The sequence below is a fragment of the Heloderma suspectum genome, chromosome 1 (genome assembly GCF_057233095.1).
Source record: "Heloderma suspectum isolate Gila_16-S chromosome 1, 16-S_ref, whole genome shotgun sequence".
Lineage (NCBI taxonomy): Eukaryota > Metazoa > Chordata > Lepidosauria > Squamata > Helodermatidae > Heloderma > Heloderma suspectum.
Window position 1 is genome coordinate 269,198,921 of NC_139458.1, and position 72,089 is coordinate 269,271,009.

Genomic DNA, 72,089 nt, shown 5'->3' on the forward strand with positions numbered 1-72,089 from the left:
TTGTTTTATTTATATTTATTTATTTAAAATATTTCTTGGCCACCTTTCAGGGCAGAAGCCCTCCGAAGGCAGCTTACAACAATAAAATACATAAGACAATTAAAATATTAAAAGTGATAAAAACATAAAAACAATAAAAGCCAACAATTAATACAACAATTTAAACCAACAATAAAACCAACAGTGATGTTAGCAGCAGCAGTAGCAGTCATATTAATAGAAGGCCAAGGTAAAATAAAATGCTTTCAAGGCCTTCTTAAAAGTCTGTAGTGATGGGGGATGGGGGACCTCTGACGGCAGACCTCTGATGACAAAGATGTGGGGCCACTGCTGAGAAGGCCCTCTCATGTGTGTTTATGCACCTGACTGCTCTCACAGGTAGGCAAATGAGAAGGGCCTCTCTTTCTGATCTTGAAGTGCGGGCAGGCTGGTACGGGTGTAGGTGATTCTTCAAGTAACTTGGTCCCAAACCATTTAAGGCTTTAAAGGTCAAAACCAGCACTCTGAATTGGGCTCGGAAACGCACCAGTAACCAGTGCAGCTGGCACAGTATAGGCATTATATGATTGAATCGCCTCGCCCCCACCAATACCCGGGTGGCCACATTCTGCACAAGCTGGAGTTTCTGAACCATCGTCAAAGGGAGCCGCACGTATAGCGCATTACTGTAGTCCAGCCTGGATGTGACTAGTGTGTGGATAACTGAAGCAAGGTCCGTCCTCTCCAGATAGGGCCTCAGCTGGCATACCAGCCTAAGCTGGTAAAAAACACTCCTGGATACTGCAGCCACCTAGGCTTCCCCAGTTAGCTCAGAGTCCAGGAGGATTCCCAAAACTATGCACTTGGTCTTTTGGGGGGAGTGCAACCCATCTAAGACTAATTGTAAACCTCTATCCGAAGTAGTTGGTTTCCCTACCCCCGGGACCTCCGTCTTGTCTGGATTAAGTCCAGAGAGCTTCGGCTATTGGGCGGTATAGAAATGAAATGAATAAATAAATAAAGTTTCACCTTGTTCACTTTCATCCATCCCAAAACAGCCCTCAGACACTGGTTCAAGAGTTCCACAGCCTCCCTGGGATGTGCAGATGGAAACGAGAGGTAGAGCTGAGTGTCATCCTCGTACTGATGACATTTCAGCCCAAACCTCCTGATGACTTCCCCCAGCGGTTTCATATAGATGTTAAAAAGCATGGGGGACAAGATAGAACCTTGCGGCACCCCACAGGCTAATGGCCGTCGGATGGAACAGAAGAACAGAAACCATTTTAATTGTGTATATTCACGTCCCTTAACTCAGGATTTTGGTAGCCATCTATATTGTTCAGGACCATTTTTGCTTTGTTGTTATTGCATCAATAGACCTGGTTCAACATTGAACTACAGTTTATCAAGGGTACAGTTAGTAGTCAACTATAGGGAAATCAAGCAATGTACATGCATGTGTAAACTGGCTTTGAAAGTCCTTTGTATACCATGCATATAAGCAGGGTTGGGGACCCTCTGACCCTCCAGGGTCTACAACTCTCATAATCCCTGGCCATTGGCCATGTGGACTGGGGATGCAGTCCGATAGCATCACAAGATCTGCAGGTTCCCTATCCCTATCCACGGAGTATAGGACTGTTGCTTTCCTGAGGTGCCTTGGAATGGAATTGTGCTGCATTGCAGGCAGTACTCGCTTTGCAGTATTGCAATATTTTACAGCAGCGTAGTTTTCCCACCCCCTTTTTGCTATATAATACAGTTTGTTGTCAAAATATAAATTCGCCATGGCTCACAGCATAACACTCTACATAAAAGAACAAATTGGAATGAAGTGAATGAACAGCTTTACAGTGCAATGTTAGGCATGTCTACTCAGAAGTAACTCCTATTAAATAGAATGGGACTTACTCCCAAGTAAGTGAGCATAGGAGTACAGCTTTAATCCAGTTGCCTTATTAATATAACGTATTCTTGAGGAAATGGTTGTCGTGTGTGCATATATAATTCCTTCTATTTCTCCACAGTCCACGTGTGTTGACCTTGAAGGTGCTGCAAGGAGATTGTTGTCAAGTGTATTGACCCGAACAGCACTTTTATATATAAGATATCAGACCAATGTGGGATTTACTGGGCTATCCTTTTTGACTACCTGTGCGAGTATATATTTCTCTTTTTTCTGGAAAAGGCATTTTAAAACTTCCTTAAAACAAAGGTTCTTCCCTCTAGAACTGTAGTTCTCTCTCTCTCTCTCTCTCTCTCACTCACACACACACACGCATGTGCACCCCCCCTCCTTTAAAAACACTTCACTGTACAGGTAGTTTGTAGACAGCTAAAGAAACATTTGATCTCCAGATTGCTTACTAATATTTATAGAAAACTGGGTATTGTGTCCCATACTACGCAGGTGCAGGTATAATCTCTGATGACCAAGCTCTTAATCAATAGGCTTCTTGGAATTTATAATGGGAAGTGTTTTTAAGGATAGGCAATCTCCTTTCTCTTCACTGAGAAATTTCACTAGTCTTACCAAAACTCTTCCGGCATCCCTTCAAATCCCTCAGATGGAATAACCCCCTAAACGTGCTTTTGCTTTAGGTGTCCTGTATGCGTGGAATTGCCTCCCAGAATACTTTCCTGATCCCACCTCCTTTACTTCCTCCAATCCTCTCCTCAAAATCCACCTTTTCCATGAAACCTTTGTCAGCTCACCAGTCAGCCCCCACTCACCAGTTCTCATGCCTAACCTAACTCAGCTTAAGCATGTGCAACTGAAACAACACATATTGCTTCCCTGTTTCCCCCTAAACTTCCCTCCCCTTCCTCTGTTGTTTCCTGTGTATTAAATTTTAGTTTGTAGATCTGTCCCTTTGCTGGAACTATTTATATTCAAAATAAACAAAAATACATTGCAGTGGCAACTCTAATCTTAATAGTTTTCTGTAAATTTTGCTACAAAACTGAAACTCACAAGGACCAATGGAACTTGGTGTGTGTGTGTGTGTGTGTGCATGTGCATGCTGAAACCTATATGTACTAGTGATAGGAGGGGAGGGGAACCCTTTTCAATGTTGAAACATTCTGCCCTTCAGCCAAGCTCTTCTTTTCTTTTTTCACAGAAGACCCGAGACTTTCTCCCATGTGGTGTTTACACCAGTAAGTGTCCAACCTTAGAGGGAGAGAAGCAGGGCTCTTCCATCACTTCTGCTGAATGACTAATTGCCTTTGGCCCTCCCTCAACTGGCACCTAGCAGCAGCCATTCCAGCCGGCTACCTGAACTGTTTCTGTCCCAGCTGGTCATTATGAAAACTGAAAGCCAAATTTGTTTTTTTTCCTCCTCCTTCTTCCTCCTGTATTCCTTGTGCGCCGTGTCCTACATTTAGATGGTACGTTTGAAGGCAGGGCCTGTCATGCCTCTGATCTTTGTAAGCTGCTCTGGGAGTCTTTGGGGCTAAAGGGCAAGGTATAAATGCTTTAAATAACAGCAGAAACAGCGACAATAACCACCACGACCCCCACAATATATGTAGCTTCAGTCAACTGCAGGCTCTCATTGCAGGCTAGCATGAACTGAAGAAACATTAAAAAAACAGCTGAGAAATAGCATGAAATGGAAGTTGGTTGGGGATGAATACAGCGAGTGTACAGAGAAGTCTCTAACAGAGACTTATAGGGGAAGGAAAGGCCAGAGATGAAGCAGCAAACATAAAAGCACACAGAGCACCAGACCCCGCCCCCCAAGACAGTTGCACCGAGAGGCCTAGAACAGAGCAAGTTTCCCCTGAAGAGAGACATCATGAAACAGAGCAGCAAAGTACCTGGAAGAAATAGGGCACCAAGCAAACATAAGCAGCAAATGTGTGTGAACAATCTAGATGCATGGAAGTGTGTCCCCCCATGCTCGCCCCACAAACAAACACACACACACACACACACACACACTCACTTAATTCAGAGGACCAACTAGCTTGAGAAAAAGAAGATAATCTTGTACAGCAAAACAGAAGGCCCCCATGTGGTGCAGCAGTTAAGGGTGCAAGCAGGGAAATTCTTGGTCCAAATCTCACCTCAGCCCCAGACTCCCTAGGATGCTTTGGGCAAGCCACTGTTCTTTCAGTCTCAGCCCTTCTGTCTGTGATAAGGAGATAATAATACTGTATACAAAGGGACTGCTGTGAGGGTTATTGAAAGAATTTTATATGGAGTTCTCTGAACACTCAGAAGTACTATATAAGTCTGAGTTAGGCTGCCATCCTATGCACACTTTCCTGTGAGAAGCTCCAATGAACATAAGAAGAGCCCTTCTGGATCAGACCAAAGGCTTACCTGGTCCAGAATCCTGTTCCTACATGGGCCAGCCAAGTGCTGAAGGTGGGACTTACGTCCAATCAAACATACACAGGATTTCACTTTTAGCTGGAGTGTGGGAAACCCCAGATTCAAAACCCTGCTTAGCTCTGAAGTGCACTGTGTGGTCTTAGAAAACTGAATATCTCTTAGTCTAACCTTCCTGACAAGGTTGGTGTTAGGCTACAATGGTGCTCTGGCCTCATTAGAGGAAAGGCAGGAACAGTAATATAACAGGTCTCTATCAAGTCTTAAGATAGGCAATGCAAATGTTATAGACTACTATTCCCATAATCCCCAACCATTGGCCTGGCTGAAGCTGGTGGGTGTTATAGTCTCAAACATCTGGAACATCAGGTTGCATACCCCTGTCTTATCCCAAGAAAATAATATTCTGAAGAGACTTCTTTGCTCTGGTTCTCTTTCTGTTGTTTTTGAAGTATAAACTGAAGGACTCTAAATGGGTTGTTTGCAAGAACATCTCAGGTACAGCTAGAGCAAAACTGCAGATGGGTGAGAGCACATATGGCAAAGTGTTGTCAGAACCAGGAACACACACACCTCAGAAAAGCAATGATGGGACATACCTTGCCACAGAAGATTCTGAAAAATGAAATCTGAGAAAAGAACTTTTTTTCTGGTGAAGAGTGGCAGTAGACATATTCTCCAAAATGCTGTCCTTGACCATTGGCTCTTCGGAATTGTTTTTAAAAAATACAGATCTGAAATGAGCTGTTAGTGGCTCATCGGAATGGCACTGAAATAACTCTTGTGTTATGATTTGTTGTAAAAAATGGAGTCCAGAATGCTAGACAGATCCTGCTATAGAGTGAAACAGCCAAAATGGCAACATTCTTTGCTCAACCTTATTTTGGGTCAGTTCATGAATAAGGGAACTATATTCTCTTTCAGTGTTTTCACTAGATTTATCAACACCACATGTGAACAATATGTAAATAAACTCAATTGAAAAGCAATGTGTTTGAGCTAATGGGAATGTCCTACCAGAATTGTTTGATCTTGGATGACGTATTCATACACACAAGTCATTACTTGATATTGCTGAGCACCCATGTGTGAACTATCCCTTCCGGTGCACCTTTGTGGGTCAAAGACCCTGCCCCCCAATCCTTGCTGCTCTCATTTTCAGGGCTATATCTTCTGTTTTGGATAATAGCCAGTGCTACAATCCTAAGCATCCTTACTTGAAAGTAAGCCCTATCATACAGAAGGGGACTTACTTCTGAATGGTTTGCTCACCTCAGGCTGTAAGCAGATGTTAAGAGCTTTAGGAATACAGCTCCCAGCTTCTATCCGTCCGTCCGTTTGCCTGCCTGCCTGCCTGCCTGCCTGCCTGCCTGCCTGCTTGCTTGCTATATTTATATAGCTGCCCCATAACTCTGGGTGGCTCACAAAACAAATACAACATTTAAAATACAATATGAACAATAAAAACTATGATAAATGAAAACACAATTAAAACAGGGATTTTAAACAGTGAGCAGTGAGCCCTCCCATTTGGCAGAGTGAAGCAGCTGTTTTAGGCAGCTGATTTTAGGTGTCATGAGAGGGCAGCAAAGTATTAGTTAGTTCTTTATTATTTTATTGCATCTTTATTCACAGAGAGAAGCGCTTGTGGGATTGTTTGTCTCAGGTGGCAAAATAACTTGGCCAGTCTTGAATACGATGCACCTTGACTTGGGGAAGGGAGCTCCATTTGCTATTCTGCCTCAGCCTCAGGTAACAAAATGACTTAGCCTGGCTGAGAGGCCCAGGCTATGATTATGAGACATTGTGTAAGAGGCCTGGGTGAAGAAGGCCTTCACCTGGTGCGGACAAGGCTATGAAGATGGCAGTAGGCAAATGTTTGTTTTATAGACGAGAGGGGCGTTGTGCTCAGCAAACATTGTTAGATGTCCCCTGTTCCCCAACTGATGAGACGTTTGAGGGGCAGCCCTTGCCAGGTTTTGGCTTTGTTTCGAAGGAGAGATCACTGGAGACTTACTTGGCTGGTTCGCATGACGCAGTGGGTTATTTAAGCCACAATAAACCGTGTGTGGCCATCATTTTGAATGTGCAACCCCCGATAGGGGGATCCAGGGTTGTGGCATGTCACATGAACTCAGCCATCATGGGTTATTCAAGGATTAAACAACCCTTGCATAAGTCTACTACTAATTGAGGGTTATGTGAGGGTTGTTTATTCCTAGAATACCCCATGATGGCTGGGTTCTCATGACATGCTGCAACCCCTGATCCCCCTGATTGGGAATTGCATATCCAAAACAGTGGGCACGTGCACCCAGCATGCACCCCAGATAATCAGGGGTGGAATAACCCACGATGAGCCCACCATGTAATGTGAACCAGGTCATTATGTTTTTATACTTGCATCCCAGGTTGTTTCCATGGCTACAACCTAGCTCTTCTTTCTCTCTCTTATTCTGGAGTCATCCAGCAGTTCCCCAGCTGCTTCTCTTTTACCTCACACATGCACCCACTGGCATGCTCCCTTCAGCTGAGGGGGTATCACCTTCCTCAAATTGATGGCCCTCCCCTCTCCATTCAGAACCTTTCAGAGTAGGGCGGTCACTTATGAATCTCCAAAAAAGAAGAACTGCAGCATGGAAAGAGAGGATGAAAGGGGACACTGATTTGCATAAAGTTTGCATGTGCTTGTGTATATAGATAGATGCAAATTTAGAAATAATTATTCTCATAGAAATACAGTTCGTCTCACCTTAGTAGAGAAGACTGTGACTAGATTGCCTGTGTGCCTTGCTCAGTCTGCTGACCAGGTGCTGCTGATGGGCATCTCAAGACCCCGCTCTTCCTTCTGATGGTTTATTATTTTTAAGCCAGACTTTGACAGGACAGTCCTTCAAATAGAAGATGCCTTCAAAATGGAGTACAGTCCTCTGGCAACCCTTCAAATAGAGGGCTGTCTTCTGTAAAAGAGGACACATGGCCACCCTATAAAGTACTCCCGAGCCATTAGTCAGTAATCAGTTTTTTTTTAAGGTTTGGCCCAGCCCGCATTCATCAGAACTATATCATCTGCCTTACCCATGGCCTTGCTTAGTTTGGCAGCCATAGCTGTTAAATATGAAGGCAGAGATGGGGCTGCTTGCCTTGTGTTTCTGAGCACTTCAGGGAGGACTGAGGAGCAGAGGGAGACTCTAACTGTGCCATGCAGGAAGCCTGTATCATCAGTTTAAAATAACTTGAGATCACTGGGGTTTTATATTCAGTGGCACTCTGCTGGCAGCTGCAATCACACATTGTTGGCAACTTATTTTGTTACATTATTGGGGTGAGAAGAAGAACAGATGTGCCTCATCCTCCAGTGACCTGAGACTCTATCAAATCAGCACAGAGACTGCCTCATGCATTCCACAGAAATGGAGGCCTCCCTGCTAAGTGGAGGTGAGATCCCTTAGTAATTGTGGCAGTCACAGATAGGATGGTGGATATTTGTTTCCACAATGTAGAGCTACACAGGTTTTTCCCTGATAGATGAGATTATGTCTACATCCTATTATAAGCACAGGGGAAACAGTAGATCAGCCTTACCCAACCTGCTGCCCTCGCACAATCCCTGGCTAGCATGGGAATAATGGGAGTTGTAGTCTAACACATCTGGAGGGCACCAGGCTCCAACACATCTGGAGGGCAAGCACAAGTTGTCCACCCCTAATGTAATCTGTTTTACCCATCACACTTTTTTATAGATGTCTCTTGATGTCTGTTGATCTCCACGTCAATCCCTCAGCTCCGGTGTCTGTCTCTAAGAGCCATGGGCAGCACAGATATGACAACTTCACCAAAGCTATCTTACTTACCTTCTGAATAAAATTCATCCTATCACCCAGAGGGACAGAACTTTATGGCACGACTTCAGCTGGTGCTACTTGTTTTCTGCCAGTATCTGCTTAAACCAGATGTGAGGGTCTTTGGAACCAACTTGTTTTGGGTTGCCAAAGTTAGGAGGACACAGAACATGGGAGGTTACAACCTGCCATTTGACGTTTTTGGCATCATAATAATGCCATAATAAAGAATGGTCTGTCTGTTTTTAGAATGATGGCTGTCCCATTCTTCTCACCTCCTTCTAGCATGTATTGCCTGAGGTGTTTGGTTAAGCCTGTTCTGTTTATAAGAACTTTGATAATCCCCCTTGGTGGGTTGCTCCCAAGCCTCTCATTTTCTGAACTTGGCATGTTTTTGCTCTTCTCCTACATTTTCCCTTAATCAGGTCAATGGCTATGTCCTGAGGAGCTCTTTTGACTGTGTTCCAGCAAAGGGAGCTGAGCTTTGAAATGGATGCACCAATAGTGACATCCTCTTTTTTTTAAATAAAAATTACTGCTTGGTTTGTGCATGAAGAAGATCTGATCTGTCATCGTTTCTCTCCTGTGTTCTGCTGTGATGTAAAATCCCTTCACATTTAATTTCTTTTCACAGCACCTGATTTTACTTACTTACCAGGATCTAGCCCTGTCTGATATTGCATCCTCTTCCAGCAATTCTCTAACCTGTATTCGCCAGGTGGAAAAATAAACTTCCCCAGTAGGTTTAGATACATTGCCTGAAAAGCATTTTAATATAACTTTGATCTCTTTTGCAGATTCAGTTCCACTAGCTACTTTAAGTACCTGCTCTGACTGCTCCACTAAACATTGTTGCATCTCTAGTAAAGAGAGGCCTGCAGCAGGGGTGGAGGTTTTGATTTGCACCTATGGAGGACTGGGCGGAAATGGAAAGAGTTTCAGTGCCTTCTCTGGTGTGGCAGCCACCACCTATCAGCCATTGCTGCCAAGGCTGGCACCAGAAGTAGGCATTGCTGGGCACCTGCTGAGGCCCACACCCCTACAGGGGGGGCATTGCCAACCCTTAGGGGGCCCTGGCCCTGCTGCTCCTCTTCCTTGCTGACACTTCTTGCTCACCTGTCCCCTCCACGCAGGCAAGCAGTGACCAGAGTGAGAAGGTAGAGTAGCAACCTTCATTTGCCTTGCATGCTCCTTCTGGGCAGTTGTCCAAATTGGGTCCAGAGGGAGAGGACAAGTGAATTGGCAGTGGGGACAGAAGCGAGGAGAAGGTGGGGCCAATCTGGTTGGGGCCCCGCTGAGGGCATCTTGCCCAAGGGCCCCGCAAAACCTGGCCCTGGCACTGATTGGAGCTGGCACTGATTGCCATAACTACCTTTCCCCACACCTACACTACAATTCCCAAATGACAGTGTGACATTGTGAGAACATACATGCAGTGGAGGCTGGTGGCTCCGATATCATGGGGCAGTGAATCCCCTCTCGGTTTCAGTCAGAACAAGTCAGAACTGTAAAGGACCTATGCAAGGTTCTGAATCCTAGCCCAAAAATAGGTCTAGTACCCTGGATAGCCCCTTCAGAGTTCTGGCTGGTTCTGACTGAAACCAATAATTCACTGCCCAGCTGACATCGGAGCCCCCAGCCTCCACTGCACACATGTATTCCAGAAATGGAGTATGTATGTGCAGAAAATTACAAGCCAATACATTTTATTTATTTTTTCATTTATTTAAAATGATTTCTAGTCCACCTTTAAGGGTGGAACCCTGTCAAGGTGGCGTAAAAGATAAAAATGATACAGAACAGTATAAAAATTAATAAATATGTATTCAATAACAGTTCCATAAAAGCAATGATTACCAATAAAAAAATCAATACAAACAGATATTACCAATAAAATCCAGCAGCCCAATATGCTATGGGAAGGACAGTGAAAACACATAAGTCTTCAGAGCTTTCCTGAAGATCTGCAAAATAGGGGCCTGACGAAGGCCTGATGGAAACTGATTCTAGTGGTGCGGGGCCACAACTGAGAAAGCCCTCTCAGTGTATAGATGGTATATGTCACTGTTTAAATTGTCTAAAATGTATAAAGGTGTTTCTGGAAAATGTTGGAAATGTGAAGATCAAGAGGGAACATTTTATCATTTATGGTGGGCTTTTGTAAAAAAAGCTAAAACATTTTGGAAACGTATACAGTCTTTAGCTCAAAGAATATTAAAGACTACTATAGAATTAAAGCCAGAAACTTTTTTATTGGGACTAATAGATAAACACATAAAAGAGAAGGGGGGGAACCCTCTTTCTCTACAGGACAACGGCTGCAAGGTTATTGTATGCACAGAAGTGGAAGAATGAAACAATACCAACTGTAAGCGAGTGGATCATGAAAATGATGGATCTGGCAGAGATGGCAAAACTTACTATTATAATTAAAGAAGGATCAGCAACTAAATTTATGTTAGATTGGAAATCTTTTATAGAATTTGTACAAGAAATAGAGAAAAATGATATCTATGTATGTGGATTTTGAACTTTGAGATGGTTCTCTTTTTGTTGTTGTTAAAATCAGGAGAGAAATGAGATAATGTCTGTGAACTCAATGTATGATATACAACTAAGATAAGAACTAGAGATTAATAATAAGCATTTGTTGTGTAAGGGGAGCCAAAGGTAGATATCTTACAATGTTAAGAGATATTTTAGTGTATGTGTATTGTGTGTTTATGTTGTTGTGTTTTATTTTTCTTTTTTAAAAAAAATTAAAAAATAAAAAGAAGAAAAAAAGAGAAAGCCCTCTCAGAATTTAGAACTCTAAAACTTTTTTTTTTAAAGCATTATCCCCTGATGCCCATAATTGCCAAATTGATTCTAAATCAGGCTGAAGGGAATTCATCCATCACGAAACAAAAGCAAAAGAGGGGGTGGGGGAAGGAGAAGAAAAACAAATCTTGCTGAGACAATCTCTGGAAAAGGTTCCTGGTCCACTAGTTCAAGATATACTTGAGTCAGAAGGACCTGGCGCTAATGAAAGGGGAGGTGCTTAAATTCCAGGGCAGCAGCTCAGAAGGGTGATATTCAGTGGATTGTCCTGAAACAACTCAGATGGAAATTTCACTTGCTTCATGGTGTCATTGATTTGATTTCTTATCACCGTGGGAAAAGTAAAGGCTATCTTTGGAACGTTGTGCTTGGATTTTTCTCCCCCTTTTAATCTAATAAATCTGGATTTAATAAACCACTTAAATGTTGTTTGTGAGGCTGAGCTTTAAAAGCATATTTTTAATATTTAATATCCGCTTTCCCTCTTGGGTCATTGTTATGCAGCCCAAACAAGCCATGCCATTTTATTTATCCTGTCTTCTAGCTAGACTGCGGATGTTTATGTTGTTTTATTTCCCCCAACCCCCACAGCCTTGCTAGGTCAAGCAGAACAGCTAGGAAAGAGTTGGATAATTCATGCTAATGAGCTGCTCCTTTTCTCTATCTGTGGCACATAGAATCATTCCAGTGTCATTCCAGTGTAAAATCTGTATAGCCAGTAATGCCTGACCTGCATGGGGCTGTAGAGGTACATTTCGGAGAGCAGGAGCCCCCCATGGCCTTGCCCTCAGCGTCAATCCATAGTGATGCACCAGAATGTTTTTCTATTATAGGGAAGCTATAGCTCAAGGGAGCTAATATTTTGGTTAAACACTCCATCTCCACCACCACCACCACCACCACCACCACTTATTTGTATCCTGCTTTTCTCTGCAAAAGGTAGCCCAAGGCAGCTGTCAACATCATCATACAGAACAAATACAATTGTATCCAAGGAAATATCAAAAGACAACAATATGAAAAATGAGTATAGTATGGGGGAGACTTGGCTTGCCACTGTACATATGTAAAGGACCTAGGTGTATTAGTAGATCACTAGCTGTGAGCCAGCAATGTCATGCAGCTGTTCAAAAAGCAAATGCAATCTTAAGCTGCATTAACAGAAGCATAGTGTTCAGGTCATGATGAAGTAATCATTCTGCTCTATTCTGAATTAGTCAGGCCACATTTGGAGCACTCTGTCAACTTCTTGGCACCACCTTTGAAGAAGGACATTGACAAGCTGGAATACATCCAGAGAAGAGCAACCAAGATTGTGTGGGGCATGGAAACCAAGTCCTATGAGGAACGGTTAGTAGAGCTGGGTATGTTTAGCCTGGAGAAGAGAAGATGAAGAGGAGACACAACAGCGGTCTTGAAATATCTGAAAGTCTGTCTGTCATGCAGAAGATGGAGCAGACTTGTTCTCTGTTACTCCAGAGGCCAGGGCTACAGCCAATGGGTGGAAACGGTAGGGAAGCAGATTTCAGCTAAATATTACATTGATTGATTGCATTTATACCCTGCCTTTTTTCCTCTTGCAAGGAACCCAAAGCGGCTTACATTATCATCATCCTCTCCATTTTATCCTCACAACAACCCTGTGAGGTGGGTTGGGCTGAGAGTAGGGATGTACGAAACTCCCCTTACATGGCTCCGCCGGGTTCCTCTGGGGAGGGGAGGCGCTCCATCCCTCCCCCCGGAATCCTTGCCGGGGGGGAGGTGCTCCGCGCCTCCCCCCCGGAATCCTGGCTGGCCGGCTCCGCTCTGCGGGGATTCCGCAGAGCTGCCGGCTGGCTCCACCAGCAGCCGGACATCCGGCCACTGGCTAGCAGGGACGCAAATGGCAGCGGCCATAGCCGCCGCCGTTTGCGTCCCTGTACTCAGCTGTGATAGGCTACGTAAATTTGCATTCCTTATTTTTGGCTGTCTTAGTCTACGTCGGAAGACCAGCCGCCGCAATCACTGCCGCCCAGAAGATCCGCCCCAGGTAAGTCTCATCCCGGGAGGGATCCGCAGGGGGGCAGGGGGGTGGCAGGCCATTCCGCCGCAGATTTCGGGGGGCCGAATGCACTGGCATTCAGCCTCACCGAGTTCTGTGGCGGAATTCTCTGCCATCCCTAGCTGAGAGTCGGTGACTGGCCCAAAGTCACACAGTGAGCTTCCATGGCCGAGTGGGGAGTAGAACCCGGATCTCCCAGCTCCTAGTCCAACACTCTTGCCACTACACCACACTGGCTCTCAGTGGTTATGCATTAGGAGAGACTTTTTAACAGTGAGAGCTGTTTGGTAGTGGATCAGACTGCCTCGGGAGGTGGTGAGCTCTTCTTCACTGGAGGCATTTAAGCAGAGGAAGATGGCCATCCGTCAGGGATTCTGTAGCTGTATCCTACATTGCAGATCCTGCTTTGAGCAGGGGGACTGAACAAGATGTTCTCCAAGGTCCCCCCCAACTCTAGCATTCTGTCCCAAACAGTAGTAAAACTTGAAAGTCTTGTTATCACCTCATTCACCTCACTTGCCTGACCAAGGAAGGTCCCTCAATTACCCTGATGCTCCAGCAGTTGACATTATCATTCCTGCTTTGAAAAATCAGCCCTACACTCTCCTACGTTTCCCCTCCACCACACCACTGGGTTCAGCAAATCCCTCAGTAGGTTTCAGAAGATAGTCCAGGTTCTGTTTCTCTGAAAATTTCAGTCCTTTACTGCCTCCTAAATTGTGGTATCATATTTCTGGTGTAGAATTAGCAGGACAGGAAAAAAACAGTCTAGTTTGTATGATGCTCACATGAGTGCATGCCAAAGAACCATGGGAGCCCAAAGATTGTTCTGGATGCTCTTGATCTTTCCCCTTCAAGTACAACTAATCTCAGCCTACCTGTACACCCAAGGTTTCATCCATTGAGGCCATTGTCTCACTGTCTTTGCCTGCTTCCAGCGAATTCTCTATATCTTCCCTAGTGCCCACCATTATGACTATTGGGCACTATGTTCTCCATAAAAGTGAATGGCTGCCATTGTGTTCTTCAGTGTAGCTGAAGTGGGGAAAGGATAGTAACAAACCAGCAGTAAGAAGTTCTAAAGAAGCAGCAGCAGCAGGAGGCAGATACGTTAAACAGTAGGATAGATAGGAGTATACTATGAACTTGCACCTTTTCCTTTCAATAAATGGTGACTGTGTGTGTGTGTGTGGGGGGGAGCACTTAAGCTGATGACTGGGTCAGAAGATCAATAATTCCATTAAAAGAAATGCTGTGATGTTGAATGGTGAAAGTTTATCTTCCAGTACAAAAATAAATGGCTTAGGTTCTCAGTCAGAAATTTTGTTTGCATGAACACGAAGAGGGAGAGAGAGAGAGAGAGAGAGAGAGATTCAGTCCTTTGCACTGTTTATTTCCACGGTATTGTTCTTGGTTATGATTTTGCTATCTGAGGTCCAAGGAAACTTGGTTGGTTGGTTGGTTGGTTGGTTGGTTGGTTTTCCTTGAGATAGGTTCCATGGATTGGAAGACAACCCCCCTGAAAACTAGGACTTGTCTTGGAACTGGAAGGCACTCTGAAAACATACAAATGGAATCTCTTATTTTTACATGCTCCTGAATGGAGTTTTCACATCGGGTAAGAATGGAGAAGGTTATTTACCAAGTAGAAACTTGAGAAATGCAATTCTATCTATATGGGGAGTCAATTACCAAAAGTGTCCTGTTGATTTACCTACATGACAAGAAGCATTTTACCAGAATGAGGCTCTGTCTCCTTCCAATGCATCATCTATATCAAGTGTGACAACATGTTGCCTGTGGGGATCACCTCCAGACACCATTGCCCAGCAAGGTGCCCTACCCCTCCCACTTAAACAAACAAACAAACTTACCACATATTTCTTACCAGCAGCTGGGACTGCAGTGAAATAGGTTTCAGTTGGTGCTGAAAATTGTGGTTTCAAAGGAATTGTTTAGTGTGTTGGGGCTCAACACCTCTGCTTTGTACACAGGTTATTTTTGTTTGACATGCCTCCCATGGCAGCCATTTTGTGCTGAAGCCCAGGATAATTCCTCAAATGGCAAAATGTACCCATGGCCCAAAAGTTTGCTTAGCCTGATCTATAACTATATCTGAAAGGTAAAGACTATGAGTTGGATCCAGACTTTGCTATCTTTGAATGGAAAGGCTCATTCCATCCATGGAAGGCTTTTGATCCAGCAGGGGGATCATGCTGGTGGAAGGAAGTCTACAGCAGGGTTTCAGAGGGCACAAGGGGCTGTAGCGGGATAGAGGAATCAACAAAAGTCACTTTCTCTCCTGGTGGAAGCAAAGTCTGGGTCCAACCATATGTAGTTTACAGTGCTGTGTTTTTGTTTTGGTCTGTTTGGGGTACATAAATACACCCCTACATTGGCTAGTTTATATAAGTTCTCATTTACGGCATTGGAGAGAGGAAAAGACACTCATGTCTTTCACAAACTCAGTTTGTAGATGATAAACAGATTTGAAGGAACATTTGGATGGTACACAATTTCAATTAACAGATGGAATCCATCATAAACATTAAACAGTACACAGAGATGTTTTTGGTGTAATAGAATATGTCTACCTCTAGCAAATGAGTCTTACAGGATAAAAGAAGACAAGGAAGAAAATGGGGGTAAAAATATTAGCACCAAACTCAAATGAATCAGTTAACATGCTATGTGAAAAACAGTATTGTTTCCCCTTCCAGCCCTCATAGTCAGCAAATAAATAAATGTGTATTTGCTTTGGATATAATCAATTAATTACAGATGCAGATTCTGGGTTGGATTCAAAGTTGGTCATTCTCTGAGTAGGACCATTGAAATCAATGGGACTTTAGTAACTCACAGTTAACTTAATCTCCTGTGATTTCACTGGTCCTGGTTTAAGTAAAAATCTGGATCAAACCCTCTGTTCCTTTATGGTTCCAGAGGTTTTCTCTGCCTTGCATCCCAATCTTACTAAATTCCAGTTTAACTGGTAGAATTTCTAAAAAATAATTCTGGAATCAGACCATATGCAGTTTGCCACAGCTTTTCATCTCTTCATTCATTTGTGCCCCCCACATCACACATATACACCTCAGTATTGATAACCCATAGCAAAAAACCTGCAATCTTAATGCAATCGTAGATATGATTGCATCAAGTTTCTTTTGTGCAGTGTTGATGTGAGCAGTGTCACTGGTAATGCAGAGTGGGAGGGGAGACACGAATGAATGGAAGAAATGGAAAATGGTGACAAACTGTGCGTGCACAGTGGGTTAGAACCAGACTTAGTCATATATTCAGGTTAGCTGATTACTAATTAGATTAGTTAAACCCTAAGTATGACTAAATCTGGAGTCAACCCATTGACTAATACAAAATCTGGAAGTAGAAAGCCAAACAATGGTGAATTCTAATGCATCATTTACAGTTCAGAAACAAAATGGAGTAATTTGCAATTCCCAAATCCAGAGAGAAATTTAGGCACGGAGAATTTCAGAAGCCTGAGGCAGAAATCTTGGGATATTCAAGAGTTCTGTGATCCTGGGAGGGAGGGAATCGATGGCGGGAGCAGCAGGGCATCCAGGTGACTGGCATCCCAAACCTACTAGTGGACTGGACTCACGCCTGAAACAGGCACCCCTGGCTCTGCCCACCCCTGCATTTTGGCTCCTGGGATGTATAGCAGGGCTCTGCAGTCCTCCAGGCATCTGCCAAAGGGTGATGCCTATGGATGCCATTGCCCGCTTTGTTTGGAAATAGTGCTTTTGGGAGCAGAGAGGATAATGGTATGAGTTTTCTTCAATCACTTACAAAAGGGTGGTGGAGGGATAGATTATAAGATGTTGGCGGGGAAGGATGTTCTGTAGGGTGTAGGGACGAGATGATTCACCAAAAAAGAGGTCACAAATTTGCATAAAGTTTGCATATGCTAATTTATACATAGATGCAGGTTTAGAAATAGTGACTATAATTTAAATAGAATACAGTACATGTCATCACGATTGTGCGATAGAGCACTTGCATGATAGAGGCATAGAGACATGAAAGAAATCACCCATCCTCAAAGGAAGAAATTTTTTTAAAAATCACACCTACAAGTCCCCTCACCCCGTGTCCGGCTTGCCTGGCCGTGGGGGGGGGGAAGGGCGGGACAAGATCGAAGGCCATTGGCCTTCGCTCCTGACGTCCAGGTGGGGTGGGGGCTGAGCCGGCCGATACGTAGGCTTCCCCGCCCCCTTTCCTCATTCATTCTGGCTTTTCGGGCTCCCTCCCTCCCATCCAACATGCAGTGTGGGTTGTACTGGTTGCCCTATTGGGGGCCGAGTAGGAATTTTTGCTCTTAGCCAGATTGGCCGGGCTATGGGTTTTTTGCCTACTTCATACTGCTGGTGGGATAGGGAGTAATGTAGGCTAATTGGTATCATGTGATTGCTATTTATCCGGTCACATAACTGTACTGGCGGTTCCAGGTGGGCACTCCACTGGGGGAGAGGACAGGTGAGCATTCGTGGGCACCGTTTCAGGTGACTGGTAAGGCCCGAGGCTCTCGGCTCCGGGTTTTGTGGCCCCGAGTTGGGAGATAAGGCTTACCTCTGAGGCTGACCCTCCTCACCCACTCGGGTTCCGTGGCTTGAGGGGCGGTGACAGGGGAAGATCTCCCAGCCCAGAATTGGGTGGATCGATCTGCAGGGTGGCTACAGTAGATGCCATGCCTCAGATGATGAATGCCTCACTCTATACCTGTCATGATTACTTGTTTTCTATGTGCCCGCCGGTGCTTCCTTCGCAGATTGTAATATGACAATAAAATGTGGCCCAGTTTTATCCCAACTCTATTTGTGTTGTCTCATCATTTCTCCCCCCTATGCACCCGCAAAGGAGTTTTTAATGTCACTAGGTCACTATCACACATTTGTCTAGCAACAGCTATGCCCCCTATCTCTATGTTGCTATTGGGCATTAGCACTATTGTGCCGTAGTGACAAATTGAGATAGTGGTTTTAGAGGGGGAGGGGGGAAAACACAATTGGCTGAATCAGGCATAGCTTGGGGAATGGTTCTCCTCAGAAGTAACTCCCATTGTGGTCAGTGAGGATAAGCTTCCATCCATCGCTTTATGGGAGTATCAGGGGAAGGAAAAAGGGGATCCTGGATAGGGGAGGGAGGCTTTCTTGTTGGTTGAGCAGCCCCTGCCAGTCTGATGACGTTTACTCCAATCCCCCCACCCCATCCGGAAGTATGTTCTGTGAAGTGACTTATACTGGAGCGGTGCACTCGCTGGTGGAGCCCTGTGGAGACCAAAGCACACCAAAGCTGATTCCTTGAAAAAAATCTGGGTAAGCCTCCCTTCGCTTCTCCTTCTGTTGTCATGGAGACAGGGTCCAGGTGCAGTTGATGGGAAACTTCCAGGCCTAGCTCTTCCTTCCAATGGTTCTTTATCTTTACCCAAGAATTGGGCTGGACAGCCCTTCAAACAGAGGATGCCTTCACAATAGAGGACAGTCCTCTGGCAGCCCTTCAATAGAGGACTATCCTCTTTAAACATGGCCACCCCAACTGCTACAGTGAAACAATACCCAATATGCAGGGATGGGCACCCTTTTTTCTGTCAGGCATTGCATTCTTTCATGGAAATTTGTCAGGGGCCACATGTCTGCAGTGAGAGGGTCTGAAGCAAGCACTGGGCAGGGTCAGAACCAAAAAAAACTGGGTCTCCCCTTTTCTCTCACTCCCTTTGCTCCCTCTTTCTGCCACTCCCTTTCCTCTTTTCTTCTTCTTCTGTCCCACAGACTGCCAGGGAAGGTGAAAATGGCTCTTGCCAGAGATCTAAACTGACTGTGTGAAGAGGGCTTTTGAGATAAGGCCGAAGGCTGCTTGAAATTAGGCTGAGAGGATGCAGATTGTCCAGCCCTGGATTATTATTTATATTATTTAATTAATGTCCTGCTTTTCTGCCAAAGAATGGCTCTCGAGGCAGCTAACAGTAAAATCCAAATAAAAAACAAAATTGTAATTAAAATATAATGAAAAACATATGAATCAAAAACACAACAATAAAAGAAGTTAAGCAGCACAAGCCAATTAAATAAAACCTTTCAGCGAAAGGCCTGCCTGAATAAAAGCATCTCTGCCTGCCCGTGGAAGGACAACATAGAGGGGGCCAACCTAGCCTCTTTCAGCAGGGCGTGGATTTGAGTAATGGGAATGGGATGGTGCTGGTAAGAAGAAGCTTAAATTGTATTTAAGTATTTTAAAGCGTGATTTTATTACTGATTTTTTAAAAAACACAGAAAGAGTCTCCCATCAATATCAAACATAAGAAAAGGTAGCAACTGGAACTACAAGTCAGTTCTTCAGGTCTTGCATTCTCCTTTGGCGCTGCTGGGTTCCAGGCCTGAAGAAATGAGCATCATGATTCCAAAAGTCTCTCATTTAGCTTGTCCTTCCTTCCCAGGGTCATCTGTATACAAAAGCCATTTTCTTCATAAGGACACTGTTCCAAAGTCCCAATGGTGGCAGCTGGTTTTGTTTCCAAAACATTGCCAGCACATTCCTAGGAGCAGTCAACTCATTTCTTCCTAAACATTTATATCTAATCTGTACACAATCTTTTCCATATCTCAGCCCAGCCTTCCCTGACCTGCTGCTCTCCAGTTGTGTTGGGAGTTGTAGTCCAGCACATCTGGAGGGCGCCAGGTTGGGGACAGCTCTCCTAGCTGAACAACAAAAGGGATCAATGGACTCTTGCAGTCCATCTTATATTATCTTAGACATAACAAAGCATTTCCTCCATTATTTCTGCACATCTATGCAAAATGGTCCCATTGACACTTTTGCATCTCTAACAGAGGTCATTGATATACCTGTACTTTTTTTTTTCTCCTTGGAGCATCTCATTTAGAGAGAAATTTATATTATATGGGCAGAGCAATCCTACCTAACATTGGTGGGGAGAGGATTATGTGGCAGAGCGCAACCACCACATCCAGTCCCTTCCTGCTGTTTCACTGTGGTCTAGGCAGGAGATGGGGTAAGGTTTTTACTCCCCCCTCCAATTGACTGCAATGGGAGGGAATTTACATGGCAGTGCCAGGGCTGATGTAGTATTGGGCCCTTTGGAAAGGTATTGCAAGAATAAGGGGGCTTTGGATCTGGCAGGTACAGGCCTGCCCCCAACATGCACAGATTTCCATTGTACTCCTGTCCTGATACAACTCTCCTGGTAGGTCAGCCATGTGTCCTGTTTTACAGTCCTCTGTTTGAAGGGCTATCCTCTATTTTGCAGGCATCCTCTATTTGAAGGGCTGTCCTGTCCAAGTCTGGTTTAAAGATAAAGAACCATCGAAAGGAAGAGGGGGCCTTGAAATTGCCCATCAACAGCACCTGAACAGCAGACTGAGCAAGGCACACAGGTCACCTGGTCACAATCTTCCACACTATGGCGAGATGTACAGTCCTTCTATTTAAATTATAATAATGATTTCTATTGTTCTAGAAAGAACAATATTGTTTAGAAACCTGGAATGTCAGATCAATGAATCAAGGTAAGCTGGAGGTGGTCAAACATGAGATGGCAAGATTGAACATCGACATCTTGGGAATCAGAGAACTAAAATGGACAGGAATGGGCGAATTTAATTCAGGTGACCATCATATCTACTATTGTGGGCAAGAATCCCTTAGAAGAAATGGAGTAGCACTCATAGTCAACAAAAGGGTGGGAAAAGCAGTACTGGGGTACAATCTCAAAAACGATAGAATGATCTCAGTACGAATCCAAGGCAAACCATTCAACATCACAGTAATTCAAGTCTATGCCCCAACCACTGAGGCTGAAGAAGCTAAGGTTGATCGGTTTTATGAAGACTTACAACACCTTCCAGAACTAACACCAAAAAAAGATGTCCTCTTCATCATAGGGGATTGGAATGCTAAAGTAGGAAGTCAAGAAATCACCGGGATAACAGGCAAGCATGGCCTTGGTGTACAAAATGAAGCAGGACAAAAGCTAATAGAGTTTTGCCAAGAGAACATGCTGATCATAGCAAACACTCTTTTCCAACAGCACAAGAGACGACTCTACACATGGACATCACCAGATGGTCAATATCGAAATCAGATTGATTATGTACTTTGCAGCCAAAGATGGAGAAGCTCCATACCATCAGTAAAAACAAGACCTGGAGCTGACTGTGGCTCAGATCATGAGCTGCTTCTTGCAAAATTTCGGCTTAAATTGAAGAACATAGGGAAAACCACTAAACCATTCAGGTATGACCTAAATCATATCCCTTCTCAATATACAGTGGAGGTGAGGAATAGATTTCAGGGATTAGACCTGATAGACAGAGTGCCTGAGGAACTATGGCCGGAGGTCCGTAACATTGTTCAGGAAGCAGCAACTCAATCCATCCCAAAGAAAAAGAAATGCAAGAAAGCCAAGTGGCTGTCTGATGAGGCTTTACAAGTAGCTGAGGAAAGAAGGGAAGTGAAAAGCAAGGGAGAAAGGGGAAGATATATCCAATGGAATGCAGAGTTCCAGAGAATCGCAAGGAGAGACAAGAAGGCCTTCTTAAATGAACAATGCAAAGAAATCAAGGAAAACAACAGAATGGGAAAGACTAGAGATCTCTTCAAGAAAATCGGAGATCTCAAGGGAACGTTTTGTGCAAAGACGGGCATGATCAAGGACAAAGAAGGCAGGGACCTAACAGAAACAGATGAGATTAAGAAGAGGTGGAAAGAATACACAGAAGAACTATACAGGAAAGATCTTAAAGTCCCTGATAGCCATGATAGTGCGGTCACTGAACTTGAGCTGGACTTCCTAGAGAGTGAAGTCAAGTGGGTCTTAGGAAGCATTAGTAACAACAAAGCTAGCAGAGATGACAGTATTCCAGCTGAGCTATTTAAAATCCTAAAAGATGATGCTGTTAAAGTGCTGCATTCAATATGCCAACAAATTTGGAACACTCAACAATGGCCGCAAGACTGGAAAAGGTCAGTTTACATTCCACTTCCAAAGAAGGGCAATGCCAAAGAGTGTTCAAACTACCGCACAATTGCGCTCATTTCACATGCCAGCAAGGTGATGCTCAAAATCCTACAAGCTAGGCTTCAGCAGTATGCAAACCGAGAACTACCGGAAGTACAAGCTGGGTTTCGAAGAGGCAGAGGAACTAGAGATCAAATCGCCAACATTCGCTGCATCATGGAGAAAGCAAGAGAATTCCAGAAAAACGTCTATTTCTGCTTCATTGCCTACGCTAAAGCCTTTGATTGTGTGGATCACAACAAACTGTGGCAAATTCTTAAAGTGATGGGAGTACCAGACCACCTTACCTGTCTCCTGAGAAACCTGTACCAGGGTCAAGAAGCAACAGTAAGAACCAGACATGGAACAACTGAGTGGTTCAAAATTGGGAAAGGAGTATGACAAGGCTGCATATTGTCACCCTGCTTATTTAACTTATATGCAGAGTACATCATGAGAAATGCCGGGTTGGATGAATCACAGGTCGGAATTAAGATTGCTGGGAGAATTATCAACAACCTCTGATATGCAGACGATACCACCCTAATGGCAGAAAGCGAAGAGGATCTCAAGAGCCTCTTGTTGAGGGTGAAAGAGGAGAGTGCAAAAGCTGGTTTGAAACTCAACATTAAGAAAACTAAGATCATGGCATCTGGCCCTATCACTTCCTGGCATATAGAAGGGGAAGAAATGGAAGCAGTGACAGATTTTACTTTCTTGGGCTCCAAGATCACCGCAGACAGTGACTGTAGCCATGAAATTAAAAGACGCTTGCTCCTTCGGAGGAAAGCTATGGCAAACCTAAACAGCATAGTAAGAAGCAGAGACATCACCTTGCCGACAAAGGTCCGTCTAATCAAAGCTATGATTTTCCCAGTAGTAATGTATGGCTGTGAGAGCTGGACTATAAGGAAGACTGAGCACCGAAGAATTGATGCTTTCAAACTGTGGTGCTGGAGAAGACTCTTATAAGTTCCCTGGACTGCAAGGAGGTCAAATCAGTCCATCCTCAAGGAAATTAACCCTGAGTGCTCATTGGAAGGACAGATACTGAAGCTGAAGCTCAAATATTTTGGCCACCTAATGCGAAGAGAAAACTCCCTGGAAAAGACCCTGATGCTGGGAAAGACTGAAGGCAAAAGGAGAAGGGGACGGCAGGGGATGAGATGGCTAGATAGCATCAGCGATGCAATGAATATGAACTTGAGCACGCTCCGGGAGACAGCGCAGGACAGGAAGGCCTGGCGTGCTATGGTCCATGGGGTCACGAAGAGTCGGACACGACTGAACAACAACAACAATGATTTCTAAGTTTGCACCTATACATATAAATTAGCGTATGAAAACTTTATGCTCTGTTTTGGAGATGCATTTCTTCTTTATTGACAATTTCTAAGTGGCCACCAACCCTCTGACAGAACATTTACATTGGCTTAGCTTTTTGCAGCTGCAGTGCGGGACCTCCAGTGAGTGTCACTCAGCCAGCAGTCCTCTCTCCTCTATGGTAGAGCTGGGTGTTTACAGGCATATCACTGTACTTTGGCCTGCACTTGTATTGATAAAGACATACAGAGACATTTAAATGTTATTTTGTTAAATTTAGCAGCTAGAGACTTCCTTTCTGAGCAATAACTAAACTTAGACTGAGTTACTTTTAACTGTAGGTGTCTCTTAATCCCTTCATGGTTTGTGCACAGGCTGTATGTTACAGGCATATCATTGTACTTTGGCCTGCACCTTGGTTTATCAAGGTGTACAAATACATTTTTTGTGTTCATATTTCATTTTGTTCCAATATGCAATTAATTATGTTTGTTTAATTATATTTGACATGTTTTTGATATTAAAAATAAAACTTTATAGTACACTGTTATAGAAGATAGCCTAATTCTTAAAAAAAGAAGCCTTGTGGACATAAACTCCCAACTTTGAATTATAGTGAAAAGTGTTGTTATTTGTGCAATCTATGTGTCAAGAGCTTTCCAGTGAAGTGTGTTTCATGAGAATCAGTCAGTGGGAAGGCAGTCAAAAAGGGATGACCATCTAACTCCCAACTTTGAATTTCATATATATATATATATATATATATATATGAGATAATAATAATAATCTAAAATAAATATACTAACTTTAAGTACACTTTAAATAAATAAGTTAATAAGTTTTAAAAAGTTAATAATTAGTAATAAAATATGTATTATTAATTATAAACAATAGTATTTATTATTAATAAATAATCATAACATTCAGTTAGTATACAAATAATAATAGTCTGACCAGCAATAGTGCAATAATTCTACAGACATCCAGTAGAACAGGGACTGGGAAATGGGAATTTAATTAGAGCCAAGGCAAAGCTTCTTCTGGTTCCTGCCTGGGCATAACAAACTACTAACAAAAAGAAAGGAAAGGAAAACCAAAATAACTCCTCTATAAGGAAAGGTTACAACATCTGTGACTGTTTAGCTTAGAGAAAAGGCACATGGGGGGAAACATGAAAGAGATGTACAAAATAATGCATGGTGTAACATTTTTCTCCCCCATACTAGAACCCGGGGTCATCTCATGAGTCATGAAGCTGATTGGTGGGAGATTCAGGACAGATAAAAGGAAGTACTTCTTCGCACAGCACATAGTTAAACTATGGAACTTGTCTGGAGCCTCTCTTTAAATGGATGGCATTAGGTTCTTGGCATATTAAGTAGGGATGGGCGGATTCCCTACCTGCTGGTCTGTGGGGAATCCGCCCGCGGGGGGGAGGCAATCCGTTCCTCCCCTCAGAATCCTCTTTGGCCGGCTCTGTGGCAATTCCATGGAGCCACCGGCTGGCTCCAAAGCGCCAGCGATACGGCCGCCATGCCATATCGCTGGCTGAAGAGGATTGACTGCGGATGCAAATGGCGTCCAGGACGCCATTTGCGGCCATAAAGGTCTTCATTTAAGGTAAATGCAGCCGTAAATGGCTGCATTTAGCTTAAACTAAGACCTTTACAGCCACAAATGGCATCCACTACGCATTTGTGGCCCTGTTTTACATGATAGGCTATGCAAATATTTGCGTAGCCTATCACATGAAAAAAAAGCAGGGATGAGAATGGAGCCCAGGATGCCATTTGCAGCCATAAAGGTCTTAGTTTAAGCTAAATGCAGCCATTTACGGCTGCATTTCCCTTAAACTAAGACCTTTACGGCCGCAAATGGTGTCCTGGATGCCATTTGTGTCTGCAGTCAATCCCCTTCAGCCAGTGATACGGCATGGAGGCCATATTGCTGGTGCTCCGGAGCTGGAGGATCTGGACGAAGAGGATTCCGGGGGGAGGTGGAGGTAAGTATTCCGTTCCGCCATGGACTCCGGGGGCTGGATTTTTTAGAATCCGGCCTCGTTGGGGTCCGTGGCAGAATTCTCCGCCATCTCTAATATTAAGGTAGGCAGAGCTCCTCCCACAATTTTGACAGTTAGGGAAGTTTGGTGTATAATTTCACGTCAACTACAGTTTGATCCATTTTCCCATGCTAAATTTACTTTATGGGGAAATCCAGATTTAAGAATTGGCAAGAAAACGTTTTTATGGCAGACCTGGACAGATAAGACGATATTTACTTTAGATCAGTTAGTGGGGGTTGATGATGAGTTTTTGGTATTTTCAATTTTGTGAGATCAATTTGATTTGCCAGCTTCAGTGGAATGGCAGTATTTGCAATTGAAACATTTGTTGGTATCTAGATTCAGTCCTGCTGCTTTTACTGCCTCAGAGTCTCCTTCGCTATTGGAAATACTTATTGAAGCTGATCAGATGTATTGACCTACAATTCACATTTATGAACATTTATTATCAATGAATAAATATGACACAAATGGTTTACAGCAGGAATGGAACACGGCATTGGAACGTCCTATTTTGCTTAACCAACGGACTGCCGTTTTGGCATCTGTATCGGACATTTCAATGGATCTTCGATTACGCCTTATTCATCAAAAGCTCTTGTTTTGGGTCTATTGGATGCCACAATGTCTTTTTATTAAAGGCTTGTCAAATTTGGCTAATTGTTGGAGGTGTAAAGCAGTCAATGCTTCTTTTATTCATACTGTATGTTGAAAATGCCATCTCCTTTTGGGAGGAAGTTATTGTACAGATAAATTTTGTATTGGAAAGTTCTTTAATATTTACTGATATGTTCTTTTAAACTACTTACCTTGGAATGTAACACATGGTCAGCGTAAATGGATTTTTCACCCCCTTTTGGTTGCTAAAAGACTGATACTACGATACTGGAAGGATAAAAGCTCACTGCCTATAACGCAGTGGACTGAAGACTTAACAATACTAGTAACATTTGAAAGAGTGGTATATAGGCGTAACTTGAAAATGGACTTATAACAGGATATTTGGTCTGCTTTTACTGAAGTTTATGTGTAACCTCCCCCCCCCCTTTTTTCTCGAATATTGTAATATTAGAAACTTAGGATGTTGAACATGTTCTTGTATTTTATTTCATTCTTTTTGTGTGTGTTAGGTTTTGTAATGTTTTCAATTTGTTTGGTTTTGTAAAAATTCACAATAAAAGATTAATTAAAAAAGCAAACAAACTATGGAATTCACTTCCACAAGATGTAGTGATGGCCACCAATTTGGAAGGCTTTACAAGAAGATTAGACAAATTCATAGAGAATAAGGCTATCAATGGCTACTAGTTATGATGGCTATATGCTACCTCCAGTGTCAGATGCAATATGGCTATGTACACCAGTTGCTGGGGAACATGGGTGGGAGGGTGCTATTGCAAACTTGTAGGTTTCCTGGGGGCAGCTGATTGGCCACTGTGTGAACAGAATGCTGTTTATATGAAATGACTAGATGGACCTTTGGTCTGATCCAGCATTGATCTTCTTATGTTTATGTTCTTAAAGGGATTGCATTGTCCCTAAGGAGCCATGTTAAAATGGCTAAACTTAATTATAATTAGAGAACATCACCAAATTCCCAAATGCCAACAGCATCTCTCTCACACATTATAACAAATAGGATTGCACCATGTATGTATTTTTATTCATATGAACATTTTTCCATGCTGTCTATATCCAGTGAACAATTCCATGGCTTTGTACAAATGTAGTTCTGATGGGAATTCTGATTTGCAGATCCACTTTTCACTTTAAATTGAAGCCTAGATCTGTCTCATGAAATTCCAGTGGGGTGTGTGTGTGTAAATCTTAGTCAGAAGAGCTCTGTGTAGGGGGGAGCATGTTAGAACATGTACAAAATTCATTAATTGTCTCTATAGATTAGAATTTATGAATATTCTTTGGATGTTTGATTTGTAAATATTAAAAGAAAAAGCTCATCAGGAGCTTTCTGTTTTACTTCAGTAAAGAAAACCCTTTTCAAATTGAAAGGATGTAAATGTAAGAATATTACCATCTTTCATAAAATAATAATTTCCTTGATACCTTGCCCACTGAAGATCAGTGCTTAATATAATTGAAGCCAATAGGGAAATATTTGGAGCCAAATGCTGTCTCTATTACTCTAAATTCTAATGTTGTATGATTTTATATCAATTGACACGAATGGAGACTTTTCTCTTTTTTGTAACCCCTTTTTGTGGAGGATGGGGATTTGGGGAAGGAAACGGTGTGTGTGTGTAGGTTTAATCCTCCTGGTGTGCGGTGGTCTCAGTCCGAATTGGGGCTTCATGCACTTACCCTAGAGCAGACATGGGGAACCACTTTCAGCCAGAGGGCCAAACTGAATTTCCGAGAAGCTCTTTGGGGCCACATTCCCGTGGTGTGTGGGGCCAAAAGCAAAAGGAGAGGGGTCAAAATACAAAATATACCAGTATATTTTAGCATAAAGCTCTTCCTGCCCATAACTAGGCCTTAAGAGAGGTATTTCAACCTTTTAGAATATGGGAAAAACCAGGTAAAAGCTGGCAAATCACCAAAGGATTGGCAGTCAGGGGAACGGGGGTGGTGGCTAGAAAAGGGGGGCATGACCATCTGGGGAACCCTGGGAGGTGGATTTCGACCTCAGCAGGGCCAGATTTGGCCCAGTATCCTGAGGATCCCCCACCCCTGCCCTAGAGTGAAAAAAGAGATGAGTGTCAGCCGCACACTATGCAATTAACTAGTGCTGTGCTGAAAATTTCTCCCACATTTTTCTCCGACCATTCTCACTCAATTGGATAGTAGAGAAATTACTTTTGGAAAGAAATTTAACGGTGAAGAAATTTTAGAGAAATCCTCACGGGTTGGGTTTGGGTTTCTTGGGCTTACCGTACTTAGGAGGTGGCCAAGGAGTGAGCACCAGTATTCTGTTTTCATTGTGCAATCATGTCTCTGGCAGCCTGTAGCCTCCTCAACTTTCTACACTTCAATTAAAGTCCAGTTTAAGGCACCATGAGATAATTTCTGCCTTAGGGCTTTTTCAGATCGGGACATGAAGGCAGCATGGGAGGCTAGCTGTGATGAGGTAAGCTCAAAAATACCACAAAAATAAATCATAAAACATCCTGAATGAGGCCGAACAATGGAAGCCTCTTTCATGGGGGGAGAAAACTTTCTGGAAATTGGAGGACAGATTTTGGCAGGGCACTAACTCCACCTCATCCCTGGAGCTGGACACAGCATGGCCCCCACACTGCATTGCGGTGGATGCAAATTGGGGGCCAGCCTGCCAAGACAGTTGATGCTGCTGCAGCACAACCCCCCCAAAAAAAACCCTTACCAAAAAAGAAAGAAGCTGTGCTACAAACCCTGCCAAGGGGAGCCCTACCTGGGAGAAACAGCTGAGAATTTCTCCTCGCCTTGGAGAAATTCAGTGAAATTGTCTCCCAAATTTCTCTGCCCAGAAGTGAGGTGGAGAATTTCAAGAGGCCATTTGCACACAGCTCTACAATTAACATAACGTGTAGTTTAACCCTGACTCAGTGAAGAAGGGATGTTTCCTCTGTAATATGTGTCATAGCATGCATGGCTGGAGTGTTTTGACTGAGCATGCTCCTTGCCCTCCAGGCACCTCACTAAACCTTGCTGTCTCATTAGTACACAAGAAGATTTCTTGGGCGTTTTAGGATATAGAAAATTCAGTGTCAGTGGTGGAAGACTGCAATGGGTGTTTTTTAAGGTTCTTTCCAGTCAAATCCATTCCATTTACTTTTTAAGAGAGCTGGTATTATGGACGTTTGTTGTGGGAAGGAAAATGGTTGCTGTGTTTTGTTCTCATGTATATTTCATTAGCATATGGCACATAACACCTTGATCAATTTTAACTGCATCTCCAAAGGAAAATGCAGTGTTACATAACTGCAGTTTAATATGACATCTTTCTGAGATCGTCTCCTCAAGAGGATTGTCAGCACTGCAGCGCAAGCAATAATATCTCAAAGATCCTTTAGCCACTGAGACCTAAATTCATGTTTATGAAGTAGGCAGAAGGCTGGGAGAAATGGGCAGGCAAGCCACAAAGATCTAGACAGAAATCAGAAATGAAGGGGCCCACTCCAGGATGTGTCAAACTGAGAATAAAAAATCTCCTTTCCTGCTGGGTTTTGGTTCAGTATGTTCTCTTTGTAAAAGCAATATGTTCAAAAATAAAATTTCATAAAACTTCAGAAGCAGTGCATAAGGTAGATGTTTTGTTTCAAAATATTCCATATTGATCGGTTTCTGGGTGTATCTCATTTTTTACTTCACAATCTGGTTCTTAATGGCCTGAATGGGGATTAATCTGCCTTCTTTAGGGTAGAATGTAGAATATGGTCTCATCTTAAAGGAGGGGTGGGGAACCTTTCTCAGGCTGAGGGTCAAATTTCAATCTTGGAAAGATCTTGGGGGCTGGATTCTAGTGGTGGGCCCAAAAGGTTATTATTTATTACCTGTTTCCAAAAACACTGCACAGTTCTAGGCATGTGTACTCAGAAGTAAGTCCCACTGAATTCTGTTGAGCATACTGCCAGGTAAGTGTGCATAGGTTGCAGGAATAGCATCTCAAATTCCAAGCCACAAATGAAACTCACTCACCATTCAGTATGAATTTCTCAGAAGTAAACAACCCCCCCACCACCTCATTTCAACCTTACTGTTAAAAAAGAAGAAGGCAAACTTGTTTCAACTTTACTGTGAGTAACCTCCACTAAGGGTGCAATCCTATCCATGTTTAGACAGAAAAAAAAGTTCTACAACCCAGCATGCTGTCTGGGGCATGCTGGGAGTTGTAGGACTCCCCCCCCCCCGGTTTAAGCACGCATACGATTGCACCCTTAGAGACCTTTAGACATGACCAAGCTGGAGAGAATGATGCTATAGCTGCAGCTGCAGAGAAGCATAATGACCTCTGGAAAATAATGAGGAGACCCAGGAAGTAGTAGTTCCAAAGGTTTCTGGGGCAATGGTGAAGCTCTTGGTACTACAAAAAGCTCTGGCAAGTTACACTGTTACAGAGGTTTCCAAAGATTCCTGAGGTGACAGGAGATATGGAGCAGGTAACCAGAAGGGCATGAAGAGGTCAGGACAAACTGGAACATGTTTGAACAGACTTTGTTATGGCAAGTACAGGCCACATTCCAGCACATACTCAAAAAGCAAGCAACAATGGACCAAAGGCAAAGGGTGGGTTTTTTTTTAAAGGGTGTGTGCCTTGCACTAAGACCTTAATGGGCCAAATTGGAGCGCTTCTTGGGGTGAATTAAGCCTATGGGGTGGAAGTTCCCCATCCCTGTCTTAAGGTGAGGTGAGGCTGCCATTCTAAGCATTCTAAGTCCAGTTGAACTCAGTGAGTTTTATTTGTGAGTAAACATGCTTAGGATTCTACTGTAAGGCTACAATCCTATGCGGACCTAGCTGTGAATAAGATCTATAGATGGATGTATCAGCTTATTTCCAGTCTGTGTCGCTTTCGCATGTATTCATTCATAAATCTGTTCTGTCCCATTTCCACATTGCTATATTATTTTTTAAAGAACTGCATAAAATTGGCACTGTGTGCACAAGGCATGTAAATATGTATTTTTAATATGCATTTCCCCTCAAAATATGCATTTCTACCCATATCTTCTCTCAAATACACATTTTAAAACATAATTTGATCTTTGGGGCGAGGGGAATGATAACTGCATGGAAACATGGAAAATGCAAAAGCTGGTGGATTGCTAAGTTCCATTCTGCACTTTAGAGTGGGAGACATGGATCAGGTTAGCTCACAACAGAATTCACAAAGATGAAATATCTCAAGTATCCCCTAGTAAACTCCACTGAATAACATGGGACTTACTTCTAGTATGCACACATAGAATTGCTCTGCGTGACTTTAAGGTAAGACTAACATGTATAGATCTGAACTATCAGGATTGCTTTTGTCCTCAGCAGGAGAAAACATATTTGGCTGGAGATAAATGTGTGCTTCCTGTATTGTAGATCCTGCATTAAGCAGGGAGTTGGACTACATGACCTCCAAGGATCCTTCCAACTCTACAGATCTATGATTCCTACTGCAGAAGAGAACAAATAATATTATTGTGGCACCTTAGAGACTAACACAGTTATTACGGCATTTGCTTTCCTGAACTACAGACCATTAGGGATAGATTAATCTGTCCATTTTAGTTTCTCCCATATTCAGTTTTCTTTTCATCTCAAGTTTTTCCCATCCTAGATATGAAGAAATTTGCGAACGCTGGTAAATTATTATCAACAACAAAATTCTCACCCATCCCTACAGCCCACTTCATCAGATCATGAAGCATTATTCTGAGTTCCGCATGCATGCATGCATGCATGCGCGCGCACGCGCACACACACACACATGGTTGGTGTGGGGAATTGTAAAAAGTGAGGTCAGAGGGGACTGAAATTTACAGTGGCCATTCACAAAACAGTTGTGGGGTGAAATGCAGACGTCTTTGCATTTGTGAGCTGATTAGCATATGTAGTGAGATACACATTGTCCCTATTCAAGCCAAAGGAGATAGAGCTGAACTTCCTGATGAATGGTAGCTCAGCTGTTTCGTGTATTGGACTTCAGCTCCCGCAAGCCCCAGCCAACATGGAAAATGGTCAGGAAACCTGGGAGTTGTAGTCTAAATCATCTGGAGGACATCATGTTGGGAAAGGCTGCCCTATAGCAATGATACATCAGGGACATTGGATAATTAAAATGGTGGGCACATCATTGACCCAGCCACCTCCATGGGTGGCCCAGGACTGACACAAGCCGTGAACCCTGCAGGGGGGCTACGGGCCCAACAGCTGCCTGAAGATTCTGGGTGCTGATGCTAGCCCTGCTCAAACATGAGAATGTAAGTGGTTCAGCTGAAAGGTGTTTGAGACCACAGGAAGTGATATGAAAATGGTATTGGTGGTGTTTGATAAGCAATCAGTTATTTTTCTATCAGCAAGTCACCATAGCCTTCAAGGGATGAACATGTGTCACTGAGAGCTTTTCGAGTTACAAATAGAAATTTCTGAAATAAAACTTTCATCACGGGGACAACAATAACATAATTCTATGCTTAGAGTATGGCGTAATTATTGCTCAATAGCTAAATGACAAGAAAATATTGACTGTGATGTGTCACTCCCCCAACGATTTCTAAACTACCACAGTGTCCAAATGGACCATTTGATATCAATGGACTGCACTCTGATTATTAAGATGACCTTTCAAAAGCTTAACATGGTATACTTAAAAGCTTCATAAATCCTGGCCCTATTTTAAATAACGTGTGGGTGGTCAATCAAGGAAAGGCGTTCTATTCTGCAAGAAGAAAGTGCCTAAAGTAGCAAGCATACTTGCCAAATGAAAGTTGTCCTTCACTTTCTTTTGTTTGAAGTTAATTATACATGTTTTAAAAGGCCTTTTCTACTGTGCTCACTGTTGTTTTTGTATTTCAGAAATAAAGTAGTTGTTGCATACTCTTACTTATGGTTGACTGCTTTGCTGATAGCAAGATGTATGCACAATATACGAAGACCGCACACAGAGTCCCAGCCAGAATCAAAATGGAGGGAAGCGTGGATGGGAGCAGAATCAGCAAAGGGCGTGGGAGATTCTAGGAGTCAGAGAGATCCAAGCGATGCATCTATGCTGGTATTTACCTTTAAAGCTCTAAATGACTTTGAACCCAAATACCTGAAGGAGTATCTCTCCCTGTACCAACCTGCCCATGTTTTATGATAGTCAGAGTAGGCTCTTCTCTGGGTTCCTTTGCCAGTGGAAGCTCATTGTGTAGGAACAAAGGGAAGGGCCTTCTCAGTGGTGATGCCCCATTTCAAGCATGCCCTCCTCACTGAAGCTCAACTGGCACCAATGCTGCTAGCATTTTGCGGCCAGATTATAACTTATTGGACCAGTTTGAATGTCAAAACAAACCTTTGAGCTGAGAAGTGGGAGTGAGCAAGCATGGTTCTTACCACCTGATCACTCCCACTGCAGCCAGGTGGAGCTAAACAACTCAGGGATGCTCTGTCCCTGGCCCTGGGTTGTTTCGTGTGATATCCAAACATGGAACTCTGGGTTGTCTTTCCCCCCAAAACCTAGAGTTCTGCATTTGGCATCATGCTAAACAATCCAGGGATGGAGCATCCCTGGGTTGTTTAACTCTGCTCAATTGTAGTGGGAGTAATCGAGCAGTGAGAACCAACCAACATGCTCCTTCTCCCACTCATTAATGACTACCCCAGGGTTTATAAAAACCCTGGGGATGTCATGAAATTTTAAAATGTGATGTTGGTTTGAGCATAGTCTGCTCTGATTTTTATGTCTCTGATCTGGTTTTACTGCAATGTTTTACATTTTTATTGTATTATATTTTGGTTCCTGTATTTTTTGTTTTCCACCCTTGTATCTTAGGATGAATGTAAAAATATTTTTAAAGGTTGACGACAGACAGACAGACAGGCAGACAGGCAGGCAGGCAGACAGATGATAGATAGATTCCTGGTCCATATCACTGTCATATGCTCACACCCATAAATCTGTTCAGTCCTGTTTCAACACTGATATACCAATTTGCATAATCTGAATGAAAATTTTCATTTAAATATAACTTTAATGCATGTTTATGCCTACATCTCTCTATATAAACATCCCTAAACCTATTTTCTCTCTAAGTACACATTTCGAGACATATTTGTTTCCTCAATATATGCATTTCAACCATATTTTGATACATGGTTTGAGCCAGAAATTGCATCTGAACTTTGGGAAATGGGAAAGCCAGTGGATAATTAAGTTCTGAACTGCACATTAAGTCCAGGAGCTGTGGATCAGGGTCAGTTCACTACTGGAAGTAGTAAAGATTGAATCCCCCAAGCATCCCTAAGGGATCCACACAGATACCCAGAGCTGGCAAGAGAGTAACGTACATGGGTACAAGCATTATGGAGCCATCTGGGAAGTATTTTTTTTATTTAAGAATATTTATATACCACTTTGCATTTTAAAAATCACAGCACAGTTTACAACAAATAACTAATAAAACAATACATCACTGTAAAAGCACAACAGTGTTTAGACAAATTAATGGTTGAGGAAAACCAAGGTAAACAAGTACATTTTTAAAAAATGTCAAAAGCACACGATCATCAGTCCCTGACGTAATGCAGAGGGGAGATCGTTCTAGAGGGAGGGTGCCACCACAGAGAAGGCCCTTTGTCATGTTGCTTCCAGAAGGGACTCTGCAGAGTGTGGCATGGACAACAAGACTTTCCCTGAAGATCATAGTGGTCTAACAGGTCTATATAGGGTCTCCAGAAGTCAGACGGCAACAATAGAGTGTTGGGGAAGGATGAAGCCGGGAACGTCATGTACTACCTATATATGGCAGGAATACAAAAATACAATCAAAGGTGGTGAGAAGGTACAGTCCTGTTATTGACAGACTGATTCCCCTGGTGAGGGAACAAAAGCAGATCAAAAATAGCAGGCTCAAAATTAATAAATATATTTCATTTCTAATTCAGTCCCTGAAACACAGCAACACACATGACTCATAATTACAACTGCTGCCTACCTACTGGCTCTATGGTGCAGATATTCTAAAACGATTATTGGAGCTCACACAGTGCACTCTTGCCTGACCTAAACATCAGTCGATATACATTCATTTTCAGATCTGTATTATGTAATAGGGTACAAAGGGGAAAGGTTGCAGTGTCTCTTGATGCCATTATCTTTTCTTATCCTTGGGCCACAGGCTTTTCTTGTTGAGAAGCTTCACAAACAGACTGGTTAATAATTCCAGTCAGGTTAATAATTCCAGTCACAGGCTAGGCCATGCTAAGTAACAATTAGAGTGACACTTTTCCACAGGGTGCCTTCAGAAGAAAGCATGCGGTATGGCATGCGGAAGCTTTAATCATATGGAAAGCCAACTATCCATGGCCTTGGGCCAACTGGTGAGGAATTTTGTGACCCACTGCCCTAGATTTCTTAGCAATTTGGGGAGCAATGGCATTGGTACAGCCACCTCACCATGTGGTAAGCTGGTACACCAGCTGATAAATATTTAAGTGGAAGGTAAACCACAAATATTTGTATGAAATCACCCTCAGTTGAGATGTATGAGGAAAGAGAATGCATCTGTCCCACAGCATATTACCTTGCATCCAGAAATGGAAAACCCACAGATTTCTCTGGCATTACTTGGCTAGCTCATGGGAAAGCTACATGCTACTACACAGACTTTTGCAGTGTGCACAGCAGTGTGTTTTCATGCTAAATTCCCACTGGTTAAGGTCATATGTGCTGATGCCAGTAGAATGGCTTGTTATTTGATGCTCAATAGTAGCCTGCCATTCACTGAGCTGTGAAGTTGGAGGGGTTCAAATAGTCCTGGAGCAGGACTGTTTGGGTTTTGGCTGACCATGGTTTATAATCCACCCCCTTAGGGATTCTAGAATATTATATTTAATGGAATACTGATGTTTCTATTGCATGTAATTTCTTGTCTTCCTTTTCCTCTTTTTTCCTGCCCAATTTGTTTTGTGTGTGTGTGTGTGTGTGTGTGTGTGTTAAAATCACAATAAAAAAGATTAATAACAAAAAATAATCCAGCCCCCTTGACAAAATTGAGGTGTACCTTGTGTCTGCACTAGTGCAGACATACAGTTCAGTTGTAGGCTGGATGTGAAGTCAGCCATGTGATTGTCAGGGTGGAAACTGAGCCCATAGAGCCCCAAAGCAGTTCTGATTCTGAGGAAGAGCAACTACCTGTGGGAGAGGAGCCTGCTCATCTTTCAGAAGCATAGCTGCAGGGAGAGATTCCTCCTGCCTGCATTCCTGAGAGAGATAGTGACCCTGGAAGGGGGAGAGCGGGGGATGGGGTGTTGGTGGACGCTCGGCGCCGATGCAGGGAGAGGCGCCAAATGGAGGGCGCCAAGAGGAGGCGCTCTGCCCGCTTGGCACTACGACAACGGTTGCGTCCCGAGGACCCACGGGTAAGAGGGAGGACTTCTCCATAGCCCATAAGTTCAGAGTTTTCCCACGGTACTCCTTCGAACGGGGACCAACTGCCTTACCTGGAGCTTAGGCAACTCTGCTACTACCCCAGTGCAGTTCCTTGCTTAGTCACTGGAAATTAGCATCTGAAAGAGTCATTAAGTTGTAAAGCAATAAAAGCCTTGGAAAGAATCCCTTTCATCTGTGTCTTGAGTTGGCTACTGGAGGGGACTTTAAGAGGCAGCTAGGGCGCTCCTGACTGTGATCTGCATGATGTCATGTAATATGTGCTATATATTATGTTCTCTCCAACTAATCCAGGAACTGAACTATGTAGATGTGATACCATTCATGCAATTAGCAATCATGTGAATATTTGTTAAAATAAATATCAGGTGTAGGGGCCTTGATCTGGATTAGGACCCTGGAGGGTACATTGAGGAGATTTGGCCCCACTGCAGTCCTGATCTGTTTTGGATCCCCACAATGATGAAGGAAGGAAACCTCCCATTTGTGCCAATGGAAGACTTCCTCCCAATGCCAATAGAAGATGTGGGGCCCTGATCTGGATTGGGGCCACAGCAGGAGTAAATGATTAAAGTCCTCCTACCCCCTCTGCCTGAGTCCTGATCAAAATCTTACACCTATTTTTTTCCTTAAAAAAACCTATTCCCGCCATTGCTAAGTGCAAGAAAGACGCCACATCTAGCTTGGCCCCAAGTCTTGGGATGGTTTCTAACACATAAGCCTGTTAAAAACATAAAAGCAAATTAAATACAACTCAATTGTCCTAAAAAACATTGACACACACACACACACACACACACACACACACCAGCATTTGCTCTCTTGGCTAAGCTGACCAGACAACTTAACGCCCATCAAGAAACAGATCCTATTCCTAGGAAAGCTCTGCACATTTATTTATAAATCCCTACTACTGTGTTAGGATGCACTGTGCCAATGTTAAAGAAAAAGAAGTTGTAATAATAAGAGCACTTTAACCAAATTTACTGACTTCCCCAATCAATAAATACACTTTTTAAACAGCTGTCAGGGTAAAAGCAAGCTGTAGATTAGAAATAGTGCAAAACTGGTTTCCTAAAGAACCACTTTTGGTAAAATGGGTTCATTTGTTGTTCACATCTGGTACAATTTCTCATTCTAAGGAAGGCAGACCTGTCACCTTCATTTCCAGCTAGCTCTTGCATAACTCACCAAGTGAATATATTTCATCTTGATTTGGAGCCGCAGATCTGTTCTCTTTGCTTAAGGGAGTAATAATATCCCCTATATTGAAAGATCAAAGCTGTTACATAATTGAAATGAATACTTTTTACTAGACAACTTAAGGTCAAAAGTGTCAGTTCAGTATATGATGAATGGAGCTCTCTCTATCTACGTGCTGTACATATTCCATACATTTTCGTACTTCACTGTGATCACGTGCACCAATTCCTCTTCTGACAGATCCAAAGCTATTGTCTCTCTGGTTTACCTTGAAAGAGAATATAGAAAGAAATATCATTGACTTTTCCCTTAAGTTTTTTTCACAGGGAAAATAGTAGAGATGTACGAAAGTCACTTACCTTTTCGTGGATTCTGTTTGCTGTGGGGGGGAGGTGCTCCGTCCCTCCCCCTGGAATCCTCGACTGGGGGGGGAGGCAATCTGGTCCTCCCCCCCGGAATCCTGCCTGGCCGGCTCCGCTCCGCAGCCGGCCAGGCCCATCCGCAGCTGGAGTTCCGTCTGCAGATGGGCTGCTGCAGATGTAAATGGTGGCTGCTGTAGCGGCTGCCATTTGCATCCAGCCAGGCAGCCGTGATAGGCTACGTAAGTATTTAAATAGCCTATCACGGCTGGGCAAAAAAAAAAAAAAACCAGCGTATGCAAATGGCAGCGGCTACGGCGGCCGCCATTTGCGTTCCCTGTTTTTCGCCGTTTTAGCCTACGTAAATATTTACGTAGGCTAAAACGGCGAAAAATAGGGAATGCAAATGGCGGCCGCCGTAGCCGCCGCCATTTGCATACGCCTTTTTTTTTTTGCTTGGCTTGCCGTGATAGGCTACGTAAATACTTACATAGCCTATCATGGCAAACACCAGGATGACAATGGCGGCCGCGGCAGCCAGTCAAAAGACCAGCCGCTGCCGCTGCCGCCAGACCTGCCGCTGGAGCCACCACTGCCCGGAACATCCACCCCAGGTAAGCCTCATCCCAGGGGGAATCTGCGGAAGGGGTGGGGAGGGCAGGCCGTTCCACCATGGATTTCGGGGGGCCGAATGCCAGTGCAATCCGTGGCGGAATTTTCCGCCATCCCTAGAAAATAGATCCCAACTGTCTGCAGGAGGTTTTGTTTGTTTGTTTTTGCATCCACACAAAGAAGATGCAACCATATAAGAGCTTTGGCTATTGGGCAGTATGTATGTATGTACGTATTTATTTATTTATTTCTATACTGCCCAATAGCCAAAGCTCTCTGTATAGAAATGTAATAAATAAAATGAAATAAAGCATTATGATTATAATTTCCATAGTCTAGGATATTTGTAACGTATTTCTTTACATCAAAATATATATTTGATGCTAAAAACAACAAAAAGGCTTTCTTCAGCTACGTGCATAGTGAAAGGCAGAGGAAAGAAATGGTTGTTCAGCTATTAAATAAGGATGGCAAAATAATAACAGATGACAAAGAAAAGGCAGAGGTGCTCAATTCCTACTTTGGCTCAGTCTTCGCTTAAAAGAGGGTTTATGACCCCCCTGGCAAAGGTGAAGTACAGGCTGAAGGGGCAGGATTGCAGCTTGAGATCGATAGGCATATGGTCAAGGAACACCTAATTACTTTGAATGAGTTCAAATCTCCAGGGCCAGATGAACTGCATCCTAGAGTAATAAAGGAATGGGCAGAAGAACTCTCTGAACTATTATCTTTGAGAAATCATGGGGGACGGGTGAAGTGCCAGATGACTGGAGAAGGGCTAATGTTGTCCCTATCTTCAAAAAGGGTAAAAAGGAGGAACCTGGGAACTACAGACCAGTCAGTCTGACATCAATCCCTGGGAAAATTCTGGAGCAGATGATAAAGCAATCAGTCTGTATTTCACCTTGAAAATGATGCAGTGATTACTCAAAGCCAACATGCATTTGTCAAGAACAAATCCTGCCAGATGAATCTGATCTCAATTTTTGATCAAATAACCTCCCTTGTGGACTGTGGGAATGCTATGGACATAATATACCTCAACTTCAGCAAAGCTTTCGACAAAGTGCCCCATGATATCCTGATGAGCCAACTGGCTCAAAGTGGGCTAGATGAAACAACGATCCGGTGGATCCACAGTTGGCTACAGGATCGGACTCAAAGAGTGTGTATCAATGGGATCCTCTCAAACTGGGGAGAAGTAACGAGCAGGATACCACAGGGCTCGGTCCTAGGGATGGACGAAAGTCACTTACCTGTCCTCGAAGCTTTTCGCGGTGGGGGGGAGCTGCTTCGCTGCTCCCCCCATGAAGTTCAGGCCGGGGGGGAGGCTTCCCACCTCGCCCGGCCGAAATTCAGGCTGGGGGGGAGGCTTCCCGCCTCGCCCGGCCGAAATTCAGGCCGGGGAGGAGGCTTCCCGCCTCGCCCGGCCGCGAACTAAAAAGTTAAAAAAAAAAAGCCCCATGATAGGCTACGTGACGATTAAAGTAGCCTATCACGGCTAGATCTGCAAAGTCAGCCGTGATAGGCTACGTTAATCATCATGTAGCCTATCACGGGTGACTTTAAAAAAAAAAAAAGCACGTACGCAAATAGCGGCCCCCATAGGGAGCCGCCATTCGCGTTCCTTATTTAGTCACTGTAGTCTACGTAAATCTTTACGTAGACTACAGCGACCAAATAAGGAATGGGAATGGCGGCTCCCTATGGGGGCCGCCATTATCCGTACGCGCTTTTTTTTTTTAAGTCACCCGTGATAGGCTACGTGACGATTTACGTAGCCTATCACGGCTGACTTTGCAAATCTAGCCGTGATAGGCTACGTTAATCGTCACGTAGCCTATCACAGGGGCGTTTTTTTCTTTTTTTCTTTTCTTGGAATGGCGGTGGCGGTAGCCGGTCGAAAGACCGGCTGCCGCTCCCGTCCCGGACGAACACCTGCTGAACCGCCGGCCGGACCCGCCGCCGGGAGGGACATTCGGGAAAGGTAAGTCCCGTCCCGGGGGGGGGGTGCGGGGTGTGGGGGGGGTGCGGAGAATTTCTCCCCGAAACTTGTTTGGGGGGCCGAACACGTTGGCGCTCGGCCCCCCGAAGTTTCGGGGAGAAATTCTCCGCCAACCCTACTCGGTCCTGGTCCTGGTCCCTGGTGCTCTTCAACATTTTTATTAATGACTTGGAGGAGGAGGTGCAGAGAATGTGTATCAAATTTGCAGATGACACAAAATTGGGCAGGATAGCTAATACAGTACTTAAAATTCAAAGTGATCTTGATAGACTGGAGCACTGGGCAGAAAACAACAGAATGACATTTAATAGGGATAAATGCCAAGTTCTGCCCCTAGGAAAAAGAAACCAAATGCACAGTTACAAGATGGGGGATACGTGGCTCAACAACACTAGAAGCAAAAAGGATCTTGGAATTGTTGTCGATCCCAACCTGAATATGAGCCAACAAAGTGATGTGGCTGCAAAAAAGGCAAATGCTATTTTGGACTGCATTAATAGAAGCATAGCTTCCAAATCCCGGGAAGTACTAGTTCCCCTCTACTCAGCACTGGTTAGGCCTCATCTGGAGTACTGTGTCCAGTTCTGGGCACCACACTTTAAGAAGGATGCAGACAAACTGGAGAGGGTTCAGAGGAGGGCAACAAAGATGATCAGGGGATTAGAAACAAAGCCCTATGAAGAGAGACTGAAAGAACTAGGCATGTTTCGCCTTGAGAAGAGAAGAAGACTGAGGTGAGATATGATAGCGCTCTTCAAGTACTTGAAAGGTTGTCACAGAGAGGAAGGCCAGGATCTCTTCTCGATCATCCAGAGTGCAGGACACGGAATCATGGGCTCAAGTGACAGGAAGCCAGATTCCGGCTGAACATCAAGAAGAACTTCCTGACTGTTAGAGCACTATGACAATGGAACCAATTACCTAGGGAAGTAGTGGGCTTTCCCACACTGGAGGTGATCAAGACGAGGCTGGACAGCCATCTGTCAGGGATGCTCTGACTTGGATTCCTGCATTGAGCAGGGGGTTGGACTCGATGGCCTTGTAGGCCCCTTCCAACCCTACTATTCTATGATTCTATGACCTTGAGCTACCTTCAAGCTTGACTATTCCTCCTTCTTGCGTGTGGAATGGATGGTGCTGTTTTGGCTACACAAATATCAGCACTTGGAGAATAAATTTAGGATAGCAACGGTTTGGGGGATTCCGGAGCGTAGATGCTGTGTACTCTGCAGCAGATGAACCCAGGGTCTTCCAATGAAGGTCAATAGTGGAAGATTCAGGACAGATAAAAGGAAGTCCTACTTTACACAGCATAGTTAAATTGTGGAATTTGCTACCACAAGATGTAGTGATGGCCACCAACTTGGACAGCTTTAAAAGGGGATTAGACATATTCACAGAGGATAAGGCTTTCAATAGCTACCAGCTATGATGGCTGTATGTAACCTTCAGTAGCACAGGCAGGACCTCTGACTACACATCACTAGGGAACAAACTACCTCCAAAGAAACCTGACTCTGTAAGCTTGCTCTGAACTTCCCATGTATCAGGAGAAGGATGGTATTTTTATTTATCCATTTTAGTCACTTATACCCTGCCTTTAAAGATATTTCCGCAAGGAGGCCTGAAGAATAAAATACGTTGATTCATATTATGCCAGTCTAAAATGGCCATTCAAATTAGGCCTTTCTTTTTATCTAAATGTATGCAGATCTGCTGTCCCCCTCCTACCCACCCACCCCCAAAGCTGCTGAACAGGTAGCTCTCCTGGAATCCTGATAGCTGAAGGAGCGTGATGTGATTGTGGGTTCCCTCCATGCTTCTCCCCTTCTGAATCATGAGCCTTAGTCATAATTCTGTGTAATACCCACACCATTATTATTAGCCCCCTGTTAAGGCTAACTAGAGATCCTGCTTAACTGGGGCATGAAACTATCTTCATACTCTGGTATCAAATCCTACTTAATGGATTTAAAGCACTAAATGGTTTATGCCCAAGTTACCTGAAGGAACACTTTCTCCCATATTAAAATGCTGCACTTTGAGGTCATCAAAAGAGGCCTTTTCTACTTGCTTGCTGCCAAAGATGGTTAGGCTGGTGAGTACAAGAGTCAGGGCTTTTTCAGTGGTGGCCTTGCGCCTCTGCAATCAGCTTCCATCAGATCATCAGATCTTTTTTGCAGGTCTTCAGGAAAGCTCTGAAGACTCCTTTTTTTCACTGGCTTTCCTGTACTGACTTGGGCTGCTGGTTTTTAATGGTAACATCTGTTTTTATTGGAGGTTTTTTAAAATTGGTAATCACTGTTTTTATGGAACTTCTATTCAATACATATTTATTGAATTTTTATTGTACCTGTTCTGTATGGTTTTTATCTTGTACTCTGCCTTGAGAGGGTTCCACCCTTAAAGGTAGCCTAGACATAATTTTAAATGAACAACCAAATTTATGTTTCCTCTCCTGGGGAAGGGAGAGAAAGAGGTAGGGTGTTCATGCTGGAAAAAGTCTAGGGTCAGGGAAGGGAGTGTGTAATCCCATGGTTAAGAATTATGAGTATGCTAGATTGTGAAGTTCAAAAATACTCAGTCCTCCCCCAAACGTAATTGCCCCAAAATGCTATAGACCTTTCTACTTTATTTATTTATGCAGTGCCCCTTCTACTCAAGTGCTGACAGGAGCAATGTTATGCCCCAGGCAAGACAGCCACCCACTGAGTCAACTATGACCCACATGTCCATCCAAGAGCTGAGTCCTTGTGCAGCTCTCTGATTTGACTCTAATGATTAGTATTCTACAGGTAACAAGGGATGGAGACATCATTGGTACCTTCTTGATCCTGGCGGCAAAACCAATCAATCAATCAATGAGAGAAACTCATCAAAAATTGCTCGACTAAAAATGATTACTTTTAAAAGACAGATTTTGTCAGAACTTGTCTCAATCCACTTTAAAAAGCCCAGTAAGAAAATATATTTCCTCCTTAATTCCTTTTAATTTAAAGCTTCCGGTTGACATCAAACTATTGGTTAAATCTCAAAATGCATTTTCCTTTCTGTTAGAGAGGTTACTTTTCATTTTTTAAAAACTCAGTTTGCAGACTTTTCAGAACATGCAAGCTTAATGTTTCTTCAATCAAAATTTTCATTTTTAGTCAATGCAATTTGGGAAATATTCTGCAGAACTGCTAAGAAGTGGTTCTAATGAGGCTTAAAGGTCTATTAAAGTGTCAGCAGTGCGGTTAATACTTTCAGTACTGCAGTACAGAAACGCAGCCAAGGAGAGGCTTGAATGGCAGTTGAGAGACGATGAATAATTAATAGAAGCAGCCTTATCACTGTGATATGTAAAATACTATCCCTCAACAAGAGTTTCAGATTTAATGTAATGCTTCTCCCTTTTATTTTATTTCCTTTTAGTTAGATAATCAGCTGTATCCATACAGAGGGATCGAAACGTATAGGGTACCTTTGCAGAAAGTCTTACCCAACAAAATATTGGAGTTGGAATGTAATGTCAAGGTTATCTTCTTTACCCCTGATTTGAGGGCAGGATTTTGTGCACAGACCCAAGAACAGGGAGATGAGACACAATATTTTTGGGGAGGCGAAGGTGTTAACAAAACCCTCAGCTCTATTGAATTAGTTGGAAGATCTGCATTAGGATGGATGCTATTATGGTTAATGGGGGTGTGGATCAGACTCAGACAACTCCCAATTCCTGAGCTGAATTGAGCAGATACAAACAGATTTGGGATTCACCTGAAGTGAAGGAAAGATTCTCCAAATCCCTCCGAAACAAATCTTGGACATCCTGAAGCTTTGTGAGTGATTTGGAAATCACTTGTAGAGGAGGGGATGTGGTTTTGTGATTGACAGCTCTAGTTTCCAATCAAGAAATAAGTTTACCAGGACTCTTCTTTGTGTAAATCCTGCCCCCACAAATTAAAACAACAACCCCATAATGTTGTCCACAAGTCCAGAGAATCTACATGAATCAGAAAAAGGCAGAATCTGTGTGACTTGGAAAAAGCCAGAATACATATGACTTGGAAAAAGCTGCACTGCTGTGGAATTCGCATGATCGGTTCATAGAAATCCGAACTCATTTGAATCTGTTGTGGATTTCTCTGACATCTCTAGTCTGAATAACTTCCTTCCTTTTTAATGTTATTCCTACTTTATTTAAAACTAAGCGTTTGTAAAAGAGAAGCTCTCTTGTTATTTATCAAAGGGCATTAGTAAGCAAAATGCAAAAGGCTTACCTTGTGGCCCAAACCCATGCACTTCTTCAGATGTGACCCAAATGATTCCAGTGGGGATTATGCCCAAATAAATGTGTGCACAACTGCAGGTTTAATGACTGAAAAGTTTGCTGGGATGCCTTGAGGTTATTCAGCTCATTTGCAAGGAAGCAATATATCATAGTCCAGACAGAACTGCTTAAATTGGCAGTTACTATGCATATCTACTCAGACTTAAGTCCCAGTGAAATCAATGGGACTTACTCCCAGTAGAGGATTGCAATCTAAGGCATTCTGCATGGGGGAAATGTGTGACAGAGGTGAGCAACTAATCCTTACAAACCACAAGCTGTTTGGTGCCACTGAAGGCTGGAAAATGCAAACCACCCAAGTTGTGATGTCACTTCAGGGTTCTAAGGCGGAGGTGCAGAACTTATGGCTTGTGGAGGTTCCACATCCAGCCCGCAGAGCCTTCTTGTGTTTCTCCCGGGGATGGCCTCCAAGCCGAGTCCCCTGGAAGAACCCACATTGTTATCTCTAACACAGCAGCAATTTGGGCAGGTGGTGGAGGACTCAACCGTCACAAGGATGAGCAGCCACTCTTCCTGGCATTGACAGAGTCTCTTTCTCTGTGCTGGGACTTTCTCTGAGTCCCTTTCTCCATGCATAGAACTCCCAGCATGGAAAAAAGCAAAATGCCTGGGGGTGGGGTGATGACATCTGCCCTGTGGAGGGCCTGGTGGGGGACAATTGGACCCCCACACACAATATAGTTCCACACCTCTGTACTAAAGCATCAGAATCAAAACAAGAGGAGCCACTATGCAGATTCATACTGAGTGTTCTCCAGCAGTTTATTTCATTTGCCTATTTTATTGCTGGGTTGAAGTACTAGGCCCAGCTTTTTTCAGAGTGGGGCAATTTTTGTGATCCTCAAGGCATCAAGAAATTTCTTAGATTTTTCAGGAGGGAGAGGGGCTTACCATAATAGAGATGAGGCGACAGAGGGTCGTACCAGTCTTTCTTGGAACTGTTACGAAAAGCTGCACCAACGGAGCTGCAATAAGGCGTAGCAGCCCATTGGTGAACTTCTGTGAGAATGGCCCAATGGGAATGATGCCACATGATATAGCATCATTCCCAGGGGCATAATTGGCTACAAAAGAAAATAAAAGATGGCTGTCCCCATCCAAGCAAGATAGCACAGAAACATAACATAGAACACATGATGGGACAGATAGGAATATAGGACCATAGGCAGCTGCCTTACCCTGAGTCAGACCCTTGATCCATCTAGCCCAGTACTGCTGCCACTGACTGACAGCGGCTCCCCAGGGTTACAGGCAGGGTCTTTTTCCCTAGCCCTACCTGGAGATACCAGGGATTGAACCTGGGACCTTCTGCATGCAAAGCAGGGCCTCTACCACTGAGCTATGGCCCCTCCCCACATCCTGCTTACACACACAAACACAGAACTTGAAGATTTCTACAGTCAGTGGAATAACCAATGCAATTTGTCGCACCAAGGTTGTCAGACCAACTCTTGGATATATTTACTTCCGTATACATAATGATTTGTGTCTTCAAGACTCACACGCACCCTCTCAAGCGCACACATAAACACCGATGACAGAGAAGCATGCAGAAGTCATACAGTGGGGACATTTCTGTATATCCATACAAACGGTGTTTTTGTTTTCCGAGCTGAGAAAGGCTGCACATCATTAGGGCCTCTCCTGGCTACAGAACCTCTGCCATGTCAGGAGGTAATCTTTCATACCCATTTGTACTCTCAATATCCCGTCACTGACAGCCTGGGGAGGAATGCGAGCTACGTATCAAGCTGACTTTGACAATGTTGCACTGTCATCCAGGTGTTGTGTGCAACCCTGTGCTCCGGCTGTCTCAATGTACCAGGGATACTCTTTGCTTGCTAGTACCTGTCACTGGTAAAACACTGGCCTTATTTTGTCTTCCAGGAAGGTGTGGATGCCATACATATGAGAGCTGTTCAGCGGTGGAACAGACTGCCTCGGGAGGGGGTGGGTTCTCCTTCACTGTATGAATTCAAGCAGAGACTGGATGGCCATCTGTCAGGAATGCTGTAGCTGCACCCTTCAATGCAGACTCTGTATTGAGCAGGGGGTTGGACTAGATGATCTCTTAGGTCCCTGCCAACTCTTATGATTCTATATAATGTGCTCATGTGTATACTACATGTTCAGGTTTCACTCTTCTCCCCTGAGTCTTTAGAAGTCAAAAAAGGAGTGGGAGTTGTATGGAACTTGATTTTAGTCGTGTACATACATGGAGACAATATGCGAGTACACCACCTAAGGTGGCCATGTGTCCTGCTTTAGAGAGGACAAACCTCTGTTTGAAAGTCTGTTGGAAACCTGCCAGACTCAGGTTGCAAATAGAGATGTTGGAGAAATCTGCAACGGAACCAAATGAGTTCGGATTTTCATGACTCTGACCCACAGATTCTACAGCGGACCGGCTTTTCCTCTGTCAGGTGGATTCCATGGACTTGTGGACCGGTTTTCAAACTTTCCCGAATTTTGTCATTGAAAAAATATGCAAAAAACACACAAAACCCCCCAGCCAAAATGTGCATTTTCTGTGTAGGCTAAAGTGTGAAAATGTGCATTTTGGGAGGAATTTGTGCATTTTCACAAATGTGCTTATGCGCTTTTGCAAAAATGCGCTTTTGCAAAAATGCAATTTTGTGGCAATTCAGGAACAAAAACATCTGATTCCGAACAAAAAAAATAATCAATGGGTGGACAACGGAACGAAAAGTGCCTGACAATCTGCAAAACACAGACGGAAATCTGTATATCCCTAGTTGCAAAGCAAAACCCATCAGTGGAGGTTTAAAGGAAGAGCCTCGTTTACTGTTTTGCAATTCAAACTGCTTGAAATTATCCTTCAGGTGGCCATATGCCCTACTTGACAGTTTTCTTTTTGATGGTGTCCTTTACACTTTATGGTGTATTTAAAGGGCTGTCAAGTCCAAGTTAAGTTTAAAGATAAAGAACCATAAGAAGGGAAAGCAGATGGGGCTTTAGAATTGCTCATCAACAGTTAGGACCTGGTCAACAGACTGAGCAGTTACACAGGTCACAGTCTTCCCCTGCAGGTGAGATGCATTATACTTCTACTTGAGTTTTAGTCATTATTTCTAAATGTGTATCTAATCACAAAACTATCATATGCACATTTTATGCAAATTTCTGCCTTCTTTTCTCCTTTCTGGTGATGCATTCTTTCTTTCTTTTTTGGGGGGGTGATCTGTAAGTGGCCACCCTAGCATTACCTTTTTTGGGGGGGTGATCTGTAAGTGGCCACCCTAGCATTACCTTGAATGTGTTCATGTGGCAGCTATTCTAGAACAAGTACAACCACATCCACTGTGAGAGCAAATGTTCTACTAAAAATTCTTGCACTTTCTTTTTAAGGAAAAGTTGTCAGTTTGGTAATACATTCTGGTTCAGAGGCCAGTGCATTACAGGCTGTTGCAAAATAAATGAAGGCAGAGAGAAGCCTTACAACAATGTGTAATGGAGGAGTAAGTCCCACTGAAATCAGTAGGACTTGCTTCTGTGTAGGGATGTTGGAGAAATCTGCATTGGATTCAAATGAGTTCAGATTTCTATGTATCCAACCTGTGAATTCCACAGTGGATCAGCTTTTTCTGAGTCGTGCAAATTCTATGGACGATGTACAGATCATTTTTTTTTTTTTTTTACATTGTGGGGGTATTTGCACAAATTTGCACTTCTGCCAATGTGCATTAGCACAAGTGCACCTTAGCATTAATGCACATTAATACAAGTGTGTGTTGGTGCTAATGTGCATTAATACTAATGTGCACTTGCACAAGTGGAACAAAATTATTGTAAATCCCTGAAAGAAATCCGATTCCATCAGTGAGTGGATGATGGAACCAAAGACACCTGGCAGTCGGCAAAGCATAGACAGAATGGTTTTAACAAAATCCATAGATCCCTACTTCTGAGTAAATATGCATAGGGGCGTAAGACGTCATAATGCAAATGCAGCCACCATTCCAGGCAAAGTGTCCGCTATTTTCATGTAATTCATTGGAATGTAGCAGCTGCCTTATACTATTGTTCCAGCTAGCTCAGCGTTGCCTGCACTGACTGGCAGCAGCTCTCCAGGGCTTCAGATAGGGGTGTTTTCCAGCCCTATCTGGATATGCCAGGGATAATGATAGGCAAAGAAGATGAACTGCAATTGACTGGATGTGCAGAACATCTCTTGCTAATTGTGAGTTTGGGACCATCTTATGGACATCCCCAACTTCAGGCAAGGTTGGTTGCATTATATTCTCAGAATATAATGCAACCAACCTTGCCTGAGGCTTTCAAGATCCAGGCACTAGGCATAATATGTGTTTGTTGACCAAACACAATCCACTTTATGGAAGAGAGGTTTTAATGGCTGCATTTTAGTGGGTAGTTGTTTTTCAGATCACAGATGTACTTGCTGCAACATATCAAATTACTGCAGCTTAATTGCTTAGCTCAGAACACACATTTACTGGAATCATCTGTATAGAAATAAAAATACTATTTGCATATTTATGTAGTCTGATGGTCAGGTTGCATTACATCTTTTTCTTTGGGAGGATCCAACAGTTTCTGGCTGCTAGCTCTAGCCACATGGCCCACGTTGCACTAGCAGAAAGCAGGACTTGTAGAATGTCAGAGCGCTTGCTTGCACAAAGGGGTAGCAAGTGTTATTGGATGTTGATCCAGGATGTTGATCCAGGATGTTGATCCAGGATGTTGATCCAGGATCAACCAGGAGAGGCTGATGGCCCCAATCTTGGTGGGGTAAAGATTCCACTCTAGGTTTTAGTTACAACCAGTCAGAAGTCTAAAGGAGCTATCCAAGGTTCTGGATGCATTTTGGGGATAGGGTTCAGAACCTTGGATAGCTCCTTTAGACTGCTGGCTGGTTGTAACTAAAACCCAAAATTAAATCTCCACCCCACTGAAATTGGAGCCACCAGCCTCCCCGGCCCTAGCACCCAAACACTGTTGGATACTTCCCAGTACTGATCCAACATTGGAGAATGCCCATTTGTAGCAGCCACCCCAGCTCTTTATGAAGGATTGCTGGTCTAAAACTAAGCCCAGGTTACCTATTTTACCAGGGAGAAGGCAACATCCTTGTCAACAGCTGTGAGAAAGATGTTGCCTTCTCCATTGTAGAAGAGAGAATGGGCCCGTCTGATACATGTAAGGTTATGAAAGGGAGCGGGGTAACTGCTTTGCAAAATCTGTGTACAGCGGAGTGGTAAATTTGAAAGTCCAGGCACTCATCATGTAAGTCTCCCAAGCCACATCCCTGAGGAGAGTCCCCAAATCCTGGCAGCTGTGATGTTCCATATCAACAAACCAGTTCTAGCAGCTTCATCTCCACTAGAAGCAGGTTTCTGTAAAGCTAATGAGTCTCAATTGCCCATTCAAGGCCCAGCCACCCCCAAATACTTTGCATTACAAAAGGGAACAATGCATTATTGGGAAAGTTCATTTCCCCCACCCCGCTACCATGAGAACTGCAGCTAAGCAATTAGGGAAGGGGGAATTCTGAGGGGGTGTCAGATGATGTCAGCATCCCTGCTATAATAAAAGAGTGCCAATGCCACATCCCTGTGAGCCCAGGCTCCACTACACCACTGATGGTGTACGTTAGGCAAACCTGCATACAAAACTGTGTGCATTCAGAAAAATGAGTACAAACAAGCAAAATAATTTTTGTACAGGTGTGTGCACGTGCGTGTGTTCTTTAAGTCACAAACTGTTGGGGAAACATGATGGAACAAACATAATAAGCTGGGAAAAAGGAGAAGCTGAGAGAAACCGAAATTGACAGGTTTGTCCATCCTGACATGTATCTGAATGTGTAGATACATACACATTCGGGCTCCGCATATGTGCTGGTATGGAGCAGGTTTATTAATAGGATTTGATGCAGCTCCCTGGCAGGACTTTGAAAACATCCTAGTCCAAGAGAAGAAATAGTGGAGGAAGAGTCATTGAGGGGAAAGTGCACAGTCAATTCCCTTTGCATTCAATATGCCTGAATGCAACACAAACCCACTTACATGAGTATGCTCATATGCATGCAGGTGCTGTGAAGTATGCAAGTTCCTTTTATGTTAGAAGTAATGATTTATATTTTACTTTCCCCTATTGCAAAGGCCATTTCTGGCAGCCAGAATTTCTGGAATACAGATAACATTGTGCACCATTACCAGAAACTAGGGCCAGTTCCTTTTTACAATACATTTAAATGCCTATTTGTGACTTCAGGTTGCCATGGAAAATTCCCAATGGGAAGAAAGAATATGTTTAATATGCATGCAGTGGTTTGTCAGAGACGAATTGTGTGCAATATTAATCACAGTGTGTTTATTGCGCCAGCTTCCCCTCGCCATATCGTATGTTTTGATTTGCTTAGAAATGAACTTGGTATACATTGTTCCCTGAAACTTTATATCTCTGATTCAAGATATTGAAATATAAGCCCACACAAAGATTTGTTGGTCTGGCAGCAACTTATAATATAGAAAATGGATATTACTGTTGTCCAATTATACTGCGTAGCAGGGAGATATCTTTTTCTATTAGAATGTATGAACTTGCTGTGAGAAGTGAAGGTTTACAGCAGCTGCCCCCAACCTGGTGCCCTCCAGATGTGTTGACTACAAGTCCCAACACCGCAGCCAGCATGGCTAATGGCCAGGGACGATGGGAAGTGCAGTCCAATGCATCTGGAAAGCACCAGGTTGGGGGAGACTGTTACAGCATTTTGGTCTCAGATAGAGATGTGCACCAACCCCCAGCTTCAACTCCACCCCCGATTCAGGTTTTGGGAAATGGCCTCATTCATCTCAGACCAATTCGGAGTCCATCCGCTTTGACTTGGTATTGAACCTGAGTCAAGGTTTGGAAATCTGAGACTTTATACTTTCCACTGATTATCATAGGAATTTTTTAAAAAACGGCTATACTGTGTCCGTCCCCCCCCCCTCTTGGCCAGAGTTGGATGATAGGTGCAGGCATAATTGCCCCTTAGAAGAGGATGATGCCTGCCAAATGTCTGAAAAATAAGTGCGGGGTGGGGTAGGGGTTATGCTATGCATCTTTATATTTTCATTTTTTTGTAAGGGAACTGCTGATAAAGTTTCTGTTTCTTGGGAGAAATGGATTAAAACTGCAGGGATAGTTGCCCCTGCTGAAGGGATAAAGCCAAATTTCAGAATGATAGCTTCAGGATGGTTTGTACAAGATCAACCTTGACATTTTGAGGGTCTCCAAAACAGGACACACTTATCCCTTGATGTTCCTTGTGGACCATTGTTCTGAAAATGACAGACAGCCTAAAGGTGGCCCTAAGTAAGAAACCTGCAAGGTTTCAGAAGGATAGGTGCAGCAGTTCACATGGAAGGGGAGCTCTCAAATTTGGGCAGGGGAAAGTGATTCTGTTGCCCTGCCCCCTGTTTTTTTTTTTTTTTTTTCCCCAGGGGTCACTTTCTATGAAAATGGCACACATCATTAGGGGTGTACGAAACCACACTTACCTGCATCTGCAGGGAGTCCACTCGGGGCGAGGCGATCTGTTCCTCCCCCTGGAATCCTCAAAGGGGAGGAGGCGATCTGTTCCCCCCCCACTGGAATCCTCCTCGGCCGGCTCTGCTCCGCGGCGAGTCCGCAGAGCCACCGGCCAGGGCTGCCTGCTGCAGCCTGACTTCTGGCTGCGGCCAGGCTGCAGCCGCAAATGGCATCCCACATAGGGGATGCCATTTGTGTCCCTGCTTTGCCGTGACAGGCTATGTAAGGATTTACGTAGCCTATCACGACAAAAAGGGAGGCACGCAAATGGCATAGAGGACGCCATTGGCATCATTCCCTTTGGCTACATAAATTTTTACGTAGCCTATCACAGCCAAAGGGAGGCACGCCAATGGCATCCACTACACAGGATGCCATTCATGGCCACAGCCTGGACGGCAGCCAGCAGCAGCTGGATCCAGACCCTCCAGAGGCAGATAGGATCCGGTCTATGCAAACTTCGCGGGGTGGTGGTGGGGAGATTGTTCTATTCCACCACGGACTCCGGGGGGCCGGATTCCAAAGAATCCAGCCTCACTGGAGTCCGTGGTGGAATTCTCCGCCATCCCTACACATCATAGAGCTGTCCCCAGTCAAGAAACCTGCAACGTTTCAGAAAGATAGGTGTAGCAATTCATGTGGAAGCGGAGTTCTCCAATTTGGGGGAGGGAGTGATTTGCTTCCCTTTCCTTCCCCTCAGTGCTCCTCCCATGGTTTGGGGGTAAATTTGTATGAAAATGCACAGGTCAGTAGAGGTGTCCCCCAGGCAAGAAACCTGCAAAGTTTTAGAAGGACAGGTTGAGGGGCTAGGGGATTATGATGCTTGAAAACCAGTTTAAGATTGGTTGTTTTTAAAATAAGGGAATACTACTACTTTAATATGATGATTAATGAAACAATCCCCCCTCCCACACACACAACTGAAGGACAACAGGACTAAATTCAAATGATTTAATTACTTTTTTTCTAACTAGGGGAGGGGGAAATTAATTCACTACCTATTCTTCACAAAGACAGTCACAAAGACAACTCAACACAGAACGAATGAGGTATCGGAGTGCCTTCTACCAACTTCAGTTGGTGGCCCAGCTATACCCCTATCTGGACAGGGATAATCTGGCTTCAGTTGTCTATGCTCTGGTAACCTTCCAATTTAGATTACTGCAATGCGCTCTGCATGGGGCTGCTTCTGAAGATGGTTCAGAAGCTGCAGCTCATGCAAAATGCAGTGGCCAGATTGCTAACAGGGAGGGACTAGAAAATCCAAACATATAAGACTAACTAACTCTGGCCTGCTTACACTGGCTGCCTATATGCTTCCAAACTCAATTCAAGGTGCTGGTTTTAACACAGCTTGGGACTGCAATACCTGATGGCACGCCTCTCCTGAAATGAACCTACACGCACACTATGTTCAGCATCTAAGGTCTTCCTCCGAGTGCCTCCTCCAAGGGAAGCTCGGGAGGCAGAAATGAGGGAGAGGGCCTTCTCAGTGGTGGCCCCCCATCTGTGGAACAAGCTCCCTCATGAGGTCTGCCTGGTGCCGACATTATTATCTTTTTGGTGCCAGGTTAAGACTTATCTCTTTTCCCAGGCATTTGGCACCTCATGATGAGTTTTAAACTTTTAATCGATCCTGGATGTGTCTTTAGTTATGACTAATAGTTCAATGTTGTTTTTAGTTATATGTTGTTTGTGTCTATTGTCTCTGTGCTTTTATGTAAATGGTTTTAAAACTGTTTATATTGTATTTAATGTTTTAACTTCTGTTAAACCACCCAGACAGCTTCAGCTATGGGGCGGTATAGAAATGCAACAAACAAACAAACAAATATCAAAGTAGGGTATTTTAAAAAGATTTTGCAGGAAAATGAGAGAAGGATTATGCTACAGCAGAAAGGAAACAATGATTTTGAATGAAATTAAGCAAACAAAATTGATGCCAAGCCACCTCACCAGACCCACACCTAGTAAGAAAGAACCTGTCACCACTTCTTTCTACTTTAAGCTATGAAATTGTTGTTGTTGTTGTTCAGTCGTTAAGTCGTGTCTGACTCTCCATGACCCCATGGACCATAGCATGCCAGGCCTTCCTGTCCTCTGCTCTCTCCCAGAGTGTGCTCAAGTTCATATTTATGGAATCGGTGATGCTATCTAGCCATCTCATCCTCTGCCGTCCCCTTCTCCTTTTGCCTTCAATCTTTCCCAGCATCAGGGTCTTTTCCAGAGAGTTTTCTCTTCGCATTAGGTGGCCAAAATATTTGAGCTTCAGTTTCAGTATCTGTCCTTCCAATGAGCACTCAGGGTTGATTTCCTTTAGGATTGACTGATTTGACCTCCTTGCAGTCCAGGGGACTCGTAAGAGTCTTCTCCAGCACCACAGTTCGAAAGCATCGATTCTTCAGTGCTCAGCCTTCCTTATAGTCCAGCTCTCACAGCCATACATTACTACTGGGAAAACCATAGCTTTGATTAGACAGACCTTTGTCGGCAAGGTGATGTCTCTGCCTCTTACCATGCTGTCTAGGTTTGCCATAGCTTTCCTCCCAAGGAGCAAGCACCTTTTAATTTCATGGCTACAGTCACCATCTGCAGTGATCTTGGAGCCCAAGAAAATAAAATCTGTCACTGCTTCCATTTCTTCCCCTTCTACATGCCAGGAGGTGATGGGGCCAGATGCCATGATCTTCGTTTTTTTAATATTGAGTTTCAAACCAGCTTTTGCACTCTCCACTTTCACCTTCAACAAGAGGCTCTTGAGATCCTCTTCGCTTTCTGCCATTAGGGTGGTATCGTCTGCGTATCTGAGGTTGTTGATAATTCTCCCGGGAATCTTAATTCCGACCTGTGATTCATCCAACCCAGCGTTTCTCATGATGTACTCTGCATATAAATTAAATAAGCAGGGCGACAATATGCAGCCTTGTCGTACTCCTTTCCCAATTTTGAACCAATTGGTTGTTCCATATCCGGTTCTTACTGTTGTTTCTAGGGGTGGACGAAAGTCACTTACCTGTCGTCGAAGCTTGTTCGCGGTGGGGGGGAGGCGCTTCGCTGCTCCCCCCGCGAAGTTCAGGCCGGGGGGGGAGGCTTCCCGCCTCGCCCGGCCGAAATTCAGGCTGGGGGGGAGGCTTCCCGCCTCGCCCGGCCGCGAACTCCAAAGTTTAAAACAAAAAACAAAAACGCCCCCGTGATAGGCTACGTGACGATTAATGTAGCCTATCACGGCTAGATCTGCAAAGTCAGCCATGATAGGCTACGTTAATCGTCACGTAGCCTATCACGGGTGACTTAAAAAAAAAAAAAAGCGCGTACGGATAATGGCGGCCCCCATAGGGAGCCACCATTCGCGTTCCTTATTTGGTCGCTGTAGTCTACGTAAATGTTTACGTAGACTACAGCGACCAAATAAGGAACGCGAATGGCGGCTCCCTATGGGGGCCGCCATTATCCGTACGCGCTTTTTTTTTTTTTAAAGTCACCCGTGATAGGCTACGTGACGATTTACGTGGCCTATCACGGCTGACTTTGCAGATCTAGCCGTGATAGGCTACGTTAATCGTCACGTAGCCTATCACGGGGGCGTTTTTTTTTTCTTTTATTGCAATGGCGGCGGTGGCAGCCGGTCAAAAGACCGGCTGCCGCTCCCGCCCCGCATGAACACCCGCCGAACCGCCAGCCGGACCCGCCGCTGGGAGGGACATTCGGCAAAGGTAAGTCCCGTCCTGGGGGGGGGGTGTGGGGTGCGGGGGGGTGCGGAGAATTTCTCCCGGAAACTTGTTTGGGGGGCCGAACACGTTGGCGCTCGGCCCCCCGAAGTTTCGGGGAGAAATTCTCCACCATCCCTAGTTGCTTCTTGATCCTCATACAGGTTTCTCAGGAGACAGGTAAGGTGGTCTGGTACGCCCATCTCTTTAAGAATTTGCCACAGTTTGTTGTGATCCACATAATCAAAGGCTTCAGCATAGTCAATGAAGCAGAAATAGACATTTTTCTGCAATTCTCTTGCTTTCTCCATGATCCAGCGAATGTTGGCGATTTGATCTCTAGTTCCTCTGCCTGTTCGGAACCCCGCTTGTACTTCCAGTAGTTCGCAGTTCACATACTGCTGAAGCCTAGCTTGTAGGATTTTGAGCATCACCTTGCTGGCATGTGAAATGAGTGCAATTGTGCGGTAGTTTGAACACTCTTTGGCATTGCCCTTCTTTGGAATTGGAATGTAAACTGAACTTTTCCAGTCTTGCAGCCACTGTTGAGTGTTCCAAATGTGTTGGCATATTGAGTGCAGCACTTTAACAGCATCATCTTTTAGGATTTTAAATAGCTCAGCTGGAATACTGTCATCTCCGCTAGCTTTGTTGTTAGTAACGCTTCCTAAGGCCCACTTGACTTCACTCTCAAGGATGTCTGGCTCAAGTTCAGTGACCGCACTTCTTAATCTCATCTACTTCTGTTAGGTTCCTGCCTTCTTTGTCCTTTATCATGCCCGTCTTTGCACAAAACGTTCCCTTGAGATCTCCGATTTTCTTGACAAAATCTCTAGTCTTTCCCATTCTATTGTTTTCCTCGATTTCTTTGTATTGTTCATTTAAGAAGGCCTTCTTGTCTCTCCTTGCTATTCTCTGGAACTCTGCATTCAGTTGGATATATCTTCCCCTTTCTCCCTTGCTTTTTGCATCCCTTCCTTCCTCAGCTACTTGTAAAGCCTCATCAGACAGCCACTTTGCTTTCTTGCATTTCTTTTTCTTTGGGATGGATTGAGTTGCTGCCTCCTGAACAATGTTACGGACCTCCATCCATTGTTCCTCAGGCACTCTGTCTATCAGGTCTAATCCCTTAAATCTTTTCCTCACCTCCACTGTATATACATAAGGGATATGAAATTGTACTGATATGGAAAACAGTGAGAATGTTCTTGAAACGCTCAACAGAACTCAATCCCTCCTCCAAAGCACAGTGATTGGACTCCATGGTAAAACACGCTCTAGGATTAGAAGGTGGACCAATCCGTCACTCAACCAAACTCCCTCTGCCTGCTCATAATCAGCATTTTGAGAAACAAAAGCAAAAGATGCTATTTGTAGGAGACATAGTCTGCATGTCCCTGAAACATGATTCACTAACAAGCCTGGTTCTGCAGCAGCTTTGGTTCTGTTGGCTTTGGAGGGAAGTCCACCTTGTCTTGGGAAGCAACAGAACTGGATGGAAGTGACCTGAATCTGATGCACATCCCTAGTTTCAGATGGATCATTTGTTGCCTGGACTTCATCTTCTGGATTAGAACCCTGAAATTGACTGCATTGTTGATTACGTTCTTCAGCTGCAGCACAATTGTCTAATGGCATTTCCTCTAATTTTCCACCTATCTTCCTTCCTGCCCAGTTTCCTTTTGTGACAAATCATCAACAGCTGTGAAAAAAATTCTTACTGATTTTTGCAGTGCTTGCAGAGCAATCTGCCATCTGGACAATCCTTATGGAGCAAATATTGCTTCTTTGTCAAAACCATTATTAAACTGGAGCCACTTAATACCTTTCAGTTCAGCATTATTGCTCTCAATGATCTCTTGCTCATGGCAGATGGTCTGCTACTATTCAGAAGCTCCAGACTTTGGCCCCAGGCTAAAAGCTACTCATGCCAAAGGCTCATGCCTTTTGCAAAGCACTAAGGAAAGGGAAGGTTCCTCCTTTGCAAGCACAAGGTCATTACTGACCCCTAGAGGGATGCCTGCTTATGCTGGCGTTTTCATGGCAGACTATAGTAATTACCAGAAGGGTAGGGGAACCAAACAATGAAGAACCCAGGTGGAAACAGGAGCTCTTCCACAGGAACATAGGAAGCTGGCTTATACTGAGTCAGACCATAGGTCTTTGCAGCCAAATTTCAAAAGCCCTCTGCATGTGATCAGTTCAGACCCCTGGCAAGAGCAATCTGTCTCTCCCTTGGCAGCCTTCTAAGGGTGGAAGGAGAGAGAAGGGGTGTCAGAAAGAGACAGAGAGAGAAAGTCAAAAGTGGGCAGACCCACCCAAGTCTGGCTTTGATCCCACCCATTCCTGGGATCTGGCCCCTGACAGATTATCTCAAGGGACTGAGGCCCTTAACAGAAAAAAGGTCACTGACCCCAATTTAAACCAACCACTAGTAGTAGGGAATAAGAATGACAATGGTTGTGTTCACGCGTAATGCTAAACCATGGTTTATGTTAACCATGGTTTGTTGCTGTTGTCATGAATTGTTTTGCAGAGCAGCAAAGAAACCATGAGCGCCTTTGTTTTGGGGTGGACAGCAGTGCAATGAAATCAGGGTTAAGCTATGGTTCTGGGTTCAGACATCATGATGAGCCATGGTTTAAACAAGCCAGTTTTGTGGTTTATAGCTGGTTAACAAGTCATGGTTTGTTTGCAGGCATGGATTCAAACACAATGACATGCTAGACCAACCGTGGCTTAGTGTTATGTGTAAACCAGACTAGTGTGTGTGTTGGGTCTTGTTGAAACCTTAGGACTGGCTGGGAGAAGAAAGGAAGGAGAGTTGGCTGGGTAGTGGAATTTCAGCACCCAGTGTAGCTCTATGTTCCTCCCTATTGCTAGTAGAAGAAAACCAAACTAAATGTAATAAGCAAACCAATATAATCAGCTTTATTTACATAAATAAACAAAAAAGCTATATAAGTTTTCTTAGCACCAAATAGGGATTACCATTTTTTTAGCGCTCAGTATACAAACCACTGAATGCAGCCAGTATCTCCATTCTGTGCCATCCAGCTCAGTATTTCTGGAGCTAGATGGTACATTTCATGATTACTGTCCAGAGATGAATTTCTGTCAAGCAAATAAGGAAGCTTTGCTTCCTAAAATCCTTCTGGGCTTATATTGGCTTGGTTGCAAAAGAAGAAATTATTCTCTCACTACCCGTCTACCCCTCCCCCATGTCTTCATGATTCATGCTTCTTTGTATTGTATTTTCCTAGACTTTCTTTCAAAATGACTGCATGAAACACAATAATGCACCATGCTGTGATCTAGGCCTCTTAAAAGCAGCACGCAGTAGTATCTGTCTGGTAATAAGGACAACATATAAGCCAAGATTTCGTATTGCTTATTAGTTATGAATGTTGTGTGACTCATTCCTTATGCAATCAACTTCATAAAAATTCATGCTGATGTACTTGTGTGGTTGTTTAATACATTTTTTATAAACTTACTCTAAGAGATGAGAGACTGATCTGGATAACCATAAAAGTACATGGAAGTCGATGATGGAATCAGGTGTGTATTGGCAGGCCCAATGGAAGGAACTTTTACCAACAAAGTGTGTTACAAGAAAGAAGAAAAGCTGTCCACAAGAGGGATCCTGTAAGGGAAGATGTATAATTTTATACTCTTGAGAATGGGACCTAACTTAACCTCGATTCTTTGCCAGATCAGAGCACCCTTCTCTGAGGGGTGGGGCTTTGGGGAGGGGTTGTATATTTTGCATCTTCACAATAGACTTTAGAATGATTACTGTGGACGTGTGCAGGTCAGAACATTATGCCTGAAGACATGACTTTGGAAAATACCATAGCTGGCTTCTTTATGGTCGCTTTTTTATGAATTGTTGCCATTTTATGAATTATTTTTCTTTTATTGATTTGTTTTTGCTTGGCTTGCTGGGTTAACACTATTTTTCTATTTTTGTTGCTTTATAAATTGATGTTTGACATTGTGGATGTTTTAATTTTTACGCTGCCTTGAATTCATTTGGGGTGTTGTGTGGTGGGAGAAAACAGGGTGTAAGACTGTGTCTCTTTGTGGCCAGATGGCTCTTTCTTCTCTGTGCACAGAAAAAGGGGTAGCCCCTTTCTCTGTGCACAGGGGAATGACTAGATTAGGTATTGATGTGTGTGTGTGTGTGTGTGTGTGTGTGTGAGAGAGAGAGAGAGAGAGGGAGAGAGGGAAGGAAGGAAGGAAGGAAGGAAGGAGGGAGAGGGAAAATGGTGTATGTGAGTAGCCATGTTCAGGCACTTGCCTGAATGCGTGAGGGCTTAAAATGGGCAGAGGGTTGGGGCCATGCATGCTGGCCCCACTCCCTACTCCTCCAGACATGCTGGCCCCACCCATCTGTGTAAGGAATCCCTGAAATAAATCCCCAAGGTCTAGTTAATACATTACTGAAGCAGCATAAGGGCTACTTCCCCATGGTTGAGTTCTAGGATGCCATAGTACAGCCTTCTCCAACCTGCGCCAGGGATAGCGCAGGTGCCTGGTTGGGGCTCACAGCCCAGCAATTGAGCGCCACGCCAGTCCACGAGCCCCAGCACTTGCCCAGCTCGGCATGCACCAAGCTGCGCAAGCACACAGGCATCTGTTCCCTCGTCGAACGCCATTTCCCACTCAAATGGCTGCTTGTTTTTTTTCTGTAAGATTCCCATCTACGCAAATGGGGGCCTTAAAGGGGCAATGTCCGCAACATTACAGGCATAGATGCCTGTAGTGTTGTGGACATTGGCCCTTTAAGGCACTCACTTGCATAGATGGAAATCACAGAAAAGAACGAGCAGCCATTTGAGTGGGAAATGGCACTCGGTGACGGACGGGATGCCTGCACGCCACTGCCATGCACCCAGTGAAATGTCCAGCAGCTTGCCCTGCACTGCTCGCATGGGCCAGGTAAATGCTGGGAGTTTGGTGAGCCCTGCATGGGGTGGATGCAGGGTGGTCCGTCCATCCCTACCTGGTGCCCTCCAGATGTTTTGGACTTCAACACCCATCCCCAGCAAGCATAGCCAGTGGTCAGGAATGCTGGGAGTTGTAGTCCAAAACATCTGGAGGGCACCAGGTTGAGGAAGGCTGGTATCGGATCATATGGGTGACAGAACCATGTGAGGATGGCAAATGGCATGATTCATTCCAACATGATCTTCAGCCAGTTATGGTCACCATCTCGTGAAATGTAAAATTCTGGTACATGTCTAGCCTGGGATTTGAGCCCAAAGCAGAGCTGGAAAAAGATACCTAAGGTGTATGATATTTTTTTTAAAAAAGACCAAGGGGGAAAAGTTGGCTCTCTGGCTTGAAAACATTCCAGGCTATTTTTTTCTACTTAGTTGGCAACACTGCACCCAGCTCCCACTGAGGGCAATGCTGCCTAGAGAAGGAGAAGCCACATCAATTGGCCACATTGTTGCTCCATATAGTTATGCAACAATGGCATCAGCCCGCACTACAAGGAAGTAACTTCCACACTGCTGAGGTAGCTTTGACATGGGCCATTCATAAGATAAGAAATGCACACAGCTGGCTGTTCTCCTGGTAGTTCACTGTTTGCTACTTCCTGTGGTTCCCTTCCTTAATATTTCATGAGGGGAAAATTTCCTGTAAGAGCAGCCCAACACAGACAAATTAATTTCTAGCTTTTCCACTACTCAACTCCATGCTAGGAGAAGCCTCGCTCTCTTCATTCATGTGGATCAAGCTATTGTTAAAGGCACAGGTCCCCTAGAAAAGGTGGCAACCATAGAGACCACCCATCTCACAGTGAATCAGTCCTTGCTTGGTATGCTATCTTTTTGCATGTAGCAAAATCTCCCTCTTCAAAACACAAACTTCGTTTCGTGACATTTTGCATCTACGTGGACAGGTAGTAGTGTCAAGGGAGAAATTCATTCAGTTGGCATTTTCATGCGAATTTACCCCATTTCTTACCGTCAAACCAATATGTGAACCAAAACTCAGTTATTCTTCAAATTCCACAGTTTTCCAAATTTTCTATTGGAGTTCTCCAGTCAAAGAATGCATATAAAAATGTGTATATCAGGGAATGACACAACAATCCATATATTTGTGAAAATAAAGTTCCTAATATAATACTGTATATCCAGAAAATGCCTGCAAATAAAGTGTATATTGGGAAAAATCGCTTGCAGAATGGATGTAATAGCAGAAATGCACACAACGATGCATATGCATTTTCATGCAAACTATTTGAAAAAAATCTGCAAGTTCAGGATGAACTGAACTTAAGAGTGGAAAAATGATAAACTGAAAGAAAACAAAAATGCTGTGCCCTCCTCCTCAATATTTTTTTCCTGGTGCCATCACTGTCTACATTAGGGGTGGACAGCACATGGCCCATGGGCTGTGTGTAGCCACCATGGGCATTTTGTGGCCCTCTGCCATCAAATTTGCTGAAGTGGCAGCATTACCTCCCAGCATGATTTTGCAAGTAAACACCATCTCACAGGGGAACCATTCTCCTTGTAAACAAGGTGTATATTCCCTGCACCCCTTATTTCCTTCCAGAATAATTTGGGGAGGGGGGCTTTGCCACTGCTGCTTCAGCCAATTCGGCACTGGCAATTTTGGTGATGGTGGGAGAAAGGTGTGGCCCCAGGTGAGTTTCAGGAGGGCATTGCAGCCCCCCAACCCCTGGGAGTTGACCACGCATGGTCACATCATAACTTTCACAGGGCAAATTCCAATGTAAGTCCTATTTGTAGACCCATTGAAATGAATGGGATTTAAGTTAATCATGACTAACAAATCCCAAATCTGGATTTTACCCAGAACGATTCCCATGGATACAGGTATGTGGGACCATTATATTGGAACACGTGTTCTTTAAGATCCCTAGTAAGCATCTTACTGGACTCAATGATCTGATTTTTGTGGTTGATACAAACTGACTTGGTTTTCATATATGTGTTTCCCTGAGCACAGGGTCAAAGGTTATCCTATGGATGTGAAATATGGACCCTCTGGACTTCCCTCCTGCTTCCATGTGCTATATTATAGTAATCCAGTGGTTTTTTTTTGTTTTTGTTTTTAAAATGTTAGTAGCACTGCAATGGAATAGGACTTTGCTCCTGAAATATCTTCTCAAGCGGCAGAGCTAGTAACAAGAAGGAATGCTTGCTATTTTCTTTATCGGTCCATTTGGATGGAAACACTTTTGGAATCAAACTGTCATTGCTTACCTTGCAAATACTCAATTTCCAGGGCAGGAGCACATAGTGAATGACAGCAGAGACATTTTCATCACAAAAGAGGACAAAGTTTTACCACAAGAGATGGATTCAGTTCCAGTCAGCTAAGAACAAAGCTGTGGACATGGCAATTTGCACCACAATGAAATTGTAGTCTTCTGTATCATTATCACTTCAAGGTTTCTGGCTCTCCAAGGCTTCTCAGCTGCATATAAGAATCTTATTTGATGGAGAAAAATTAATGGCATCAGCTTTCCCAGTCAAACAACAGTTCATAAATCCTCATGTCAGCAAATGGCATTGCTATTCATCAAAACAAGGGCAAATGGAAGATAACAGCTATCTCATGTTCCATCTCAGCGCCTCTCTACCAAAGTATAAGCGTGTCTCACTAGCTTTTTGATGTGTGTTTCTCATAGACACACATTTGTATTTCATAGGGCATCAGCTTTGGATGCATATGGCAAAATCAGTAAAGAGTATACTGTGGATTATAAAATCAGCATGGGGAATGCACAATTGCTCCTTGAATACAGTTGTACTTCTGACCACTGTAATAAAATTAAGACTTTTATTTAAGAAGGCCTTTAGCCTGTAAGTGGGTCTGGTGGGTTGGGTACTGTTTTTAATAATGTATTTTTTTGTAATTGTTATGTCTTTATTGTATTTTAATGTATTGTTTTAATCCATTTTAATTGGTTCTGTAAGCCCCATTGAGTGCCATTTTTTTGGATAGAAAGGTGGGGAAATAAATAAATAAATAAATAAATAAATAAGACAAATGTTTTATTGCCTGCTTGCATTTCATTAGTGCAAGTTTGTGTTCCTTTTTGTCCCCCTTGCTTGGTCAAGACTTCCACTGACACTGGTCATTGACCATACTGGTGGCCTCTTGGAATTGGTGCTACTTTTCCTGACCTGTGGTATACATTTTAGCTAAGCTTCTGTTACTGTGGTTTTGAGTAACATCCAAGCGTTTTGGAGAGATTGAATTCTCTTGACTCCCCGCTTCAACTTCCCTTTTACCAGTACCCTCATTTTAGGGAAGTTTTTCTTCTTCTTTTGAATTAAAATGTGGCTGTGTTGGACTTCCTTGGCAATATTCTACTGAAATATATATTAAATTTGATAGCACTGTGGTCACTTTTTCAAATCGGTTTAACAACACTCACATCTCACACTAGGTCCTGAGTGGCGCCACTTAGGATTCGCCCCAGGGTTGCCTCCCCTCTAGTCTGTTCCATGACCAACTTTTCCAGGGCACAATCATCTAGGCTTGTGAGGGATTGGCGGGGCTCATCTCTTACCCAGAATCCTGTGGACCCATCACAGCATTGCCAGGGCACCCCTCACCCTTCCAAATGCTGGGCTCAAGGAGATGCCAGGGCAGTGGCAACGGCGGCAGCGCAAATGAATAGCAGCACCAGCCGGCACGTGCTCGAGGCCTATGCTAATCACTGTGATAGGATTGACCTGGAAGAGGGAAGGGGTGCAGAGGAGGGGGGAAAGCGAGTGGGCACTGGATAAAAAGCAGGAGAAAGCGATAGAGAGGGAGGAGGTGGAGAAGAGATGTGGAGACAAACAGAGACCCTGACAGCAGGAGAGAGGGATGCAAGCCAGGAGCGAGGAACAGTGTTTTACCTGGGAAACATCAAACTCCGCTTCTCAGGGGCTGCCTAATCTATTGGGGAGAGAAGAGGTCTACCCCCTTCCTCCACTGCCCCTTTAAGAGCAAGCTCCAAAAAGTCTGCACTGGACTTTCCTGCTCAAGATGGGAGGAGTCAGCATTTTCCCCAGGTACTGGGATGAAACAGCACAGCAGACAAAAATTTAGCAGCTATGGGCGCTGCATTTGGCAGAGACAAACTGTGGGGGGATTATTTATCTGCCTGGCATCAGCCCCTGCCATAGGTGAAGGTGGAGTGAATTCTCCTAATGAATGAGTGTCCCCAATTGTTTTACATTCTGTTTGAAGACTAGCAGTGGTGTAACTAGGGAGAGTCTTGCTTGTTAAACTTGTTAAAGCATATTTCTAGCTGCTGTGTCTCTGATGGAGTCAACGGACCCAGGAGGTTACCTTTGCCCTCAGACCCACTCATAAGAGTACTGAGACCTCTTTGTCATAAATGGAACATGCATTCATCCAGTCAATGTGGGGATAACTGAAGACACCAATTAGTTCAGCATTCCTTCATTTGGATGTGTTTCATTCTCCATTTCAAGATCATCCTAATTGTTTTGGTCAGGGAGACAATAGCATGTCACTAGAACTAAATTACTTTTGGGGCTTGTTATCATCATTCACAGTGATTTTGTGGAGGATTCTGTCCCTTTTAAGGGTTTTAGTTTGTTTGACATTGTGTCCTCTTTGATCTACAGAGGGACAGCACCCAAGGTATGCCCTTCCCTGCCCTTCCTATACAGTATGTAGCAAGAGGTGACCATATCCCACCAATTCTCTCCATTCCACCAATCTGGTTAGCTTCCTTCTCCAGATATACTTAAAGTCACCCTTTCAGTTAGATCATACGTTGGGTCAGTTGGCTCCATGTGGATAGCAATTTAATTCAGATCTAGTATTCTAGTACAGTATTTGGTCTATAGAGAGGGAAAGAGAGAGGGGAGCTGTTCAGACAACATGCTAAACCACATTCAGTGGTTGAGTGTGGATTCTTGTTGAACTGTAGGTTGTTTGTTGAACCGTGGAATTAGCTTGTTGTCTGAACATCCGCACGGTGGCTTATTAACCATGGAGAGTGGCTTGTTTTCTTGAACAAGCCACCTTGAAAACCCATGGTTTGTTGTTGGGTTGTTCAGGGTGGCTAACAAGCCACACTGGATGGTTAGCAAGCCACGCTGCAGATATTCAGACAACATGCTAACCCACGGTTCAACAAACAATCCACAGTTCAGCAGTAACCCACACTCAATCACTGAGTGTGGGTTGGTGTGTTGTCTGAATGGCCCCAGAGAAAGAGAGGGAGGGAGGGAGAGAGAGAGAGAGAGAGAGAGAGAGAGAGAGAGCTCATAGGCATGGTGCTGAGAAACATCTTTCATTTCTATTTTATTTATTTATTCATTTATTTATTTCATTTCTATACCGCCCAATAGCCAAAGCTCTCTGGGCGGTTCACAAAAATTAAAACCAAACAACACACAATAAAACAATTTAAAATATATAGAACATTAAAACCACAATATAACAATACAACCACAATAAAACCTAGCAGCAGTGCAAGAGTTTAAAATACAGATTTAAAACAGCAAAGATAAAAATTTAGAAAGCTAAAATGCTAAAATGCCTGGGAAAATAAAAAGGTCTTCACCTGGAGCCGAAAGGAATACAATGTAGGCGCCAGGCGAACCTCACTAGGGAGCTCATTCCAGAGCCGGGGTGCCACAGCAGAAAAAGCCCTCTATTTCTATAAATAGAGTTTTGGTGTAGTTTTGGCCCGTGTAGGATTTCTAGAGGCCAATGGGGTGGGGGGGTGGGGGAGGAATCCTATCACTGCTAGTCAGCAGCTAGATGGCCATAGGATATCTTGTTTTCCAGGAACCGATCTCAGAGCCCGCGCTCCGAGGTCGGTTCCTGGAGAACCAACCGTCCCCTGACTCTGCGCTGCCTTGCAGGCAGCACAGAACAGCCCTGCACTCTGTGCTTGCAAGAGGAGTGCAGAGCAGCCAAAACGGGGCTCTCCAGGGGGCGTTTCTGGGTGGGGAAGGTGGAAACGCCAGTACGACACATCCTATGAGTCATCCGGCAGCCTCCTCCCCTGCTTTGCCTTCCCGCGGCTAGACAGCCAAAATCATCTGTCTAGCCACAAAAGCAGGGCAGGAGAAGCACAGAGGAAACAATCCCCATCGTTTCCTACTGCACTGAGTAGGCAGTCACCCCGGAGTTTGGAGGCGGCCGCCTACCCCCATAGGATTGCACCCTAACCCAATCAAGGAGGGAAGGTAAGCTGATAGTCCTACAATGATTTATCAGTATTTCTTACTACAGTGCATTTTTAACATTCAGATTCAATGTGGATGGATATTTCCTGATCAAAGAAATCCTTTATGTATCACATTTTCTGTATTTGTTAAAGATTCCCACCCTGAACAAGCTGGGACATGGGTGATTTACTTGTAGCTTTTTTATATTTTTTTAAAATAAAACCGAGTTGCATCTTTTCCCTTTTGTGGTAAAAAAAAAGGGGGATTTTTTTTTCTAGATTCTTTTTCCTGAATATGTGATCTCTTTAATCCTTAAACTTGACTTCTGTCAGTGCTTCCAAGAGGATGCATTGCAATCAATTAAAAAATGGCTGTCTGCTGCAGTAACAACATTCACATGAAGCACAAATTGTCTATGAGAGGCTGGGACATTCTTCTTTTTTAAAGTGCCATTTTCATGGCACTTTAAAAAATGATGAATGAAATGATTGAATTTCATTCAATTTTCAATGAAATTGAAAATTTCATTTTCAAGTGAAATTTGAAAAATTTGAAAATTGAACAAGTCAGGCTTGTACAGGGGCATATAACTCCCCCCCCCCAAAAAAAAACAACTACACACTGAACTGAGTGTGAATTAGGTTGTTTTAGAAGGCTTAATTTGGTATTAATTAACACACAGTACCTTATGTGTCCCCTTCACGGATCAATGTGTCCCCTTGTTGTGGCGAAGGGGCTTGTGTAACTCAGTGAAACAATAAACTATGCCATGCAGGGCCACTCAAGATGGATGGTCATGGCGGAGAGTTCTGACAAAATGTGGTCCACTGGAGAAGGAAATGGCAACCCACTCCAGTATTCTTGCCAAGAAAACCCCATGGAACGTATCACAAGGCTAAAAGATAAGACACCGGAAGATGAGCCCCTCAGGTCGGAAGGTGTCCAATATACTACTGGGGAAGAGTAGAGGGAATTTCCAAGTAGCTCCAGAAAGAGTGAAGCGGCTGGGCCAAAGCCAAAAGGACACTCAGCTGTGGATGTGTCTGGTGGTGAAAAGAAAATCCGATGCTGTAAAGAACTATATTGTTTAGGAACCTGGAATGTAAGATCAATGAATCAAGGTAAGCTGGAGGTGATCAAACATGAGATGGCAAGACTGAACATCGACATCTTGGGAATCAATGAACTCAAATGGACAAGCATGGGCAAATTTAATTCAGGTGACCATCATATCTACTACTGTGGGCAAGAATCCCTTAGAAGAAATGGAGTAGCACTCATAGTCAATAAAAGGGTGGGAAAAGCAGTACCGGGGTACAATCTCAAAAACGATAGAATGATCTCAGTACGAATCCAAGGCAAACCATTCAACATCACAGTAATTCAAGTCTATGCCCCAACCACTGAGGCCGAAGAAGCTGAGGTTGATCGGTTCTATGAAGACATACAACACCTTCTAGAACTAGCACCAACAAAACATGTCCTCTTCATCATAGGGGATTGGCATGCCAAAGTAGGAAGTCAAGAAATCCCTGGGATAACAGGCAAGCATGGCCTTGGTGTACAAAATGAAGCAGGACAAAGGCTAATAGAGTTTTGCCAAGAGAACACGCTGATCATAGCAAAGATTCTTTTCCAACAGCACAAGAGGTGACTCTACACATGGACATCACCAGATGGTCAATATTGACATCAGATTGATTACGTACTTTGCAGCGAAAGATGGAGAAGCTCTATACAGTCAGTAAACAAGACCTGGTTTTGTGGAACCTCAAGAAGAGGTGGAAAGAATACACAGAAGAACTATACAGGAAAGATCTGAATGTCCCTGATAGCCATGATAATGCAGTTACTGAACCTGAGCCGGACATCCTCAAGAGTGAAGTCAAATGGGCCTTAGGAAGCATTAGTAACAACAAAGCTAGCGGAGATGACAGTATTCCAGCTGAGCTATTTAAAATCTTAAAAGATGATGCTGTTAAAGTGCTGCACTGAACATGCCAACAAATTTGGAACACTCAACAGTGGCCACAAGGCTGGAAAAGGTCAGTTTTGGGGATGTCAGAGAATTTCGCCACGAATCTCGGGGAGGCCGAATGCCAGCGCATTCAGCCCCCCGAAATTGGTGGCGAAACAGTCTGCCTCCCACCCCCCCGGGACGGGACTTACCTTGGGCGAATCTCCCTGGTGGCGGCGTCTACGCTATTTGCGCTCCCCTTATTTTCCCCGTAGTCTAAGTAAATGTTTACGTAGACTAGACGTGCCAAACTAAGGAATGCAAATGGCGGCGCCCATGGGCGCCACCATTTGCATACATGCGTTTTTGTTTTTGTTTTTAACTCAGCCGTGATAGGCTACATAAACATTTACGTAGCCTATCACAGCTGACTGCAGGGACGGAAACGGCGGCGGCTACGGCCGCCGCCATTTGCAGACCCGGCCGGCCAGGATTCGTGGCGGGAGGGATGGAGTGCCTCCCCCCCGGCCAGAATTTCGGGCGGGAGGGACGGGAGGCCTCCCCCCCGGCCAGAATTTTGGGGGGAGGGACAGCGCGCCTCCCCCCCACCGTGAATCAAATATCGTAAAAGGTAAGTGACATTCGTACATCCCTAGTCAGTTTACATTCCAATTCCAAAGAAGGGCAATGCCAAAGGGTATTCAAACTACCGTACAATTGCACTCATTTCACATGACAGCAAGGTTATGCTCAAAATCCTACAAGCTAGGCTTCAGCAGTATGTGAACCGCGAACTACTGGAAATACAAGCTGGGTTTTGAAGAGGCAGAGGAACTAGAGATCAAATCGCCAACATTCGCTGGATCATGGAGAAAGCAAGAGAATTCCAGAAAAACATCTATTTCTGCTTCATTGACTATGCTAAAGCCTTTGATTGTGTGGATCATAACAAACTGTGGCAAATTCTGAAAGAGATGGGAGTACCAGACCACCTTACCTGTCTCCTGAGAAACCTGTACGTAGGTTAAGAAGCAACAGTAAGAACCGGACATGGAACAACCGATTGGTTCAAAATGGGGAAAGGAGTACGACAAGGCTGTATATTGTTGCCCTGCTTATTTAACTTATTATGCAGAGTACATCATGAGAAAAGCTGGGTTGGATGAATCACAGGTCAGAATTAAGATTGCCGGGAGAATTATCAACAACCTCAGATATGCAGACGATACCACCCTAATGGCAGAAAGCGAAGAGGATCTCAAGAGCCTCTTGTTGAGGGTGAAAGTGGAGAGTGCAAAAGCTGGTTTGAAACTCAACATTACAAAAACTAAGATCATGGCATCTGGCCCCATCACTTCCTGGCATATAGAAGGGGAAGAAATGGAAGCAGTGACAGATTTTATTTTCTTGAGTTCCAAGATCACCACAGACGGTGACTGTAGCCATGAAATTAAAAGACGCTTGCTCCTTGGGAGGAAAGCTATGGCATACCTAGACAGCATTGTAAGAAGCAGAGACATCACCTTGCTGACAAAGGTGATGTCTCTGCTATCGTTTTCCCAATAAAGCTATCGTTTTCCCAATAGTAATGTATGGCTGTGAGAGCTGGACTATAAGGAAGGCTGAGCGCCGAAGAATGGATGCTTTCAAACTGTGGTGCTGGAGAAGACTCTTACGAGTCCCCTGGACTGCAACGAGGTCAAATCAGTCAATCTTAAAGGAAATCAACCCTGAGTGCTCATTGGAAGGACAGTTACTGAAGCTGAAGCTCAAATATTTTGGCCACCAAATGCAAAGAGAAAACTCCCTGGAAAAGACCCTGATGCTGGGAAAGATTGAAGGCAAAAGGAGAAGGGGACGGCAGAGGATGAGATGGCTAGATAGCATCACCGATGCCATAAATATGAACTTGAGGCTTGAGCACACTCCGGGTGAGAGCGGAGGACAGGAAGGCCTGGCGTGCTATGGTCCATGGGGTCACGTAGAGTCAGACACGACTGAATGACTGAACAACAACAACAACCTTATGTTGACTAATGATGGTGCAACAGCTGGAATGAGGCCTCTTTGTTCATTTAGCTGAAGATCTGGGATATTTATGAAGTCCAGTGTTTGTGTTTAGTTCACCCACAGACTACTATGACAGGGCTTTAGTTCAGTTTGCTCCTAAGCAAGCTCTTTTGTTTGTCTCTCTGTCACAAAGAGTTCCATGTGCACACATCGTTCAGCCTGGAATCACCATCCAACACCCCTCAGGGCTATAAACTTTCCATGTGACGCTCTTCTTTAATTCCCTGGCTTCCTCAGCATTGGGGTCTGAATTAAAATGTGTATGTGCGTTATTTTAAAGGACATAAACTGTAAATTAAAAAAGACAAAATCAGATTAGGACATGGTATCAATTTGAATTTTGTCAACATTTGAATTTGCTCAAAAGTTTCATTTGGGGAGTCCTGTAAAAAAAGGCATTGGTGGTGAGCCAATGAGAGTGAGAAGATCTTTAAGGTACAATGCAATTTCCAGCTGCTGATGGCAAATTGTCAGGGTTTTTTGTTTTAAAAAAGAGAGTTCAGATTATGTGCTGCCAGCCACATTTCTAAGGATTTGAGAGCTGCATATTGAACATTCATGCAGCATA